The sequence below is a fragment of the Lytechinus pictus genome, chromosome 6 (assembly GCF_037042905.1).
Source record: "Lytechinus pictus isolate F3 Inbred chromosome 6, Lp3.0, whole genome shotgun sequence".
Lineage (NCBI taxonomy): Eukaryota > Metazoa > Echinodermata > Echinoidea > Temnopleuroida > Toxopneustidae > Lytechinus > Lytechinus pictus.
This window is the reverse complement of record NC_087250.1, coordinates 21,483,159-21,555,247: the sequence shown is the minus strand read 5'-3', so window position 1 is coordinate 21,555,247 and position 72,089 is coordinate 21,483,159. Positions and strand designations below refer to the sequence as shown.

At 35.3% G+C, this 72,089-nt stretch overlaps 1 protein-coding gene and 1 long non-coding RNA gene across 2 annotated transcripts in view; both read left to right on the top strand.

The window, feature by feature from the left end:
• LOC129262833 (uncharacterized) overlaps positions 1–3,440 on the top strand; it is a 4,131-nt gene extending 691 nt beyond the window's left edge. Inside the window, exons 2-4 of the long non-coding RNA XR_008584696.2 lie at positions 1,097–1,263; positions 2,032–2,144; positions 3,105–3,440. This is a non-coding gene — a long non-coding RNA (uncharacterized LOC129262833). The remainder of the gene's footprint in view (positions 1–1,096; positions 1,264–2,031; positions 2,145–3,104) is intronic.
• A 19,013-nt stretch (positions 3,441–22,453) lies between these two features.
• Positions 22,454–48,758, top strand: LOC129263146 (uncharacterized). Its single transcript, XM_064101183.1, has 7 exons — positions 22,454–22,757; positions 26,702–28,272; positions 29,712–30,229; positions 30,981–31,029; positions 38,761–39,263; positions 40,521–40,620; positions 45,711–48,758. Exons 1-7 carry the CDS (start codon positions 22,454–22,456, stop codon positions 45,756–45,758), a joined length of 3,093 nt encoding a protein of 1,030 aa, XP_063957253.1. The 3' UTR covers positions 45,759–48,758.
• The last annotated feature ends 23,331 nt before the right edge of the window (positions 48,759–72,089 follow it).

The following is a 72,089-nucleotide window of genomic DNA, read 5'->3' as shown; positions in this document are numbered from 1 at the left end:
ATGAAGTGAAGGCTCTCGACAGCTGGCGAGGATTCGGGGGGGGGGGTGATGCGATTGTGGCAGAGGTGCGTTCACACCCAATAAAAATTAAAATCTAGATATAAACAAATTATTAGATCTAACTCTAAGTTTTAAATAGTGCACCCGGCCCGTGGCCGTACTGGTATAGCTTATAGGCCTAGATCTATCTTAAATTATCTTTGACTTTGCGCACCCAAGTGAAATGAGCCATTGCATAGCTCCCTTTTTAAAAAAAGATTGATCGTCCAATTTGGGGGAGACGAAATAATGCTCTTCATTTGTGTGCGATTATAAAGTTTGTTTTGCTTTTATTTTTCTAAGTCAATTTTTTAGACAAATTACTATTTAGCATGAATCTGCAATAGCATCGGTGTTATTGGGGTAAATAAATTAAATTATTGTTGATAATGTCTCTTAATCTATTTTTTGAAAAATACTGTCGTACCACATAAAGTTAGAGTCTAGTCATACCTAACCTTAAATAGCATGTAAAGGTTAAAGGTCTCTTCATTAGAAAAAAATATAGGAGAATATGGAATGGATCTCATCAATCCCAAGTATTTTTCTGCCTTGAATCTCATATTAAAGTTCCATTGAACAAAGGTCACAGTCCAGAAATAGTTGACAGTTTGATGGGGATGCAATTTGCTGCAGTTATGAATTAGGAGCCTATTCATATTTTTTATTAATTTGATCGTGGCTTTTAACCGGCAAGGTATCCAAGCGCTAATGAGTTAGAAAAAAAACTTTTCTTTTTATTTTTTAATTTAAAAAAAAATTATTGAAAAAGCTGTTTTACTATTTTGTATGGTTAATGTGTTAATTACCGTCTTGTTTATAATCAAGTGAAAATTATATGAATTAACAAGGATAAATTGTTGACCGATTGTTGGTAAATTCTATAAATTTCAGGATAATAAAAGAAGAAAAATGATTGGTATAATCGATCATTCCCCTTTATGAAATATCAACAATATTCATTGAAAGTGCAGTATTTTTCAATGATCACTGTAAATCTACATATTTTCTTTGCAACATGTATAACAATGTGATATTATTAATATTTTAATTTCAGACTATGGACATTTGAACAGTATGCAGAAGAAGACGGATCTGGAACTAGAAAGCAAGGCTCTGACTGGTCTACTACAGCAAGGAATGTGCCAGCGGCCAATCTGATGAACATGTGACAGAAGATTTGGCAATGGGTGAAGAAATACTGAGATTGAAATGCAACCACAGGTAACATGTAGACTAGTAAAATGCGATAATGATTAAAAAATAATGAAGGATATTGTTTTGGTTGCAGAATGTAAAATCATAAAAACCCACATCAATGACAATGAAATCGGACTGTGACCAGATTTTCTATTTAAAGTCAGTTTGAAATGCAAACATTACATAAGCATGAAAGACATAATAGATTCAATATATTTTGCATGTTAGCTGCAGGGTCAGCAGAACGGTTTTGAAAGTGAGGGGGCTGAGCCGAAAGTGGGGGGGGGGGGGGCTGACCAATGCAAAAAATCATAAGCAGATGGTCAATTTTACATTTTTGTACATGGTTTTGGAAAACAGTGCGGGGGCTGAAAAATATGAAATGACCATCTGGTTACGATTTTTTGCATGGTCAGCCCGCTCACTGTAAAAACCGTTCCGATGACCCTGCAGCTAACATGCACCCCCCCCCCCCGGTTTCCGGAGCCCCTGCTCTCACCCCTCAATCCATTTAGCACTACTTGCTCATGTGTATGTACATACAAGCTACATTGTGAGGAATAATTTCACTTTTTAAGTTTCTCAGCCAGAGCATATGTCATTTACTATTGTTTGTATTTTTTGTTAACATAATAAAAACTTGAACCCTTTATTTACCCCCTTCTATATGAAACCTGGTAATCAAAAGATGTTTTATTTCCTGTTTTTAGACATGTACATATACATGTGAGAAGAAATACCAGATTATGGCAAATAGTTTAATTAGTTATTTCAATACTATTTTTCCTTCAGGTGGAGGCTTCAACCAAACTTTTCAGACAGACATGAGATACAAAGTTACACAAGTATAAATGGTTGAAGGTTTAGGAGAGCCAGACAAGAAGGCAGGAAATGTGATGTCACTTGTAAGTTAAAACACACTTAATTATGACTGCCTCACTTTGGCGAAGAAAGTAAAGTCACATTAAAAAAAATATTGAATTACTGGTACTGCTCTCTTCTTTATTTGGTCTACTCAAATATTTGAAAACAATGACATCTATAAGTGCTTAGATGCTTAATTGATTAATGGTGATATTTATTGGACAGTTGTAAAACAACCAATATCAATAAATGCTAGATGGTGTGACTTGCTTTCTATTGCCAAAGTAGTAAATTAATGTTCCATTGTTCTGCATTCCTATTAGACCCCCCCCCCCCCGCCCCATCACCATCTGCTTTGTATGGGAGTAACACTGGAAGATTACCCCCCCCCCCCCCCAAAAAAAAAAAAAAAAAAAAAAAAAAAAAAAAAATTATATCTCTTGTAGGCCTGTATAAATGTAATGCCTACAAAAGCAGTCATGAAACCTCATTAATTCAAATGATCTTGGTAGGGGGGGGGGTGCCTCAGGATCTTGCCTGTTGATTGTGCACTCGCTTCAGAAATCATGCTGCTGTTCCTGATGTTTTTTTTTTTATTTATTTCATATGATAACATGACTCTTGCATGAAATCAGCATTTGGCTCAAGAAATAAAGACCAAATGTGATAATTTTGGATTTTGACTCCCTTTCTTTGGTAAACCAATGAGAAAAACCCAAGTCATTAAAATCAATTGTGTATAAAAAAAGATGAAATGTTAATCATTTTCTTATGCATTTCTTTGTTATTAACTTTTTTGTTTTCATTGTTTAATAAGGCTTTGGTGACAATATTTTAACCATTTAGAACTTAAAGTTCTTATTTCAAACATTAGAAATAAAAAAATGTAAGTTTTAACAATGATAATTAAATTAAGAATAAATGACTGATATCAATAATGATGGAAATTGATATCTTTATTAATAAAATATCACATGCTCTATAAATTAAATCCATTTTAGTTACTTCAATGAACATGGACAGCAGCAGGAGCAACAACAGCATCAGCAGCTGAAACTACAACTGCAGTAAGAGATGCAACAACCACACCGACAACATCAACAGCAGCAGGAGCTCCAACAACCATGCAGGGAACATCGGGCGCAACATAAATAACTTCATTAAGAGATGCAACAACCACAGTGGTAAACATCAACAGCAGTAGCAACAACGACAGTAGAAACAAAGCCAACAGCAAGGATTCTAACAAGCAATCATACAAGCAACAACACAAGCGACAACATCAATAGATGCATCAGGAGATGCAACAGCCACACTCGTAAACAGCAGCAGTAGCAGCGATGACAACAGCAACCACACAGGCAACACCTTGAGCAACATCAGTAGCAAAAATAACTAATTGCACCAGGAGATGCAACAACCACACCCACAACACCAAGAGCAGCAAAAACAAACAACAATTCCAGCAATCATGATGACAACAGCAGCAGCAACACCAACAACACTAATGAACATTGAAAAAACTTGTACAAAAGTCAATGAGGTCGCATTTTTCAGACATTATCAGACATTATTGATTAAAAAATGCACAATGATTTATTGGGGTTAAAGAAAATTATGTTTGAAAAAATGTGTACATTTGAAGATGTTTCCTATGTATTGATTGATATAATATAGTTTTAAAGATGAAAATATTATTCTTGAAATGTCTACTTTTTATTTGTCATTGACTAAAAATAAATACATTTTCTTTGAATTTTCTCAATGAAATGAAAAATAAGCAATTTATTAAAATGTTATATTCAAAATCAACTGAAATTGATCGATTTTAGCTGCAAAGGCCCTCAAAAGGCTGATTAGTCGGTGAAAATTGGATTAGTCGGTGAAAATAAGTTTTGTCGGTAGGTGAAGGCCACCGACAAAATTAGTCGGTGGTTTCCAATAATTTGTCGGAGAAAATCACCGACAAATTTTCATGAAATGGAATTTAGTCGGTGATGGCAAAATTGTCGGTGAAAATGAAATTAGTCGGTGAAAATCACATTTAGTCGGAGAAAACCACCGACTAATTGTTTGATGAAACGCCCCCCGGGTCACATGAGAGGGCACTATACGAGAATGCCGTATAGCTGCGTATAGTATAGTATAGTGTAGTGGGAATGGTACTTGTTCGATTTTCGTGCAGCGTATACAGACGTGGCAGGTGGTGTTCTGAATTTTCCTATAATATTTACTGTGTGCGTTGGTTAAATGAGGTAAGTTCAAATGAAATGATTTCTTGGTACTCATTTTATTGGAATTTATTAGCACATGCCGTCATATTATATTTAAGTTATCCAGCACTATGTAACTTGTTTATGATACAATTATAACAGTCTATTTAGAGGTCGATTTTTTTAGGTAACTTATTAAGTTAATTATCAAACGCACGATAGCTCTAGATATAATAACTTATAAAATAACTTATCATGAACTAACTTTTATGGTCTCCATTTCGTTTGGTAGATGTCAGGAATAATACACAAAACAACACCCCCACCCCAAAAAACACGGAATAGATGATAATAATAATAAAAATAAAGGAAATTGGCTCACCGCTTCGCGTGTCACGGTCCTTCTTTTCAACCCCCTGTTACACCCACAAATGTAATAATCGCCCACAAATGTAATAACGCCCACAAATGTAATAACACTTTACCCACAAATGTAATAACGCCCACAAATGTAATAACACTTTACCCACAAATGTAATAATTTCACCCACAAATGTAATAATGCACTTTACCCACAAATGTAATAATTTTTGATCGCCCACAAATGTAATAATGACTTTACCCACAAATGTAATAAATTTGAAGGGATTTTTGGCGAATCCGTTCTAAACTAAAATCCTATAGTAATGCGTTCATATAGCACAAAAGTGCAAAGTCTTTTTTCCAGACCCAGTTAATAAAACATTATAGTACAAGTCCAAGGTCTTTTTCCAGACCCGGTTGTTTCAAAATTATAATATACGTCCAAAGTCTTTTTTCCAGACCCGGTTGTTTCAAAAATTGTAATATAAGTCCAAAGTCTTTTTTCCAGACCCGGTTGTTTCAAAAATTATAATGCAAGTCCAAAGTCTTTTTTCCAGACCCGGTTATTTCAAAAGTTATAATATACGTCCAAAGTCTTTTTTCCAGACCCGGTTAATTAAAAAATTATGATGTAAGTCCAAAGTCTTTTTTCCAGACCCGGTTGTTTAAAAAATGATAATATACGTCCAAAGTCTTTTTTCCAGACCCGGTTAATTAAAAAATTATAATGTAAGTCCAAAGTCTTTTTTCCAGACCCGGTTGTTTCAAAAATTATAATATACGTCCAAAGTCTTCATTCCTGACCCGGTTAATCAAAAAATTATAATGCAAGTCCAAAGTCTTTTTTTCCGGACCCCGTTGCTTAAAAAATTATAATGCAAGTCCAAAGTCTTTTTCCCAGACCCGGTTAATTAAAAAATTCAAGTCTTTTTTCCAGACCCGGTTAATTCAAAAATTATAATAGAAGTCCAAAGTCTTTTTTCCAGACCCGGTTGTTTCAAGAATTATAATATACATCCAAAGTCTTTTTTCCAGACCCGTTTAAATTCAAAAATTATAATATACATCCAAAGTCTTTATTCCAGACCCGGTTAATAAAAAAATTATAACGCAAGTCCAACGTCTTTTTTTCAGACCCGGTTGTTTCAAAAATTATAATATAAGTCCAAAGTCTTTCTTCCAGACCCGGTTTAAAAAAAAATATAATATAAGTCCAAAGTCTTTCTTCCAGACCCGGTTTAAAAAAAATTTATAATATACGTCCAAAGACTTTTTTCCAGACCCGGTTGTTTGAAAAATTATTATATAAGTCCAAACTAAGATACGATAATGATATTCGAGTGGAATAAAATGAGAATCAAGCTTAGTCTTTTCTCCAGACCCAGTTAATTAAAACTGGTGGAAAAGTAACAAAGACCCCAACTCTCTTATTAATGTTAAATAACATAGAAATATAGTGTAGTCTTTCATCCAGACCCAGATCTTTCAGATAACAAATGAATAATAATAATAATAAATTAGTAATAATAAAAAAGCAAACACAGACCCACGATCCTATTTATGTTGAATAACATGGAAGTATAGCGCAGTCTTTCCTCAAGACCCAGATCTTTCAAATAACAAATGAATAATAATAATAATAATGAATTAGTAATAAAAAAAAGCCAAAAAAGACCCACGATCCTATTTATGTTGAATAACATGGAAATATAGCGTAGTCTTTCCTCCAAACCCAGATCTTTCAAATAAGAAATGATGAATAATAATAATAAATTAGTAATAATAAAAAAGCAAACAAAGACCCACGATCCTCCTTATGTTGAAAAACATGGAAATATAGCGTAGTCTTTCCTCCAGACCCAATTATTTCAAAATAACCAAAATCATTAAAACAGAATAACAGAATCTATGGACCAACTATCCTTCAAACTAAGAACCTTCAATAAATAAAAGTTTAGAGAGTTTTCTTTATTCAAGACCTTGTCATTTTCAAAAAATAAGATAAATGAAATCCTCATAACTAAGACACAATCATATTCTTGTGCCTGTTCAACATGAATTAGATGATTGGGGGAGTATTTCATCAACATTTATGTCCGACAAGTTGTCAGATCTGACAACTGTCCTTGATGTTGATTGGCTAAGAAGCAGTGCTACCATGGTAAGTGTCGGATACAACGTCAGACAACTCCTTTCATGAAATGCTCCCCGGGCTCTAAGTTTTTATGTTGTTTTTTTATTATAAATTTCTTTGCCTGGAAAAAAAAGTGAATGTTTAATTAGATCATTTAATACAGGATGTGAGGCTGGAAGAGGGATAATTTTTTTTGGTTCTTTTTTTAATAAACTGGTCTGGTCAAATTAAGTATGCGTTATCACAAGGGTTTTATAGTTTGGAAGATGCTGGGGTCTAAGTTTTAAGATTAATGTTTCGCTTAATTTGTATTTTTAAGAGAACTGCGTGATGGTTTAAGACAACATTCTAAGTCCAAGCATTTTAAGTGGGTTTAATTTTGAAGATTGGTCTTAGCTGCGATTTTTTTTCAATATTTGCTTATCTTTTAAATAACCGAGACTAGACGAAAGACTAAGCATAATACTCGTGTTATTCCACAAGAATAAGAATATGACAAAGTCTTCTGTTTTTAAGATTGTTAAAATCAATTTTAAATTACTGGGTCTGGAATAAAGACAACGCTCTAAACATGTGCTTTTCTACATGCATGGTCTTAATTTTGGAGGATTGTTGGTTCTCAGATTCGTTGTTGGGGGTTGGGTTTTATTGATTTTTTATTCTTGAAATAATTGTGTCTGGAGGAAAGTCGATCTTCGACAGTCGGCCTTCATGTTATTCCACAGTAATTTTATTATTGGGTATTCGTTTTAGAATATTTGTAAAAACTATTTTATTTTTTTTAAATAATAACCAAGTCTGGAGAAAGGATGTTTGCTTAACACATGCATTATTACAATGTTTTGTAGGGGTCATAGTCATGGGCGGAAATCCCAGGGGGACGTGTCCCCCCTACTCAAAATAGTAGGGGGACACACTATCAAATGTTCCCCCTACTATTTCTGGTCTTCTATGATGGTAAGAAATTCATCATTCAAAATCGAAATAAAACATGTATTTTAGGACGAGATGACCTTACTTTCGGGTGATAACCCTTTTTTTTTTTTTGCTTGTCAAATTTTCCAGACCCTTGTCCCCCTACCTTTTGGGAGAAATTTTCGGCCCTGGTCGTAGTATTATTAAAAAAAAAATGGGTGTGGGGTAAAGACATATTTTTTTACTGGGTGAAACTTTGGAAAATTGGTCTTAGATTTGAAGTTTTTTAATTCATTTTTTGAATAGCCGGGTCTGGAGGAAAGAGTACGCTTGATTCTCAATTTACCCTAAGCGCATATATTCACAATATACGCCGAATAAGTTAAAACAACAACAAAGACATTAATTCCACTAGTTTTAATTAACTGGGTCTGGAGAAAAGACTAAGCTCGATTCTCATTTTTTATTCCACTGGAATATCATTATCGTATCTTAGTATGGACTTATATTAAAATTTTTGAAATAAACAGGTCTGGAAAAAGACTTTGGACTTATATTAACATTTTTTAAACAACCGGGTCTGGAAAAAAGACTTTGGACTTGTATTGTAATTGTTTAATTATCCAGTTCTGGAAAAAAGACTGCACTTTTGTGCTATATGAACGCAGTGCTATAGGGTTTAGTTTTAATTTTAAGTAACCGGGTCTGGAGAAAAGACTATGCTTGATTCTCAATTTTACTCTTAGCGCATATATTCACAATATATGCCATATAAGTTGAAAGAACAACAAAGACATTAATTCCACCAGTTTTAATTAACTGGGTCTGGATAAAAGACTAAGCTCGATTCTCATTTTTTTTCCCACTGGAATATCATTATTGTATCTTAGTTTCGACTTATATTAAGATTTTTTAAACAACCAGGTCTGAAAAAAAGACTTTGGACTTATATTATAATTTTTGAAACAACCAGGTCTGAAAAAAAGACTTTGGACTTATATTATAATTTTTGAAACAACCGGGTCTGGAAAAAAGACTTTGGACTTATATTATTATTTTTGAAACAACCGGGTCTGGAAAAAAAGACTTTGGACATATATTATAATTTTTTAAACAACCGGGTCTGGAAAAAGACTTTGGACTTATATTATTATTTTTGAAACAACCGGGTCTGGAAAAAGACTTGGACTTATATTATAATTTTTTAAACAACCGGGTCTGGAAAAAAGACTTTGGACTTGTATTGTAATTGTTTAATTATCCAGGTCTGGAAAAAAGACTGCACTTTTGTGCTATATAAACGCAATGCTATAGGGTTTAGTTTTAATTTTAAGTAACTGGGTCTGGAGAAAAGACTATGCTTGATTCTCAATTTACTCTTAGCGCATATATTCACAATATATGCCATATAAGTTGAAAGAACAACAAAGACATTAATTCCACCAGTTTTAATTAACTAGGTCTGGAGAAAAGACTAAACTCGATTCTCATTTTTTTCCCCACTGGAATATCATTATTGTATCTTAGTTTGGACTTATATTAAGATTTTTGAAACAACCAGGTCTGAAAAAAAGACTTTGGACTTATATTATAATTTTGGAAACAACCGGGTCTGGAAAAAAGACTTTGGACTTATATTATTATTTTTGAAACAACCGGGTCTGGAAAAAAAGACTTTGGACATATATTATAATTTTTGAAACAACCGGGTCTGGAAAAAGACTTTGGACTTATATTATTATTTTTGAAACAACCGGGTCTGGAAAAAAAGACTGTGGACATATATTATAATTTTTGAAACAACCGGGTCTGGAAAAAGACTTTGGACTTATAATACTTTATTAAACAACCGGGTCTGAAAAAAAGACTTTGGACTTATATTATTATTTTTGAAACAACCGGGTCTGGAAAAAAAGACTTTGGACATATATTATAATTTTTTTAACAACCGGTTCTGAAAAAACACTTTGGACTTATATTTTAATTATTGAAACAACCGGGTCTGAAAAAAAGACTTTGGACTTATATTGTAATTTTTGTAACAAGTGGGTCTGGAAGAAAGACTTTGCACATTTGTGCTTTATGAAGGCATTACTATAAGATTTTAGTTTAGAACGGATTCGCCAAAAATCCCTTCAAATTTATTACATACATTTGTGGGTAAAGTCATTATTACATTTGTGGGCGATCAAAAATTATTACATTTGTGGGTAAAGTGCATTATTACATTTGTGGGTGAAATTATTACATTTGTGGGTAAAGTGTTATTACATTTGTGGGCGTTATTACATTTGTGGGTAAAGTGTTATTACATTTGTGGGCGTTATTACATTTGTGGGTGCAACACCCCCCCCCCCCCCCCTGGAAACTTATGTATCTGCCCTTGTTGAATTATACACTTAGATCAACAAGTATTTGTTGCAATGTTACCACTTATTTCTGTGGGGAAGAGGGCTAAAGCCCCTTACCTACCCCCTCCCAGGTTTCATGCCCGAGATTCGTTTCTGATTATTGGATGAACTGTCCGACCTTTATCATCCAAAAATCAATGGTGTTGTTCAAGGGTTTTTTGTATTAAGTACAAAAATGTATTGACAACTTCAATTCATATACAAAATAAAATACATTACAACAACAAATAAAAGTTTTATGTCCTTACAAATTGATAAATACCTTGACAACTCATAAATTTAACAGCATTTTTTTATTTAAGTGTTACAATAAAACACAATGTCAGACATCTTCAAATAAATTATAAATAACATTGATGATTATAATATACATTAAGAATAAACTTCTACAATAAATTCAAGATATTGAATATTTCCAGTGTCAAATATCAACATAAAAAGGAGATTTTCCAAATACACAAAAATAAATTATTAATTTAACCAAAACGAATTGAAGCCATCAGCATATAAAAAAATATATCGCTTCGGCCTCTTCACTCAGATAAATTCATTCTCAACAACAAACTCAGCCCTGGACTCTACCCCCTCCCTGACCCTCCCTAAAACACCCCATCCCCTATCCAATGAAGAACTGGCTCTGGGTTCTAATTAATGGTCTAATGTTAAAATTTCCCATTTAGAGAAATGGATTGTAAGAGTCCCCCTTTTTGTTGCTAAATTCTTTTCTTCTCTTTGATCCCCTTAATACTATTTTTTATTTCATTCAATGAATTTTCTTTTAATTCTCGGTTCTTGTAAATAAGATATGTAACTAAAATAAAAAAAAATATAATTAATTTATATTTACCTTTTACTTCTCTCCTGTTTCCCGAAAAGAATTTCCTGTCAACTAAATTTATCTATTTAAAAATGTAGACTTCTTTCACACAGATCCCAAAGTGATTTTAAAAATTTACATGTATAAAATAAATGTTCATACGTTTCTTCTTCCTTTTCACAAAATGAGCATAAAATTGTCGAAACAAGGCCAAAAACTGAAAAGGTGGTGGTTAGTGTATATAATACTATGCAAGAGTTTATACTGAAACTCCCTTAATCGACTATTCAGTGTGCAATATCTTAGTCTTAAAAATATATTTCTATTTCCTTATTGGTATGATCATTATTCGTTCTAATTCTGTCAAAATTAGAAGGTTTAATTTCATTTGTATTCAACAGCTGTTCGTATATGTCTTTTGATTTTTAAAAAACATTAAATTTGTTGTTTTCTTACCCAAATTGAAATCAACTCCAGAGTTATGCTTTGCATTTATTTCGATATTGTTCTTCCAACTATAAACGGGTAAACAGGCAGAAATATGCTTGATTTTTTCAACATCATTTGCATCCAAATTCAAATTAAGAAAATGCCTATCATATTTTAGTTTACCATTATTATCCAAAATATGATGCAATTTATAAACCTCTTTATCATATAGAATCTGATCAAATATACAACTCCCTTTATATCGAATAAGCTTATTATTAAAAGTCACAACTTTCCCAAACTCTGTACTTCTAATATGTCTTATACTTACCCACTCTTCTTATAAGTCCATGTAAAATTTGGAAGCTGTTACTTTCAATAAACCTGGTAGATAGTCACATGAAAATATCAAATCTCCACCCAAATGTTTAGTGGCAAAATTAGGGTACTGTTTCCATTTCATATCTTCATCTTTATTTATAAGTTGTTTAATCCACATTATTCGCATTGCCTTTACCTGCACAGGGAAGTTTAACATCTTTAACCCCCTTGCTTAAAGTCTAAAATCATTGTATTCCTATTAATTTAAGGGTCTCACATTCGATCGATAGTTTGCGCATATAATACTTTTATGATTTATAAAACGAATGCCATAAACAAATTTAAGGGCGTAGATGCGATAAGTTACATTCAAGATTAACCAGGGATACATATTATTATTTATTTCTATTCATCATGTTTATTACCGCTTATTTTTGTTATCTATTTGTTTCCTGCATGCATCACATTTTCCCCAGTATAGTTAGAGAGAAATATATGTATAGATAAAGAAAATACGCCCCCCCCCCACCTTTCACGATTGTGGGTTGAAACGGACACACAGTAATGTTTGATCCCGCCTTTGCATGTATATCCCAAATTGTCGATCGTAAAACATTTGAGGTGTGAATATTCATTAGTGATTAAAAGACTCAGGGAAATAAAAGATTTATAATCAATTTTTTCTTTTGATGTTTTTTTTTTGGCAGGAAATAGTAGACGGGGATGTGCATCCAACTAAAAAAGATGCCTAATTTTTATTTTCTGTTTGATAAAAAGAAAATTATATTTCTCCCTGAAAAAAGGGTTATAGCCCGAATTCACAAAGGTCGACTAAATTTATACCGGGGTTAAATTTAGTCGGGGGTTAACTAATACCGGGGTATAAAGTTAGTCCACCGCGCTATTCACAAACGGTGGACTAACTAATCCATGGACTAACTTTAGCACCCGGGGCTAAATTTAACCCACGGCTGAGTTATACCCCGGTGCTAACTTTAGTCCATGGATTAAATCATGAACTGAAGCTAGCATACTATTATAACACTGCACTGAGCATGCTCAGTGTAATATAGCAGTACTGAGCATGCTCAGTGCCGTATTTGAGAGTTTAGTCTGCTAGGGCCATATGAAACGTCGCCATTGCATCACATGAGTTAGGAAGCAGAACTCAACCCCAAAATCATGTATCAGCAGCATGCACTTGAATTTCTTAGCAATGAGGTAATGATAACAAACATTGTCATTACTTATTTAATATTGGCCAACTTAGGTTCGGACTAGCGCTGCCTGCGTGCGAGCTAGCTCGACTGCGCCTGCAGCATCGTACCGTATCGAGAAGTTCAAACTCAACACAATGTACGGTACCGTCCCGTACGGTAGGTGTACTGCAACGTGAAGAAGTTTTAACCCTTTTTTAGACAGCTGCAGCAGCCGGCTGTTTCGAGGGGGTTTTACACATTTTTTTCAATTTCTTATTTCTCAATTGGTGAGTGGAGGCAACAGAGTCCAGCGGAACAATGACAGAGACCAATTTTTTTTTTTATAGTTTTTTCGCCTTTTTGGTCTAAATCTAATGTATGAAGTCCAGATCGATCGCCATCGTAACATAGTAACAGTGCAGTTAGACGTGGATCTAAGTTAGGCCTAATAGCGTGTCGTAACTGCGTTTAAATTTAGGCCTGAGGAAGTTAGATCTACGGAAAAATAAATCTAAACTAACGTTACACGCCAATTACATCTAGATCAAGTGCACATTTGTTTGAATTAAATCATAACCAATCTGATACTGTTGTATAATCCTACCTTATCGAAGTCCGGTGGAACTTTGCCCGGAGCTAGCTTTGATAGAAAATTCAAAATGGAATTGAATCTTTGTTTGGGTTTTGTCCCGGGTTAAGGTTTTGTACGTTAATTGGTAAATGGTGGGGCCAGCGTCGCGTGGGGCCAAGCGACATGACCTTTGATCTGATCTCGCGTCCACAAGCGTGCCTCTTTTCCTTTCCCATTGGAAGTAATATTTTCAATTCATTTATTTATTCTTGTCCTTTTATATGGTGTATCTCGATAAATTGATTTTAAAAAAGAAAAAAAAATAAGCGAGCAATTTTTTTTTTAATTGACATGAAAAATCCAAGTTTGTGTTAGATTTTCACATAATATAAAAAAAATAGTATATTTCACCCTCATTTATTTTTCTTGGTCTTGAATTTATTATTATTTCGGGGGGGGGGGGGCTACTCTGTACGTCAGTTCTTCAAACATCTCTAAAAGGAGCTGAGATACTCATTGGTAGCTCCTCCACACTAACTGGTCACTCTTGCAATCGCATTATTCCCAACCTTAACCTATACTCCAGTTTGCTTTGGAGGGGGGGGGGGGGGGTCAAGCTATTCACCATGCTTGCAGTATTTTTTTCTTTAAAGGAAGCACAATTTCCTTATCAGAAAAAATGAAGACTTATCAACCCTGGATAAGTGTAAAGGGTATTCCACCCAATCATAATAATATATTTGAAATTGGGGAAATATCAGTGGCGTACGTATTAAGCCCAAAATTTTGAGGGGGCTAAATATATGGCGTATCGGGTAAAATAAAAAATTGCGAGCAAGGAAAAATATCAAAAATTTTAGTATCAAATATCAAATTTTGTGATAGATTTGACATAATATTAAAAAAAAATGTGTTCACCTTTCTTTTTTTTCCTTGGTTATAATTTTTTTTTTTTTTTTTTTTTGGGGGGGGACTTTTTTCCATGGTCAGTGGTCCATGGTCCCCCCTCTATACTTTCAAACTGAACGGACTAAATTTCCTAAAATAAAATAACTTTTAAACAAAGATTTATAATAATAATAATAATCCGGTTTTTTATATAGCGCTTTATACATCGGAACGACGTGTCTAAGTGCTTTACAGATATATTATTACCCCGGTCATCGGATTCAATCAGTCATTCCCGCACACAATGTGTGCTATAATGTGTGCTATTTATGCTATAACACCACTGGCCATTCTCTCATTGACACATGTAGCTACCTTTACTCCTTTCATTTCTCATTTGCTTCCATCACATGTACATTATTGTGCATCTTAACGTGCCAAATACTTTTCTCTCAATTAAATTCTATCATAATAATTTTGCATTATACCCTACAACAAGTTTCTTGAAGTATATCCTCCTGCACAAGCAAGCAATCACTTGACTTTATTCATAAACAACCTTAACCAACATACCATTACCACCACCCCTGCCTTACACATAACCTTCATCTCTCCTTAGCACAATTTTTATCTGAAAGTAAATAAAATAAGTCTTTCTTATATAAATTTATTTTTTGCCTCCTGCAAGAACGATGAACCATGCAGCATATGGACAGAATTGATAAAAGAATTTCATTTTTGTTTTCTCCTGACACAATTACTTGAAAACGATATAAAAGGACAAGTCCACCCCCACAAAGTTGATTTGAATAAAAAGAGAAAAACCCAACAAGCGTAACACTGAAAATTTCATCAAAATCTGATGTAAAGATATTAAATTATGACATTTTTAAAGTTTTGCTTGACCACACACTTATATGTACATCCCAGTCGGCATGCAAACTATTTCTTTTTAATCTACTAGATGAAATATTCAAATTTTCTCTTCATTGTCAAGTGAAACCAAGATTAGTCCCCCCCCCCCCCCCCCCCGAACATGTGGGATTTGCATTATTTTAATACTATAATTTTGGTTTAATCAAGTTGGCCCTCAATGTCAAATTTGTAAAAAATGAAATGTTGTACAATTCAAGCAACAAAAACAAAAGAAATAGTGAAGGACGTCATTGACTGTCTCATTTGCATGTCACTGATCTGTGCATATAACTGTGTTGTGAAAAATAAGCCAAATCTAAAAATGTCATAACGTTCCTATTTTACAACCGATTTGGATGAAATTTTCAGCATTATGCTCGGTTGATTTTCTTCTATTAATTCAAATCGATTTTTTTCTGGGGAGGACTTGACCTTTAAAATCAAAACTTATATGTACATGTGTAGTAGACAGAGCAGTTTATTTAGTGCATTACTTTTTAAGGTAGATTGATATTCTTTACATAATGATACGAAGATTGAATAGGCTGTTTACGTTTTCTTAACAATGCATCAGAAACTCTGAATAAAAATAGATAAACAATGGATTAAAAAAAGTTTAATGAATATTTTAAACTCAACAGCTAAAGCATGAATATCACAAGTAATTTGTCAAATATATTTCTTAAAGAAATTAAAGGATGATTCTATAAAATAGTAATATCAAACAAATGATAATAGCTTGCAATGTATTTATAGTGCTTACTACAGAAATGTATCTTAGGGCCTATGAAAATAGGTGGAAAAAGGATATTCAGCAAAAATTACATTTTATAATTTAAATTTGATAAATTAAGAAGCTGCATATGCTAAGAAAAATGACTGTTTAATTAACAAAGAGGTTTTAAAATTGAAATCATGAGGCTTCAAACATTGATTGTTGATTAAAACAAACTTGGTATAAAATCGACTTGAATCATAAGAAAGACCAAGTCCATCTCATGCCAAACTTAATTAAGCAAAAAAATGTTGCTTATACCTCTCGTGTCCCTGCTTATACATGTACATTAGCCCATCATGTGTGTCATTTATATCCTGGAATTCACGTCCCAAACCTTTTGTCAAACAAGAAAAATGTTGTGACTTTGGGTTTTAAAAAGCAAGATGGTCATTTGATCAATAATGATAAATCGGAATGCATGAATACATCCTATCAACCAAGCTACCATATTTTTATCACAATTCACTTTCATGCACAGATAATCCAATGGAATGCTTAATACCCGTAGCACACCGTCCTTTTCTATTGACAACAGAATGCAGGCAGGAATTCATCAAAGAGGGGAGCAACGAATACCTGCAATAAGGATCAAAACAAAATGAATATTAGAAAATGTTATCTTCGGTATTCTTTCTGGAAATATATCTTCATTGATCAAGCAATTAATACCTCCTTTACCTGAATAAGCAAAATGCATTTTTTCTCTTTTTAATTTCTCCTGCAATAGGAAAGTTAGCAGATTATCTATATTTTTGTTCTTCAGTGAAATCTTTAAAATTGTCTTATTTCACATATTAAGAGTTTAAAATTACAAAAAAATTTGACCAACAACAAGATTGAAACTTGATAAAAGACAGTAAAATACATGTAGTAGGGGCCAATATATTTTGTCTTCATTATCACATACCTCTAGTAGGTGTTGAATACAGAGAATATCACATTGAAAACTGATTGAGTATACCAACCTATACATTTACAGAAGACCTGTTCTTCCTGCTAAGTACAGGGCTTGTTCCCCATCAGGACTCCTGATGTAGACATGGCCCGGATTGGCCCCAATCGATAGCACCTATGCCTCTTGGAAACCTGTAGCAATCATCAAATTGTCGATGGGTGGTTTGAATTTCTTGTCATTGGAAACTTCATTAACTATTACTCCTTGCTATTGCCTCAGAAAAATCTTTGATGATTCTGCACACGGATGACTGATATAGTTGCTTCGTCTGCTTGCATCTTCTAAAAGGTACCTTTAGTTATCGAATGATAAGTGATGTTATGTAATTGGTTTATTGATATGAAAGCCAATTGATACTTTACCATTTACGTTTGCAAACATTATGCTTCTGTTATGACCTGATGTTTATGATGCACTGGAACTGCTTAAAGAGATTTTTCTTAGATTCATTAAAAAAAACTCTACTGCAATAACTATCCATGCAAAATGGAGAATATCTCTGTAGCTGAAATGACATACCAATATTTCTTTTTGGGTGGTTATAAATCATCCTTCATGATAATTTCCCACTTGAATATGACATATTTGTATTAAAAAATGTTGCTACATTGTAAAAAATGAGAGAAAAATAAAATCCCCACCTATTTCCAACCCAAAGGGTTACATGTTTCATTCCGAAAAAAAACCTTTCTGTGAAATACCCCCAACACTCCCCCTCCCATGTAAGGGGTTACTAGTTCTCCTGGCTGAAAGCAGAAACAAAAATCATACAATTTGGATGATTAATAATGAATATTAGGTTTTGCATTAATTATTTCTGTAAAACATGTACATGTTATCATGAATATGGAAGAAGTAGCCTGATGATGTCACATCCACACATTTTCCACACATGAATGTATAAGGGTTCCATGATATTTGCTCTGGCGACAATTAAAATGGAAAATCTGCATGCTAAGCAAAACATAAAACTTAATTTTCATGACTAGATACTTCCAATCCTTGATCCTTACATTATTCTGAACTCGCAATAACTATCTTAAATATATAATCAGCAGTCAACCCAATTTTTACATTCCTGGAGGAAAAAAATTAATGATTATAATTTCAGATCACTAGAGAACGAGTGGGGATATGAATATTGCATATGAGATACACAGAACTGTTTCCCCCAAGTAATGTAAAACTTTAAAACTGAATCAATTCATAATTCTCCATCCAATATTGATGGTTTTTGCTAGTCGAATTGTTCTTTATCAAAATCTCATTATTTTTGGCCTGGAGAATCACTTTCATAGAACATAATTTGACCCCCCCCCCCAATTACCTTCTGCTTTATAGTTCGCACATGAAAACTCACCAATGGCATAAAAACAAAGTCCTGTCAAAACCTGTAACATGACAGGCAATGTGTGGTCCTCTCTGTTGGTACCCCACTCTGAGAGGTTCATCCTCGTAGTATTCAAATGGATTCTTCCTGTCTCTTAATCCATGCTGTGGTCTTTCTATGTGTTGCTGAATCTGCATGGAAGTTGAAAGATTGTGTTGAAGAGTCACCATGAACAGGCAATTTACTCTTTGAATTTCATTTAATTCAAAAGTGTTTAAAATGAGAAACAGAATGTGAAAGATTATACAGAAATCCTTAAAAAAACATCGGATGAAAATTATAATTGACATTAGTAGCTTTTTTATTTACCTACTTGTAAAAGTGAAGAAAAAAACCCTGCCAATTGTTGCTGATCATCATCATTGATAAAACCATGCACGTCTTAGAGATGCTTCTATGAAAACTGATTAAGTGAATCACTTTCAATTGGCTTTAATAATGAAGGCAAGGCACTAATTGTATTGAACTTTGTTTACACAAATAGAGGTTATTGCTTGCGAGTGACTTTCGAATAACATATTTTCATGAATCTTCATCAAAGTCTCATTAAACCTTTTTTTTTACTCCCCCCCCCCCCCGGCATTCATCAGACTGACAATGTTTTCTTTTTCTCTTTTAAATAAATATTCAACAAAATGTCAGGATTAATTGGAGATCAACAAGCCTTAAAAAAAAAGCTAGTGACCAGTAGACAAATCTATAACACACAAGCAAGGTCCCCCCTCTTCTTTTTTGTCAATTACTATGACAAGAATGAAAAAGTAACATACATGTCACATGATACATTTACAATTACATGATGAATTCAAATCCCGGAAATAATATTTTATTCAAAGAGGCCATTTTAATGACATTTAATTTTTTTTTTAAATATGAATTGATAAGGCATACCTTGGTATAAAATCGACTTGAATCATAAGAAAGACCAAGTCCATCTCATGCCAAACTTAATTAAGCAAAAAAATGTTGCTTATACCTCTCGTGTCCCTGCTTATACATTAGCCCATCATGTGTGTCATTTATATCCTGGAATTCACGTCCCAAACCTTTTGTCAAACAAGAAAAATGTTGTGACTTTGGGTTTTAAAAAGCAAGATGGTCATTTGATCAATAATGATAAATCGGAATGCATGAATACATCCTATCAACCAAGCTACCATATTTTTATCACAAGTGTCCACTTTCATGCACAGATAATCCAATGGAATGCTTAATACCCGTAGCACACCGTCCTTTTCTATTGACAACAGAATGCATGCAGGCAGATGTCTTAGAGATGCTTCTATGAAAACTGATTAAGTGAATCACTTTCAATTGGCTTTAATAATGAAGGCAAGGCACTAATTTTATTGAACTTTGTTTACACAAATAGAGGTTATTGCTTGCGAGTGACTTTCGAATAACATATTTTCATGAATATTCATCAAAGTCTCATTAAACCTTTTTTTTTACTCCCCCCCCCCCCCGGCATTCATCAGACTGACAATGTTTTCTTTCTCTCTTTTAAATAAATATTCAACAAAATGTCAGGATTAATTGGAGATCAACAAGCCTTTAAAAAAAAGCTAGTGACCAGTAGACAAATATATATGTTAATAACACACAAGCAAGGTCCCCCCTCTTCTTTTTTGTCAATTACTATGACAAGAATGAAAAAGTAACATACATGTCACATGGTACATTTACAATTACATGATGAATTGAAATCCCGGAAATAATATTTTATTCAAAGAGGCCATTTTAATTACATTTAATTTTTTTTTTTAATATGAATTGATAAGGCATACCTCACTCTCTTGCAAGACGGCACAGCAGTTCAAAATTGTGAGCCATGTTTGCCTTGTCTTGATTGATCACAATCTGCCGAGTATGTATGGTCTGTTGCTGATATGGAAGAAAAAAAAATTATGAAAAAAATATTTATTCATCAATCATACTGCAATGTCAAAGTATATTAAAAAAATAATAAAGCAGCTACAAATGTAGATTGATAAAATCCGCTGTTTCAGATGAGTCTTGTAACATTTTCTGATTTTTTTTGTGGGAGGGGATGCTGCGGAGCCACATGAAGTCTCAGGGGAGCATATCCCTGACAGAAATAAACCTATTTATCGGTCTACTACAAATGTAGAGGACTAAAGATCAATGCACTTGTCTGTGGTCTCATGTGAATTTAACATTGGAAGGACACCTTGTGAAAAAAAAAATACTTGAAACAAAGAGGGTGGGGTAGAGAAAATAACCCCCAAAAGAGAGAATTTGCAAAGTTAGACCTCAGTTAGATTTACTCAAATTATTAATTAGGCCTAAGATTTCCATTATTTTTTAATGTTTTGACGACACCGTAAATCTATAAGTGATCGCAAATGCGATGCCGAAGGTCAGTAAAACTTAGTTTTAGTAAAAGTAAAATCAGCTCATTTATAGCTGTTGGAGTAAACAGCGGTGAGTGGAACCCAATCTTTTTTTTTTTTTTTTTTTCCAAAAATAATTTAATCAGGGCTTAGCCTTAGTCTTAGAGGTGACCCTTATTTTATTATAATATTTTTTTTTTACTCCAACGATGTTGTAGGACTAACTCTAACATGGCTACCAGGTAAGCTTCATAGCTTGACCATCTATCCAAGCCAAGGCAAAGCCAGCCCAGAGTAAAATGTCTATAGTATACCGGCTCTGTATTTGTAACGTTAGTGTTTAAAAAAAAATTATTTGTAAATAAAATTGTATTGCTGCTATCCTGCCAGGAGTCCTGGCCTTGCCTTGGCCTTGCTTTAGACAAAATTAGATGCACAGTAGATTGTGTTGGCAGAGCCAGGAGGAGTGGCAGGGGTATCGTAGACAACAAAAATTTCATGAAAATCACACGAAATCGAGAATCACTCAAAATCACTGCCTGGCATAACTAGTATCGGTCTTTCAATCACGCCTACCTTGCCTGTGTAGTGTACGCTAATTGCGTCTCGCACTGCACTGCACTGCTCATAGATATGAACGCACACAAAAGTACATGGCTGGGACTGAGCACCTTAGAGACGCGACGATAACAATGATTCAGATACCATTTCAAGTTTTCGAGTATACTTTTTGGAAAGTTAAAGCTATCAATAATATTTACTGATGGAACTGAAGGCTCCGTCATGATTTAAGCTCCAAAAAATTATGTGATTTACTTACAATCTCGGTTGAAGTCGTGAAATTTTAAGCTTTACTTTAGATAAGCCGATCACACCAAATCTCGTCTCCGTCCAAAAAACTTTTTTCTTACGGCAAACTTTTCCGCAATCGCAACGCTGCTCTCTGATTGGTTAAAACGGTGGACTAACTTTAATCCACCGATTTAGTCCACCCCAAAAAGCTGACTAAATCGTGACGTCAAATGACGCGTTTTATACCCCGGTATAACTTTAGTCCACCTTTGTGAATCGCAAAAGTTAGCCCCTAGGTGCTAACTTTAGTCCATGGATTAAAATGACGTCAAATTACGCGTTTTATACCCCGGGTATAACTTTAGTCGACCTTTGTGAATTCGGGCCATTAATACCGTGTTTACACTTAATCGGCATTTGAATCGGCTCGCGGTTCTGAACCGCGAGCCGATTCAGCATCGGCTTTTTCATAGCGTGTAAACGCGAGCAACTTGAATCGGCTCGCGGTTCAGAACCGGCAATTTGCACCAGTAAAGTAGTAGGTTCTGAACCGCGAGCCGATGCAGAATCGGCTTTTTTACTACGTGTAAACTGAAAGCCGATTCTGCACCGGCAATTTGTGCGCATTTCAATTACTTTACCATTGTGACGTAATTGCAAGCGCACTGATCCAGCGTTGTCTTTATTATGACGTATATTGTTGGTATGCGTATCATATCAGGTTTTTGCATCGGCTCGCGGTTCTGAACCGCGAGCTGTAACAACGTGTAAACGCAATCCAAATGCCGATTCTGCATCGGCATTTTGTTCAGAACCAAATGCCGATTAAGTGTAAACACGGTATTAGTCTAGAAATGTATTTTTAAAAGATCAAATCATCTAATTTCATTTATCGCACGATAGGTATGGAGAGTCTAGGGGGTATTACCGATGATCTTCTCTGTAAACTTGCTGAAAACATCGAGACAGATGAACAAATGGCGGCATTGGCACGAACACTCGGATTCGAACAAGCAGCCATAAATAGATACACAGCTACTAACAACAAGGGATACCGAGTCACGTTCAATGGAACACGTGACATGCTGTTTGACTGGAGACAGGCCGTGGAGCCATCCAATCAGCATCCTAGGCTGAAACAAGCTCTCATTGATGCCAAGCTTGTCATGCTTGCTGAAACTTATTTCAAAGAGACATTGAATACTCCAGGTTGGTTTTATCCAGACCTTCTAAATCTTTTACATTGAAATGAGAATATTGCATCAATATGTATCATGAACTTCCGACCCGGCTCCCCCATTAAAAACAGATTTTTCGTTTGCTATATTCAAGGGAATCATGTTGAATATATATATTTGTTCAATTTTATGATTTGAAAATTAATGTCATAAACCGATTTAGGTGTGTGAACCTGATTAGCATTATACAAATAATGAACAAACAGGGGCGTAGATCAATATTCATTGTCATTTATTACCCCTTATAATTCTCCCCCTTTTTTTGTGGGGGGGGGGGGGGCTTCATGTTTAAAATGCACGCTCTTCAGCGCATCCCCAAAACAATGTCCCTATGATATTCGGCTTAATTAGTTAAGAAATACAATTATTCTCAATGAAATGTACAGAACTAGAAAGCTCATATCATGTTTTAACTTCTATGAAAAATAATTGGTCTCTCTTCACTGGTTTTGAATACACAGTCTACATGGTCTATTGCGTAACAGTGTTTTCAGCCCATTCCAAGTTTGCATGCATGCAGCACTGCTGTGTGTTCTTTACTTTCTAGCATATCAACCCCCTTTGAACATCTCCATGATCTAACCAGGCTCATCAAATCATCACCTTGAGCATGTTCAGAAGGGCAAAAACAATATCTGACAGTTCATTTCATGTTTGATAAAAGGAGATGCACAATGATTAAGACAGCGGATTATGTCTGTTTCATGCTTTATTCATGCCTAATACAGCATTTTCGTTTTTATTTTTTTTAGATGATAAGCTGCAGTGGTCAAGTTAATTCAATATAAGTATTTAAAATAAAAAAGTCATTTTTTATAAAGTTTCCTTTAGCATAGGGTGATTAACTTGTGGATTGCCCTTTATTTTTCAGCTTATTTTACTAATCCATCATTCACATTTTTGTCTCGCCTGCATAGCAGAGTGATACTATAGGCGCCGCTTTTCCGACGGCGGCGGCGCACAGTGGGCCAGAATGAGTTGAAAGTGCGCCAAAATTATATTCCGTGTTGTATTTTTATTTTAACGTGTTGATTAAGGGTAATTTTGGGCGTAGAATCGACTGAACATAATTTAAAGCCGATATGACGTCACTTTGATACCAAATTTTGATTGGCTACTTAAAACCTATCTGTGAAAAGACAAATGACGCTAAACAATGTGTAGTGTATATATATATAAACTTTGTGTTATGTGTTACTTTAAGATTGACCAGAGTGAATGTTGGTTTATCCTTCTCACATGCCTAACAAGTGTGTATGAGATCCTGAAAATAATTAATGGCATCAAAGTGATCATTAGATTAAAAAAATACTTAACCGTGCTTTATCAAGCGGTGTAGACTTGGGTAAAACGCAGAGTATATAGGACCACGAATGTTTTACTGTGAGGAGGGCTTTTGGCTGAAATCATTCTACAAGTAAATCTTATCTCTGGAAGAGGGGCGGGTAGCCCTTATTTGCGTTATCAACCTTTATTTTGTTTGCATTATGCCCGGAATTCATGTCTTTTTCATGGAATGGAAGGGGGAATCGTCCTCGCCGTGCAAAAATGAACGGCAATGTACACCCCACACGGTGCGCTGCGATGACTGCGCGGTATAAAAATGACCGTTTTTGAACAGGTTTGAGGGTGTTGTGCCAAGTAAAATCGGCTCTAACATGAAAACGGGCAAAAACGGGCAGCTAAATTTGGTATCGACTTAAAGCTTAGACATCTGGCAAAATGATGATGATAGAATTTAAACGGAAATCCACGGAAATATAAGCGTTTCTAATGTAAATGCTAAAAACATGGATTATCAGCCTATTTCGAGGAATAATTGTTCTATAAACCTCCTGAAATGTGTCTTTTATCTAATTTGAACCATTTCACACGAAAAAAAGAATATATCAGGATCATGTGGGTGCCATTTCAGATTCCTACATGAAAAACCTCCCGTGAAATTGCTTGTTTTTCAAGTAAGTTGTCATACACGCAGCATTTCGCAAAATGTCACATTTTACGATTTGAGGTAGGAAATTAACAACCTTTATGCAAATTCCCGAATTAAATATTTTGCTGAAGTATTCTCCAAAGTGTTGTCTTTCAGCTGGGCATGACAAAAATTAAAAATCTGAAATTGCCCAAAATGACTTTTGGCGCACTTTTGTTTCGCCCCAGCCCACTGTGCGGCGGCGTCAACATCAAATCTTAACCGAAGGTTAAGTTTTTGAAATGACAGCATAACGTAGAAAGTATATGAACCTAGTTCATGAAACTTGGCCATAATGTTAATCAAGTATGTCTAAACATCTTGCCTGAGTTTTAGGTCACATGACTAAGGTCAAAGGTCATTTAGGGTCAATGAACCAAGACCATGTTGGGGAAATCAACAGCAAAATCTTAACGTAAGGTTAAGTTTTTGAAATGTCATCATAACTTGGAAAATATATATACCTAGTTCATGAAACTTGGACAAAAGGTTAATCAAGTATTACTGATTATCCTGCCCGAGTTTCACATCACAAAACCAAGATCAAATGTCATTTACATGTAGGGTAAATGAACTTTGGCCAAATTGGGGGCATCTGTTGAATTACCAACAAAACTTTAAGAGTTTAGAGATCTGATTCATGAAACTTGGACATAAAAATAATCAAGTATCACTGAACATCCTGTGGAAGTTTCAGGTCACCTGATTAAGGTCAAAGGTCACTTAGGGTCAATGAACTTTGGCAAAATTAGGGGCATTTGTTGAATTAACATCATAACTGAAAGTTTATTGGTATAGTTCATAAAACTTGGACATAAGAGTAATCAAGTATCACTGAACATCCTGTGCGAATTTCACGTCACATGACCAACGTCGAAGGTCAATGAACTTCGGCCATTTGGGGGAATCTGTTGAATTACCATCATAACTTTGAAAGTTAATCGATGTGATTCATGAAACTTGGACATAAGAATAACAAAATTATCACTGAATAATTATTTTATAGTAGTTTTCAAAGTCAGCACTGCTGCTTTATTGAATCGCGTGATGCAGGTGAGACCGCCGGATGCATTCCACTTGTTCTTTCCAAGTTGGTGCATCGATTCCCATTATCTTTCGTCAAACAAACTTAATTTGTTATGTTTCTTGTCCTTGGGAACATACCCAAGTTTGTGATTCGATGATCCTGGATATGATTAGGGAAATGTTCCTATTTAGATCCTGGATGTAAAAAGAGGAGTTAATATGCCATAGACAATGAAGAAATGTATCAATGCTGCAAACTTGGAATGGACTAAAATGCATCACTTTTACGTAAAAGAGTGTGTTTACAAAACTTCTGAAGCGCGACTAATAAAATATCCATAGAAGTCAGATCATGTGCTTTCTACTCATGAACATTTATTTGAGAATGCTACCACATTGTAGAATAAACTTAGCCCTATGTCAGAGGGACATTTTAGGGGGACACGCTGTATCTATTAATAATTACGTCAGTATATGAAAAGAGCATGTAATTATCAAATATTATATTCTAATTGACGCAAATTTAACTTATTTGGTGTCATCTGATAGCGGAGACCGCAGAACATATAATTATCTATATGAACCGATAATATCCTTAAAATTTATTATGATTAAGGCATATTTTATAAAGCTGTAATGGCCTTATCATGTGTATTTTTAATACTCATTGTATGGTGAGACTTAAAAAAATCAAGTAGTGTAAACATGGTAAATATATCTGCAACAAGTTTCGATGCTTCTTTTTGTACACATTCTACCGATTTGTATTTTTCACATTCGACATGTTTACTATTGTATTAAATGACTTCATATTTTAACTACCTATATCAATCATGTTCATGTATTTACTTTGTTTGCAAGGGCAGATATTACGTAGTTTAACTCACTTTGCTCAATGTTTTTGTTACATCTTCCAGATATATACAGTGAGAAAATTTCGGATTCTCTGACTGTTGGAAAATGTCGCACAATCTTAGAGGACAAATATTCCAACCAGCTATGTAAAATTCAAATGAAACCTTGGGATAAAGATGATTATGCAGAGTTTGAAGATATGCACACCGTTGTTACCATGGTAAAGAAGGACGATCGTGGGAGAGATATTAAGGAAAAGGAAATACTACAAGGCTCTGCAGGAAAAATATTTTCAGCCAAAGTAAACGGAAAATTTCCATCTCGAATCCTTATTTCGGCTCCCGCTGGACGAGGAAAGACGACAGCTGTTGCTAAGATGGCGCACGATTGGGTTCACAGAGAAGATGGCTCAGGATTAGAGGACTTGCCACTGCTGTTTGTTGTCAAGTTTCGAAACACAAGCCATAGTACATCGATCGGAGAAGCCATCATATCACAACTCCTGAGTGATGTTGACGATCTGACGCCAGAGGGGCTAGAAAGTTTCATCAGGCAGCATCAGGGAATCTGTCATATTGTACTAGATGGGCTCGATGAGTATGCTGGTATCTCTTCTTCGAGTAATATCATGAACATTCTCCGATGGGAAATGTTTCAACAATGTCGAGTTCTTGTAACATCACGACCTCACTTAGAAAACATTTTCAGTCAAGGGGATCTACCAAGGGTATACACGAAGATGGCGATCGACGGATTCTCCAAAGAGAGCTCATGTGATTACATTGACAGGTTCTTTTCTTCCCGGATTCAGCAACCAATGATAGCAGATGGTCTGAAGTTTTACCTCGAGACAAATCCACTGATAGAGGAACTAGTAAAAACACCACTATTCTGCCTCATGGTATGTCACTTATGGTCTGTAGGTCGTCTTGACAGTGAGACTTCGACTCAAACAGCATTACTCGACAAAGTAAACGTGTTTTTAAGCCACCACGCAAATGAACGGACCGATGGGTTATTCACACCTGAAACCCTGGACGAAATAATCCACAAACTGGGTAAAGTTGCTCTCACTGGTCTACTTGCTGATTCTAAGAAGTTGGTATTTACCCCTCGTGATTTTCAGAAGATTCCATCTGTCCTCGATAAGGCATGTCAGTTAGGGATAGTATCCAAGACAACTGTATCAAGCGAACACTTTCCTCAAACTAACGAAACCTATTCTACTACTATAGAATTTTATCACAAACTTGCCCAAGAACATGCAGCCGGGAAGTTCCTAGCTCATAAAACAAGTAGTTTCAAGCTGAATTTGAAGATTTCTAAGTTAGACCAAGTGTTGCGAAAGATTAAAAGAAATGTTGGCGATTATGAAAATCTCATTCGTTTTGCTGCTGGCACAAAGAACAGACTCTGTATTCGAATAATGGAGACGCTTCTGACAACTAGTTATTTATCCGAGAGTGAGCGTTATCGTATTCTCTTAGACTGTTCATCAGAGTCTGGGGTTAGCGATGGGAATGTGTCATCCTTGGTTCGAAGGTGTGTGACGTCACAAAATATGCTTTTGCAATCGCCAACAGTGTATACTGTAGTTGGGATGCGAAATCTTCCAAGAGAACTGAAACAAAAGGTATTTTAATGCTAGATAATTGCTAGAGAAATAAATTCATATAATCCATCATGTTTTATTTCATAAATATTTGCTTACTTTTGTTATACCAAATCACATTATATTAATCGATAATCATTTAAGATAACAGCAGTAGAATATAATCCATTGATGAATAAGTACCGGCCGCGCAGAGACGTTGTTAACACTAACAGAGCACTAATCGCTAATAGCACTATTAGTGAGGTATTGCCCGCACAGGACTGCAGGAGCATGATGTTAGCCCAATCACTAGCTAGCGCTGTTAAACTAATATTACAAGATCGCACAGAAGCTGGCATTAGCGCTAATGATTGAACTATCCACTAACAGTGCCAAGGGCACCGATAGTGATAATGTTAAAGGGATGTTCCGGGCTGCAAATAATTATATCTAACAAAAAATAGAGTAAAATTCACTAAACAAAATGCTGAAAATTTTATCAGAATCGGATAACAAGTGACGAAGTTATTGAATTTTTAAGTTTATCAATATTTTGTGAAAACAGTTATATGCGCATCGTCATGAATATTCATTAGTTGGGGTGATGATGTGACATCCCAACTTTCAATTTTTTATGTTATTACATGAAATAATAAATATTTCATTATTTCATACCTGTGTAAATGATGTGTCTCCATTATGATGAAATAAGTTGCAGCAATAAATAACTAATGCATTTAATCAGTTGTCAATCCAGTTGTTTTAGCTCTTGGTAGAAAATGTTTGAATTAACCTTATTTCATATAATGAAATATATACAACAGAAAAAGTGGGGATATGACATCATCAGCCCACCTAATGAATATTCATAAAGACATGCCTAGAATTGTTTCACCAGATAATGAAAATCTTTAAAATTCAATAACTTCGTTATTTGTTATCCGATTTTGATCAAATTTTCGATATAAATATCTCCAGCCTGGACTATCCCTTTAATGAATATATTTTGCCTTTCTTGCGTAAAACTTGTCTCCTTTTTTATATCAAGTGCTTAAGAATAGACCTAGATAAAATTAAAAGGACAATCAAGCCCAGGGGCGGATTTAGTTTCTTCCAAGAGGGGGCACATTTTCCTGAGAAAAAGTTTGGCAAGCCATAAAGAAGGGTGTATTATTGTCCCCAAAAAAAATGGCTAGCAAAAAAAAGGTCCTTAATCGCTTCGAAGGGGGGAGGAGCACGCTTTGGTAAAAATGGCTGGCATGTTTACACTAAAAAATTTGATCATTACTTTGGATCCGCCAGTGCTCCAGCCCCCAGTGAAAATGAGGAAAAAAATGAAATTAGATGAGAAGACAGTAATTTCAATCATGCAATATCATAATTCTTCAATGGAAAGCAATGAAGATGAACTGAATGAAGTGAACACTGTACAGCATTTTTTTTTTGTTAATTTGTTTTCCTTAATATTTCCTCAATAGGTTGTGAGTGTACAATTCGAGCAGTCTATCATGGCAAGCGCTGTGACAGATGGACTATGGGCCTGTCTTAAATCATTCCCGATGCTAAATTCTCTCACCATCTCAGACTCATCTGTCGATTTCCCTCCATCTCCTGCTGAGCTACCATCCATCAGAAGTCTATTAGTTGAGAAAGTGGCGTTACAATGCTATAACAGTCTGATCTCATCGCTCCCTGGTTTGACAGACATAGTATATATCGATGATGCAGACTGGGACATAGCCCAGATCACATCTGCTCTTCGTCGGACAGGGGCAAAGAAGCTCAAACGAATGATTATTCGCGACACTCCATCATCATTCCCGCCACGGAAGAATCCTTTCCGGAGTGAGACAGAGGGAGGACCGAGGCTGCTATTCGACAAATCTGACACGAACATGCTTATATTGCACAGCGCTAGACATTCGGAAAACAAAGGTCCTGTTGAAGTCCTCGAGTCGTTTGCAATTTTGGCATCATTGGCTCAACTGAAACTAGAGTGAGTTGTTATTTTTATGCAATTAAACATATTGTACATGGGTGCGTTCTAAGGTAAACGTGGTATTTGATTAAAACTGAATCAGCTACAAAGATTAGGCAAATTAAAATCCACCACAATTCTATCAATACAACACGTACGCTTTATTGAAAGTTTTGTGGCCTTCTAAAAAGGGCTTTTCCCCTATTCCTATTCTACATCAATAATCATTTCCATTTCAATTTGCATCTGTGTCCACAATTTCCTAATGAACAATTGTCTTAAGGAGTGAAGAAAAAAAGAAAAGCAATGAAAATAATATTGATCATTTTCACTACGCCTACTAAATTAATGCAATCACATACTTTTTAAAAATATCTTATTACACATTGATCAAGTTTCGAAAATCGTAATTTTCTATAGTACTAGCGTACATAATGTATGGCCAAAAAAAAACGTGGACCTTACAAGGTAAAACTAATTCTGTATTGTACTGCATTATCATGACATTTGAATCATTTGACCACAAGGTTTTATTATTTTACCGAACTCTATGAATTGGAGGCACCACTGGCAATTCCCCCCTCGATAGTATACATGTTATGGGTCTATTAAAAAGGTAATCCATCGACAAGGGATATTTGTATTAGACATTTTTCGTTACTAAAAATAAACAGATTTAGAGATCATAAGGCTATCGATCTGTTTCCGACAACACGTTTTTTTCCATCAAAATGATTGTCATAAATTGGCATTTTCCTATATTATGTAGATTCCTTGATGGTTGTTCTTTCAACTTCGAAAGGACGTTTGGGCTTGAGGTGAGCATTGATTGTTTCGAAGTTTATTGATATGTTTAACGAGCTTCGTCCTACCATTAAACGCTCATTAAATTCAATCTAATGTATGATCCCATCATTAGGAAAAGTGTTTAAAACGCAATTATTAGCCCCCTGTTCACATGCAGGTTCTTATTCTAAGTACTATATTTCTAAATGCGATAACTAATCAGCTAAAAGGGAAGTTTACCCTGAAGAAGAAAAATGCTATGAAAATAGCAAAAAAATAAATGAAAAATATTGGTGAAGGTTGAGCGAATTCCATAAAGGATAAAGAAATGAATTAAGCTTTATAATTTCGCAAACATGAGGTCATAAACGAGCGGGTGCCACATTTTTTTTACGGGTGCGAAATGATTTGTCTATTGATATAACGAAGGTGCAATAAAACCCATTTCAAATTTTCAGAGAAAATGGAATTTGCTTGGTTTTTGAAGATACGATATGCAGGAGAGTTGTTGGATATGACGTCACACAGGCGCGGATCCAAGATTTCGTGGGGAGGGGAGCCCAAGTTTGACCTGATTTTTGCCGCCCATGTGTACTTTTCGAAAAATGGCGCCCCCTCCCTCCCGGCCAGGCTAACTTAAATGTAACTTAAATGCCTTAAATGTATTTTGAATTATCTTATTACATAATCACATTTAAAAAAAAGGCAATTAAAGACCACTTTTTTAATGTGTTCTTGAAAAAAAATCAATGAATGTATAATGTAATATCAATGGGAGCGCGAAGCGTGAGCGATTTTTTTTGGGGGGGGTCTGAATTTGGTTTAACTTCTCACCAGAGTAGGCCCTAGCTACTAGAATATTGTGTGAACGGGAGCTGTAGTTTCCTTCCTAGTTGTTTAGAATAGCCTTCAATGATATCAATGATAACCTCCTGGGAATAACGCAATCTCGAAGCAATCGACTCAATCTCCTTATCAGTCGCCAAACTGTGATTTATTCAGCAGGGTTGCACGGGGCGGGGGGCTTGTTGAACTTTTGTAGAGGGCGCCAAGATAAAAAAATAAAAATAAAATGGGGGGGGGTAGAAGTTAAAGAAATTCCGAAATTTATTCTTAAAAACACATTGAGGTATCTCACAAGGCCTAAATAAATAATAACGCGAAGCGCGATATATTTGACATAATATTTGGAAAATAATATTATATTTCACCATAATCCCTTTCTTTTTTTCTCTTTTTTTTCTTGTTCGTGATTTTTTTTTTCAGGCGGGGGCAAAACGCCCATGTCCTAACAGTCATTTTACTTTATAAACAACATTAATGTGCAATAATCTCACAAGCCCTATGCGAGATAAAAAAATAATTAGATTTCATGTATTTTGACCTGAAAATTGAACATTCTGGGCAATGTTTGTGAACCTGAACAAGATGCGTATGTAACTAAATAGTTACTACGAGCGCGAAGCGCGAGCAGAAATTTTTAATGTGCGTTCTGGCCTGGTCGAAAAGGGACCTGTTAATGAAGTTTTGCAGTTAGCCATTAAGACGATACATATTTCAACGATTAAATAATGCGAGCGCGAAGCGCGAGCTGAACATTTTTTATATTCCAACCTAAAAAATTAGATTTAAAACCCCCAACGGGACACTCGATTCATGTTTTGTCACTCATGAAAAATGATGGGTAGTTTTTTATATCTTCCTACATTAATAATGCGAGCGCAAAGCGCGAGCAGAAAATTTTTGATATTCTGATCTGAAACTGGATAATTTTAGCACGTTTTTAATAAGATCAAGATGCGTATCACAATAAACATGCGTGCACGTGTTTTAGAGTTAGACAGATTCTGGGTATTCTGAATACATTTCATTTTTCATCATGAAAATCAATAATGCGAGCGCGGATCGCGAGGAGCTGATATTTTATTATTATTTTAAACCAGGATCGAGACATTTTAGGCCTAAGGACATTTTGTCATTAAATAAAAATGATGCCTATCTTCTATTCCTCTTCCTAAAACTTGTCGATATTTTTTTTCTGAAAAAGGGACAATTTAGTTATGAATTCATAAAAAAATTATTTCATATTTATTAATCTAATAAACCTAATGAGTGCGTGAAATCTGTTGACAGTGCATGAGGCCTGAAAAACTGGATATTTTATATTTTTTTGTAATCATGAACAGCATTCATGGGTTGATACATTTATAGCAAATAATGCGAGCGCAAATCGCGATCCGAAATTTTTAAATGGGGGGAATTCAAATAGTTTGTTATAAAATATATAGGTACAGTGGCGTACCGTGGGTCACGGCATTGGGGGGAGGGGCAACACCACACTTAGGGAGTGCGCTTAGTTGCCAGGTATGCTGACCTAATAGAGAAATTTTAAGGACATGCAAAACGGATAAGTATCTCACTGATTAAATAATGCGAGCGCGAAGCGCGAGCTGAAAATTTTTGATATTCAGACCTAAAAGGGACATTATAAGCAAATTTTTTGTAATCATGATACGTACACAACAATGCGAGCGCGAAGCGCGAGCTGAAATTTTTGTATATATTGACGCCAAACAGGGACATTTTAAGGACTATATTTTAGGTATCCATTAAGAGTATAAATATCTCAGCATAGTCATCTAATGATAGTGGCGTCCTTTGTAGTCTTTTTGTAGCACTTTTTGTAGTCATTGTTATCATGGTTATTATACGCATCTCACTAATCAAATACTGCGAGCGCGAAGCGCGAGCTGAAAATTTATGAAATTCAGACCTGAAGAGGGGCATTCTAAGGCTTGTTTGTAGGAATCCACTAAGTCCTTACGTATTTCACTTACCAAATGACGCGAGCGCGAAGCGCGAGCTAAAAAATTTTGATATTCAGATCGGAAAAATTGACATTTTAAGGACTGATTATAGGAATTCGTGAAGAGCAAACACCTCACCAATCAACTAATGCGAACGTTAGCACGGACAGGAAATGTTTTATATTAATTGGGCAATCACTTTAAGTAGTCATGAAAAAGAAGCAAATGTCACTACATATAACAATAACTCGAATTGCGAGGAAATATATTTGGTGTATATTGATTTGAAAACGGGAGGTTTTAGTACAACAGGATTAGACATCTCGTTAAACAGTCTATGCGAGCACCAGGAACAATGAAGACATAGGCCCTGAGCTAACTGTTTCATAAAGTCATGAAAAAAATGCTTCTTATGTAACATAATTATGATATAATATAACATTATAATAAACAATAATTTCTGCTTTCCACAATACGTTTCTCTTCCTTTCTCCCTCTTTTTCTCCTTTTTCCCGCTTTTATTTATTTATTTATTTTTTTTTTTTTTGGGGGGGGGCAGCCGATTGGGGGGGGGGGGGGCACGTGCCCCCATTCCCCCTGGTAGTTACGCCACTGTATATGTATACAGAACTCACCAATCAAAATGCGAGCGCACAGCGCTAGCTCATAGGCCTTCATATTTGACAATCGAGACACCTGAAAAGGAATATTTTGAGAATCTTATATGAAATACACAAAAATAATAGGTAGGCCTACAACATTTTAAAGTTTCGCTTAATTTCACAAACCAATTATATTCACATCCTTGACGGTATGCAAATGAGGAGACTGATGACATCACTCACTCACTAGTTCTTTTTGTATTTTAGTATATGAAATATGAAATATTCTATTTTCTCCGTTGTCGTGTGAAACAACGATTAATTCCTCCCTGAACATGAGCAATTAGCATTCTTTAATATTAAATGGTTCAATCAAGTTGGTCCATATTGTAAAATCTGTAAAAAATGAAATATTGTATAATTCTAACAATAAAAAACAAAGGAATCAGTGAGTGAGGGACATCATCGACTGTCTCATTTGCATGTCACTGAGTTGTGCATATCACTGTTTTGTGAAAAATAAGCAAAATTTTAAAATGTCATAATTTTCTTATCTTACATCCAATTTTGATGAAATTTTCAGCATAATGCTTGTTTGATTTTTTTCAATTTATTCAAATCAACATTTTTTGGGGGGTGGACTTGTCCTTTAAGAAATAAATGCGAGCGCGAAGCGCTAGCCGAAAACTTTTTTAATGATGAAATGAAAAGGACATTTTCAGTTGTTAGATTAGAATATAAAATATTTTCAGCTTGTGCTTCTCGTTCGCATAAAAAAAACTGTGAGGTCGGGATGCGTACATAATTAAACAGTGATGCGAGCGCGAAGCGCGAGCTCATTTTTTTTTTGTATACTGACTTAAGAAGGACTCTTTTAAGGTATAATTCCTATTCTAAAAGTTTTTCCTTTTTCTCTTCGTCTTTTTTTTTATCTTTTTCTTTCCTTTTTTTTGCCACCATGGGGGGGGGGGGGGGGGGGCAAAAACTATGCCCCCTGGATCGGCCTATGTATATTTGACTTGAAAAACACTAACATTTTAAGGACTTATGTACGTGTGATCGATGGAGAGGATACACACCTCACTAATCAAATATTGCGAGCGCGTAGCGCCAGCTGAATTTGATATTAACCCCTTTTCTGACCCTGAACATGATACCTATCTCGCCAAACAAACTTCAAACTCGAGCACATTGATTTTTGTCTATTATCGTAAAAACGGGATATTTTAAATCAGCCGCATTAATTTGACTTTTTTAGGCAAGAAATAGATTTCACTATAAACAGGCAATACGAGCAATGTTGCGCCCCCGGTCGAACATGAATTTGCATGGAGCCCCCTTAGTTCAAGGTCAATTTGGCGCCCTCGGTTGAACATGAATTTGGCGTCATGTGAAATATCACTTTGCCCTCCCCCTTCTAAAAAATGTATTTGTCGCCTTATGGTCAAACATCAAATTAGCGCTCCCCTAGTTCGAATATCAATTTGGCGCCCCGCTAGTTTGGACATCAATTCGGCGCTCCCCTAGTTCGAACATCAATTTGGCGCCCCTCCCAGTTCAAACATCAATTTGGCGCCCCCATCTAGTTCGAAAATTAATTCGCCCCCTCCCCCTTGTTCAAACATCAATTCGGCGCCCCATAGTTCGAACGTCATTTTGGCGCCGCCTAGTTCTAACATCAATTTGGCGCCCCCCTCGTTCGAACATCAATTTGGCGCCCCAAGTTCGAATAGCAATTCGGCGCCCCCTAGTTCGAACATCAATTTGGCGCCCCTAGTTCGAACATTCAATCGGCGCCCCCCCGATGTCGAACATAAATTTTGCGCCCCTACGTCAAACATCAATTCCGCGCAACCCCCCCCCCCCCTACGTCGAACATCATTTTGGCATCCCTTCGAACTCAATCAGGCTTCCCTAGTTCGAATATCATTTCGCCCCCCTAGCTCGAGTATCAATTTGGCGCCCCCCTAGTTTCAGTATCAGTTTGGCGCCCCCCTAGCTCGAACATCGATTCGCCCCCCCCCCCCCCCCCTAGTTCGAGTATCAATTTGGCGCCCCCGGTTCGAACATCATTTTAACATCCCTTCGAACATCATTTTGGCGCCCTCCTAGATCGAATATCAATTCGGCGCCCCTACATGTAGGTCCAACATCAATTTGGCGCCCCATACTTCGAGTATCAATTTGGCGCCCCCTACTTTCAACATCAATTCTGAGCCCCCCTAGTTCGAGTATCAATTTGGCGCCCCCAGTTCGAACATCATTTTAACATCCCTTCGAACATCATTTCGGCGCCCTCCTAGTTCGAATATCAATTCGGCGCCCCCACATGTAGGTCCAACATCAATTTGGCGCCCCTAGTTCGAATATCATTTCGGCACCCCCCCCCCCCTAGCTCGAGTATCAATTTGGCGTCCCCTAGTTCCAACATCAATTTGGCGCCCCCTAGTTTGAACATCAATTTGGCCCCCAGTTCGAACATCATTTTGACATTCATTCGAACATCATTTCGGCGCCATTTAGGTTCGAACATCATTTTCTTTCCTCCTCTTTCTCTTTTTTTCTTCTCGTCCTTCCCCCTTTCTCTCTCTCTTTTCTTCTCTTCTTTCTTCCCTCTTCCTCTTTCTCCTTTTTTCTCCTTTTTCCCTCTTCCTCTCTCTTTCCCCCCTCTTCTCTCCCCTCTTTCTCTTTTTTCTCCCCCCTCCCCCTCCCTTTTCTTCTCTTCCTTCCCCCTCTTCCTCTTTTTTTCTCTTGCTTTTCCCTCTTCTTCTCCTTTTTTTCTTCTTTTCTTTCCCCTCTTCTTTTTTCTTCTTTTCTTTCCCTTCTCTTTTTTTCTCTTCTTTCCTCTCTCTCCCTTTTCTCCTTTTCTTTCCCCTCTTCCTCTTTTTTCTTCCCCCTCTCCCTCCCCCTCCCTTTTCTTCTCTCCCTCTTTTTTCTCCTTTTCTTTCCTCTTTTTCCTCTCTCTCTTTTTCTTCTCTTCCTTTCCCCTCTCTCTCTTTTTTTCTCTTTTTCCTTTCCCTCTCCTTTTCCTTCTCTTTCTTTCCCCTTTTCCTTCCCTTTCTTCCCCCCTCTTCCCTTTTTCTTCTTTTCTTTCCCCCTTTCCTCTCTCTTTTTTCTCCTCTTCTTCCTTCCCCCTCTTCCTCTCTCTTTTCCCCTCTTCTTTTCCCCTTTCTCTCTCTTCTCTTCTTTCCTCCTTCTTCCTCTCTCTTTTTTTTTCTCCTTTTCCTTTCCCCCTCTCCCTCTCTCCTTTCCTCTTTTCTTTCCCCCCTTTTCCTCTCTCTTTTTTTTTTCCCTTTCTCCCCCTCTTCCTTTTTTTTTCTTTTCTTTCCCCTCTTTTTTCTCTGTCTTTCCCTCTCTTCTTTTTTTTTAGCCAAAGGGGGGGGGGGGGGGCAAGGCCCCCTCGGCCCCCCCCCTTTGGATCCGCGCCTGACGTCACAAATCAAATAATTAAAATTCTAATAATTTTTTTACTCTTTCATGGATTTTTCAACAACAAAAAATCTGCCAATACTTTTCTTTAATCTTTTTGGCTATTTTTGCAATAAACTTTTGTCAAGGTCAACTTCCCTTTTAAAACTGTTAATACAGTTTGACTACCACAGGAATATACAGGATCAATCAGTGTAATATGTTCTATTTTCCCCGTTCGAGATATGTGCCAGGGAATCAACATATACCTTTTACGATATTTCCTTTTTTCATGCATTCTATTTATCTATTTATTTATCGTTTTACTTATTCTTTTTTTTTTTTTTTGGGGGGGGGGGAGATTCACCAAATTATTCTCGTAACTGAAGGGGCTTCCCTCGTAAAATGAAACTGAAAAAAATTTGCAATAGTTCAAAATCATTTCGTCATGCTGGTTTAAACTAGGGCTCAGTACCAAACGTTAAGTAGCTGCTAAAATAACATAACAAACATCGACCATCTGTTAACAAATTACCAATCACACAAAAGAGACTTAAAAAATCGTGTTGTGTGTTTTTTTTCCTGGAAGTTAAAGCAAGAGTTATATGAAGAGATTAGTGCAATGTTTTATGAAATTTCAAATGCAAAAAATGTAAACTCAATAAAGTAATCTTTATTGTGTGAGTGAACGGGCAGAACATATCTCGAAATAAGGACATTACATTTTTCTCGCCGAAATAAAACGTTTCGAGATATCTAAAGATTAAATCTATAAAGCCATCATTCTCTTTTACTAACTAGCGATATATACTACTCAATTTGTTAATACCTGCAACATTTATCCACCCTTTAAATAATGAATGATAATTACACTTGAAAAACATTTTATAATTCATTTTACATTATTTTCAATATATACACACATTTATTTTCATTTTTTCTTCAGATGACCAAATGTCAATTGTCTCCTGAGATGACTACGAGAGTGTGGTCCTGTCTGAGATCCTTCACCTCACTGAACCATCTCACCATCTCAGACTCATCTATCAATTTCCCTCCATCTCCTCCTGAGCTACCATCCATCACAGAGCTATCAACTAAGAGAGTGACGTCACAATGCTATGAAGGTCTGATCTCATCACTCCCTGCTTTGGTATATATTATTATCACTATCGATGATGCAGAGGGAGACATAGCCTTTATCATGGCTGGTCTTCGTCGGACTGGAGGACAAAATCTCAAACACATTATCCTTCGCACTCTGTACTCACTTCCATTAGAGAAGAGTCATGTATCAAGCAAGACAATGAGAGGACTGGGTCTGCTCATCAAGGAACATACCAAGAACCTGAAGTATCTCACTCTGTACAGGGTGAAGTGTACAGACGAGGGTGACTTGGTTTATCTCATTGAATGCTGCAGACATGTGAAAACGATGAAGGGCGTAGGGTAGGTTCTTGCTTTAAACAGTATTTGTTATCATTAAGGTACATCAATCAAAAGCGTTAACATTACAAGAAATCCCCCTGTAACTAATTTGAACCAGGGCTAACATTTCAGCTTCTTAAACTATTAAACCAATTACAGAATTTGTGTAAACATTAAATACCACAATTGAAAAAACAGATTAATACTATTTGTTATTTCCAAATTCAAAATATTGAATACTCGATACGTTGGTGTATTTCCCCCAATTTCTCTCAATATTGTATTTGCATCATTTTCATAAAATATTAATGTGTACTTGTGTTAATCAAAATGATTCAAACTTATTAAGCTTAAATTGAAAACTCTTCTAAAACAATATCAAACACGTGACAATTATAGTATTTCGAAAAAGGTCGGATTTTTCCTTTAAGATTTACTTAAAAGAGTTGGACGAAGAGGGATTAATATGTTTGTCTTATCACAACATTGAAATGTACATCTCAGAACAAATAGTTCCATTTTGGTAAAGTTATTATATTGAATATGGACTGTTATTATTATATCATTAATTTATTAATCTTATGAAAGTGATCTGACAATCAGAATGTCACCTTCGGGGATATCGAGCTCCCTCTCTCGGTAATTCTGTTTTAACTTCTTTGAAAATGGCCCTAAGTGCCACCCCCATCATTTAGCAAATTAAACGACAAAGCCATAATTTATCAGCACATCATGCTTTAAAATGGCATTTTGTTAAACAGATGAAGAGTATTGCATTTTTATTTATTATATTTGTCACCAAGTCGACCAATACAATTCTCAAAATGTATTCATTTAAACTCGTTTGAGTAAATTCACTTCGTCACAATCATCTCACGTTAACTGCAGGCCAAACAATTACATTTGTTAGGGTGAGGTGGTCGCCGAAACGCATGTTCAACATACATGACACTTGCACACAAATCGCGTTTCAATTTGAAATGATATTTGGAGAACCATGATCTTGATATCCGTTATTGCAAACTCTCATGGAATCTTGCAATGCGCTAACTCCAAAGGGAATAATGTTTCAAACACTTTTGCATTATAAAGTATTAATGTTGATTTCCGAAGGGAAGAGTAAACAAAAATTATTCAATCCAAACGACACATTCCAGTATTACAAGCATATCCACCTCAAAAATAAAATATATTTACAAGACACGCAAATACTTTTTGATAAGCATTCCCCATATTATTGTGATTTCTTGCACCCATGACTTTCTTTCATGAATATAGCCTCAGGTACTGTGGGACGATGTCGAATGGTAGGGTGGATTCTCACCTCCAGCGCCTTCACACTAAATCACCCAACGATCTCCGCGTGTATGTTTCCCATGTAAGTCACTGCTCTGCTTCTACACATTTCAATACCACATAATTGACACACTAGTATCATTATTGGTGGTAAATTATGTACGTGTCAGGATAAATCGAAAGATAATCCAACAGTGAAATATTAAATTAATGCAATTTGAAATCTAATGTGTAGTAGTAGCTCATCTCTGATTCATAATTCACTCAACTCTTTTCAACGAAAATATATAGAATTTCTGATAAATTCGTGAATTGTTTCTCAAAAATTCACGAATTTATGATAATTTTTTTTTTTTTTTTTTTTTTGTGTGTTAGTCTTTGCCTAGGTTGGTTCTGTTTTAAACACGTTTTTTCTGTTTGCAACCGTTAGGGATTTGCCTTCGATATGCCGTTGGCCTTTGTTAGTTTCCACACATTTGTATTCTCGGTATTTTGTTTGATCTTATGTATTATATGCCTTTTATCACTGTAGTTGTATGTATTGCCGTCTTACGCAAATGTGATATAAATTAAATTGAAAGCAGTCAAAACGCGTTATTTAATTTTACCCTTAATTCTTAGCATACTCCAATGACAATGAAGAAGTGAACCATGTTTTTTTATTTTATTAAATAAGACAACAAAAAGCACCCAGTAAATGCCGGGAATGTGGAAGAAACATGTGATCACGATTTAACATATACTTTGCTGTATATTTCATGTAAGAAAAGGTCAAACGGGGAAAATGAGATGAAGGAAGGGAAAGGGGGAAAAGTCAGAATACGTAAATTTGGCTATTTCTTATCGTAGTCGGTCCAATGCACCATATATAATTATTCCCTTTATGCGAGTTAACCTTTAACCGATCCTATACCATTAAAACGTCGTAGGTACCAAGCGCTATATAATAAGCCAGTTCACGGTTAGCTCATGATCAACTTTTCTCAAATGACCTTTGTGATTTTTCATTAGGATAAGCACTATCATTTTGAAATGTAGATGTTGCGTAAGCTTTACCGGTAGAGTATTCAAATTTTAAGAACAAAAGGCATTGTATAGACCAGGTGACTAGAATAGTAGGCCTACATCAGGGATAAAGTTTGGAAATCTGTTTTATTGTCTGCCTTTGGCACATTTGACTATTGTTTAGGCTACTGTCAAATATCAGTGATTATGAAGGCTCTATTTATTACTCTTCAGCTTGGATGTGATAAATATTTTGAAAGGAATACATGAATAATCATCAAATCACAAATGCCTATGTCAGTGAATTTGAAAGCCGCCTTCATGGTTGTCTCCAATGACCTTTTTCTGCTCGTGCGCAGTTTACAACCGTGAACAGGCTTATTAACATGAGGGAGGAAAATGGAAGTCATAACTCGATCACAATCATGACTTGCAAATTGCATAATTATGTTGTAACGAACAGCGAACTTAAGGATGCTTGATTGGTGATGCTTACTTTGTTATAACGATCGTTGTCTCACGGTGGCTTTTATTTCGCCATCTACGATGTCAAGCATGTAAATTCATATGATGACTTTAAACAATATAAACGCACACACACACACACAAATTATAGCGTGTGGCGGCCTACGATGCCCCATAAAAAAACGTAAATTGATACATTGTGTGATGATCGTAGAAAATCTACATTATAGGCAATAACTACAACAGGCCATCGGTAAATAAACATTCGATTAAATATAACCATGTAAATACAATATTATATGAAACAAATAGAATATTACCACTCGTTATCCTTTTTTCAATCGATTGTCATTTCCAGTGAGAAACAACAACTATGGTATCTTCAGGACATGTGATGTTGTTTTCGTCTTAAAATTCAGACACTGTCAGCCAAAATACTTTTTAAAATCCTTTCTTTCTCTTTTTCACTCCTGTGTAAATTACTCAGAAAATTACATACCCCCGATGAATGAGATAATTATCAAAAGATTTTAATCATTACAAGGATTACGCCATTTATTTTGTTATATTATATAAGACATTGATAATTCCTTACTCGTATTTTTTTTTCGGGCATGGAGTGCACGATTTCCTACCTGTCTTATTTTTATTAGCTTACCAATTACCAAAACTAATCACCACAGAAAAGAATGCAGTCCAAACTTTTTTGTTTACATTTTAAATGCGAAAAAATGAGCAACATTGCAAAACGAAAGACATTCTTTTACCTCTTTGGGAAGAAAATAGGAAAAGAAAGCAGAGTTGAAATAATACACAACAAAAAGTGAGTCCCTCCTTAGACAAACATCAATAATTTTCGAACCACTGAGAGAGGTCGATATATTTTTACATGAGCGTGTAGGTAATTTTATAAGCTACCCTCAGAGTGAATGTTACGTACGTACTTTATGCCATGCTTTAGTGAGCACCGTCAGGAGGCAAAATTGTCACTTTTTAAAAGTCGTGAGCCAAATATCATGACTGATTCCATTTTATTGGAACGAATTCTACATTCTCATCACGAAAAATCGTCAGATGGCTTGAAAAATATACTTTCTAAAAGACCGTATAACTTTTTTTTGGCTAAATTTCACGGTTGAATAAATACAAGTCAAAATTTCCTATAATTGGATTTTTTACACATTTCTATCGATAAAAAAGTTCAAATATGATGACAAGATGACAATTATTTTTGGAAGAGTATCTTTAACAAATTACATAGGCAAGAACATTTTATTTTGGGAAATGAAATTATCGTATCAACTTCTTTTTGTTACGTTCATGACAAATTAAATGTTTCAATGATTCAACATGTTCAAAGGCTAATTAAACATTACCGCTTGAATGAACATGTGGAATGTGAATAGCTCTTTATTTTTACTTTATTGGGAAAAATGCAATTGCTTACTATGGATATCTGTCACAAACCTTCTTGCATAGTTCTTTGATATGATTTTTTTTATGAAATCCCAGTGCCTTATGCTTCAGTGAGGACACTATATTCGAAAATTATGCAAAGGAGAAAAAAGTTCAAGGCCTTGTTCCCACTCTGTGAGGTATCAAATGATTATTTTAGTGTGCGCACTTTTTGGATAGTGTCAGTCTGAAGCAATGGGCGAAGTTTCGTGAAAAAACTATTGGCAAAAGTAACAAAAACCGTCCATGAAACAAACCCTCATTTCACTTTTATTAAAATGTTGGTTTCCTCTGTCATAGACATTTTGTACACTATGGGTGAAAATGTTTAAGAATGAGTAACCCCTAATTTAATATGGTGGAACTTTCTTTCAAAGCTGTCTTTATCAATGTCATTTGACAGAAATGTTTATCAACCTGTGGGCGGAATTCTGTGCAAAAATGAAATCCATTTGTTTATTTATGGATGATGAGCACGAATCAAAGAGGAAAATATTGCATTTTCAATGTCGCAGTTATTTTAGGGGATATAAAAAGACAAAGGGGCAAATTCCGTTACATATGTGAATTATTTGCTGTTGGTTTTATCTTCCATCATTTGTATCACCACACGGTTTCTGAAGTTTTTACACTTGAAAACTTAGGAATGAATACTCTTTATGTAGCATAAATGCATCCCTTTCCTAACAATTTATCAGGATCAGTTAAATTTAAGGACAAATCAGTGGTGGATTCAGAATTTGAAAATGGGGAGGGGCCGAGAATTTGGGGAAGGGGAGCCACTAACGCTTTTCAATTTTAACATGTATTTTTTAAGTTATGTAGGATACTACTTTAAAACCCTATAATGATCCGTCACAAAAAAATGTGCTCAACAATGAACAGACGCTATCAAAATTTTGTGTGGAGTGGCTAAATGATGGATAGCGAAACATCATTAGCACCGTAAAACTCACCACAACAGAAAAGCATTCGCCCGACTTTGCATTTACATAATCTGATAAACTACTCTTGTGACTGTAAAAAAATGTAAATTTTAATTCAATCTTTGATTACCCATGCATGCATGACTCAACCGATCAATTTCATTTTCCCCAAGAGTTGCTTTATGACTCTAGAAAACCACCTACGAAATATTATAGGCCTATCTCAAAATTATTCCATTCAAAATTACAGCATTTTGATTTAGGAGGGACTAAGTTTCCAATTTCTAGAAACAAGATCAAAGTAAGGATAACCCCAGAAATGACCATTAAGATATTAGTCTGCAAGCACTGACCCCAATCTTGCGTGAAATGAGAGTAGAGTCGGTCACAGAACTTATTGATTTTAGCCTAACTGCTTCAGACCCTGCACTATGCAAACAAGAACAAGTGTCTGTGCCTTTAGACCAGTTAAGTTTCATTTCACCAAAATAAAGTAAGAATTGAAGAATCAATAGCTAAAACCAAAACAAAAGTTTCGTTTTGTTTATATTTTTTCCCGTTATCGTTCCGTGAAAATAAAAATTGAAAATCGAAACGAAATTAACAAAAGGAAGCAAACATCTAACCTATTTTCCCAATATTCTTTATTTCGCTTTTCCATTTTATCAAAAGAAAATTATTTATCTGATCGTATAATCATATTGTAGATTAAAATGATACTATATAAATAGAATTGTAAGCGCAATAACCGGCAGACGAATAAAAAGATATAGACGAAATGAAGATATATTAAACAAATTAGCGAGATAGGGGACGGTAGGAAAATTTGATAAAAAGGGGAATGGACAGGGTCATGGGAACTATTTTTTAGATGAAATAAGTATTTTACAAGAAGTTAATTCTACATTTATTTGCACACCAAGTGGTTTTCAGGGGGAATTGCCTATGGTGTATAACATACACAGCACCCCCCCCCCCCAGAAAAGTAATAATAATGATAATAAATAAATTAGTATTTAAATCAATAAATAAATTAAATAAATAAATAAATAAATAAAATAGATATTGGGGCGCTTCAGCACCCAGCACCTGCGCTTCCCTGGGCTATGGGCGTGGGCTCCGAATTGGACGAGGGTTATAACCAAATGAATTAGGCAACAAAAACAAGGGGTGTATAATTATCAAAACCAATGTATATCAACCCAAAAAATAGTCTCCGTTCCCGTTACGTTAAAAATTATATACAAATTGAAAAATGTGTCATCACTAATAAATGTTGTTTATCTCGGTGGCATTTATATTGTTTTGTGTTTCGTTTTAGGATGACTCTATTGATTACGAAACCTACATCATTCCCTACATCGATTGAGCGATGAGCATAATGAGAGTGAAGCTGAATCCTAAATGCGCCATCATATCCTAATGCAAGCAGGTTCATAGTACCACGCCATGGAATGGATTTAGACGCTGAAAACACAAGAACTCGTCAAGTCAACTGCTATGTTCCATGCCTTTATGGTTTTTTTGCACAATCTTGTAGAGAAAGCTACTATAATATTCATTAATATTATTTCTGAAAGCAGCTTATTATAATATAATAAGTAATATGACTAGTTTAGACCCCATTTGCTCCTACCGAATATCTTTTATCTTCTTACACTTATTTGTTAGTAGCCTTAAAATGAACTGTTTGTTTATTATACATGCATTTTCGTTGATCTTAATTTAACCAAAGATGAAAATGTATTGTATTCATCAATAACTATTATGTTGTAAATATTTGTTTTCTATTATTACTCGTTGACAAGTAGCATCAAATAAAATGTTGTACTGATCTTTCATATCACCATTGGATGGTTTTTTCATGTATATTTATGTATTGTATATGTGTTTTATGTTATGCAGGGCCTCCTAGTATAACAGCCTTGTCACTACTAATGGGGCTACCCTGTTAAATAAAAAAAAGTAAATATCGGCATACGATATGCTTGTAACATGGATTATACATTTTATGTATAATTATGAAATTAGTATAAATATAAATGTTCTCATTTTCAAACTTCAGTGGAGTTCATAATACAAATTGAACCGATTACGTAACAGTTTAACCGACAGTCTGATAATTGCAGAAAAGCGGATATGATTAATATTTTCAATTCAAATAAACATTCATTTTTCAATTTTCATAAAATATAATTTTCAATATGAATTATACAAAATTATTCGTCATAAAAGCAGAGAATTACATTTTATAACATATCTGAAGAAAAAAAAAATTCTGGAAAATGCATACTTCTTGTCAAATGTTTGAAGTTATAATGGTTTTGAACTACAGGACATGGTGTATTTTTTATAGCGATGTAATCATAGCAATTAACACGTTACCAGTAGTTCATGAGTCGTGAAAATATTTGTGGTGGTGTAAGTTGAAATTTTCAGTGTCGGGGTTGGAATTATGCTTGCTTGTACGTACAGACCTACATTTTTGTTACTGCTTTATAAGACTGCAGTGCACTTTAAACCGGATCGTTAATTATTAGATTCGAAGGATAGCTACAGAGATTCGAAGGATAGCTACAGGGGTATGCAAAACAACGATAATACGGTGCAGAGATTTGTTTGTATTAACTTAGGGCCTTTCACACGTGAATCTTGAATCATCATTATAATGATGATTGCTATTGTAATCGTGACTGTGATAATCGTTCGTGATTCTAATCATGTTCTAGGTTGGTTTCACACCTGCTAAATATTCGTCATTAGCCCTATTTTTCAATGGAATCATTTACATTCAAGATTTTGATTTTTTGACCGTGTGAAAGGGCGATTAATGTTTCTCTGAACGGCATACATTTTTAGAGCAGGTGCAAGTATTCAACATGTAGATCGGCATGCACTTGGGCAGCCAAGTATGTGAGACGTTTCACTCAGTAATCTTTTTTACTCAACCCACCCTTTCACACGGCAAAAAATCGTAATTTGAATGATGATCCCATTGAAAACTATGGCTAATGGCGAATTTTTAGCATATGTGAAACCAAACTAGAATCACAAACGCTAATCACAATCACGAATTCAAATTCTACTCCGGATGCGAATTCCAGTTAAGTTTCACTAAAATGACGGTACGAATTTTAGGTGTAAAAGGCTTGTCTGACCTCCAAAACATCTTTCGGGGGCGGAGCTTACGTGTCCTTTCAAGCACTTCCGTAGATAATACAATTGTCATGCACTCATCGAATCGATGCAGTGCTTTGATTGACAAGTCACCAAGGACATACGTATACCGCATTCGTTTGGCCGGAATAGACCGGTTTACTAATGTCAAATTTATGGATGTATCTTCCCTCGGGGCCTAGTAACGATATATTCCATTAACCTGTACCTAATAATGGTATTTCAATAAATGGAATTCACTTTGCATACATTAGTTTTCGCTATTTCGGGCAAACTTCGGGCAAGCTTTCCGGTTGTTAGGGGCAACCTTCGTTAAACTGGTATGCATAAAGTTTTAATATGTTATTAAACCGGTCTAAAGTATTGGAATTCAAATTACAGTTTTCGATTGACGTGTGAAAGGTCGTATGATTCTAAAGACGAATTTCAATCATGAATGCAATAATGATTCAAGATTCACGTGTGAAAGGTCCCTATGTAAAAAGTGCTTTTGTAGTTTGGAAATTCTCAGCGGTCTAAAACAATTCGGTTTTAGAACATGTTTCATTACGATCAAATTCAATAGAGGATTTGATTGAACACTTTCGAGTATGTATATATATATATATATATATATATATATATATACATATATATATATATACACGTGTAGGCCTAACTCCAGAATGCATTTCATTTAACTTTATTTTTAGGAGATATTTCAGGTTTAAAGAGTTAAGAGTAAGGGTTGCAAGTTAGATTTTATTTCCAAATTTATTTTGCTCTTGCCTTGTAAGATGACGAGTGTTATCAGAGGATAACAAGGAAGTAACGATTGAGAAACAAGTCAGAGGATTTTCATGTCACATTCGGGGTGACGATGTTCTCGAGATATACAGTCTATTCATTATCAGATTTGATGATACAGATGAGGGTGGTAATGAATAACTTGTATTGCTATAGCTGAATATTTCAATATCATTTACAAATTGAATTTAGAGAAATTATAAATTTCATATTTGTTGAAACACTTAAGCTTACTACAAAACATATATATATTATTATCGATGCAATACTAAGATCTATATTACAGAATATGACTGCCTTGTGGCACTATGTATTTATCATGTCTTTGCAGGGTTTTTGTTCGTTTTGGTTTCGTTTTCATGACGTTTTGATCTGGCTGTAAAATAAAAGATCGACTACAACTCAATCTTTTGGCGTTTTGACTGCTCTTTCCTGTCCTACCCACGACATATGGAAAATGTACAAACATTAATAATGAGTTTAGCTCTTTTAATATAACAGTACTATTCGCGCGCATAAATCTTTAAATCGCAATATGACACAATGTGACAATGTCAAACAACTAATATAAACCATTCCGTACGTATGACGGCCATTTCATACAATTTTAATAATCAGTGTTGTGATGTTTGAAACAAGTTAGAGCCTTCACAAGCAATTTCACAAAATTGTATCAAAGAGTTTTTCATTCAGGTATTCATGGTTGAAGTAGGATGTACCACATTCATAATCTTATTCGTGTATTGCTATTGTGTAAAAATTACTGAACGCATTAGTAATTAATCTTGAGCGCGAGAGGGCGTGTTGTAATGATCAATAACAGGACTAAAAGTGGAGGTGCCGTGGCCGAGTGGTCTAAGGCGCCTGGCTATACATGGAAAGTCCGTGGTTCAATCCCCGGCCGCGGCACCTATGCCCGTGAGCAAGGCATTTAATCTAAAATGCTATTTTATCATGCTTTCAAATAAATGGAAATGCTATATGCATTATTGGTAACTAGGTGTGGACTTGTTTTTAAAAAAATATATATATTTATCAAAAAAAAAAAAAAAAAAAAAAATCATCCCGAAGTAAAATTATTGCATCGTGTTGGATTTTGTGCGTGGATGTATGTTGAGAAAAGGGGGGAAAGAGGGAGATAGAGGAAGTGAATAATTTGCTAATAATAATAATAATAAACAGTTCTTGTATAGCGCACATCACAATTATGAATGTCTCTATGCGCTTCCAAAGGACTTGGATATTACCCCAGCTGTAGCTTGGCAGCCGTAATTACTAAGATTACAGCGCACACGCATTTCAAGGAATAAATTCATACCAAGTACCCTTCACCTCACTTGGGTTGAGTGCAGCACAATGCTAAATCAACTTCAGTTTGTCTAATTTAACAAAATATGCATTTTGAGACCAGCCATTCATGTATGGTATTGGATTTTGTGTTTTTTGGTGTTTGTGGGGAAAACCTTTTGTAAACTAGCCATTCTTAAAACATGAACAGAGTCAGTGTTGGTCGCTACCCATTTAAATCACAAGAATGAAAGAACAAATCTAAATGGCTGATAGTCAAATCTTAGGAACAGATTGAGCGTTTGACGACGATCTTGATTGGTTATCGGCATGTTTCGATTGAAAGCAAACCATGGTATCGATCATGGGGGTCTGGATCGAAACAGATTTCTTAATGCATTCGACTGTTCGAAGTAACAATTTCGACAGTGAAACAAATTTGAGCTTTTATATTTTTTTAGCAAGTGCACACCTAGTTACCAAAATGCGTATACCATTCTCATTTATTTGAATGCATGATAAAAGACCATTATCGAAGATCGAACCCCGGACTTTCCATGTATTGTCAAGCCCTTTAGACCGCTCGGTTATGACTCATTTTATTTTTGTATTATTAAAGTTACTTGTTTTATTTGTTATTTTAATTTTATCAATTAATTTTTTTACAAGTGCACACCTAGTTACCAAGAGTGTGTTTAGCATGTTCATTTATTTGAATGCAGGATAAAAGACCATTATCGATTAAAAACAGGCATTGGTACCGCCGCCGAGGATCGAACCCCGGACTTTCCATGTATTGCCAGGCGCCTTAAAACTATGACAATAAAATTGTTTTATTTTATTTTTGTATAAAGTAATTATAATTTTTTATCAATGTTGAAATCAATTTAAAAAAATTTCAAACCAACAATAAATAAATAATATGACAGAAATCTGCTAATATAACAAAGTACTTTTGCTTCAACCATTACCTTTCTTATGAAAGCTGCATTTTAAAGAATCACCCCAGATTAAATAGTCTAAAAAGACTGAAAAGCCTTTAAACATAATAAAAAAAAATAAAAAAAAGATGAATGACTTTATAATCATTGACAGTGCATTTAAAAGTGATGTTAGGCGCCTTAGTCCACTCGGCCACGGCTCCGTTTATTTTTGTATAAATAAATTATATTATTTTTTTTAATTATATAATATCAATATTGTAATCGATTAAAACCGTTTTTACCATTAATTCGTTTGTGTGTGTGTGTATTTGAGTTTTGTCAGACGTGTATCAATCAGATATGTTTATTTACGTCTGGGACCGACCTTTTACGTCACCATCCGAAAGACGTGACCAGGGCTCGTACCTCGAACCTCTGCATCAATTTGTAACTTCCCCACATAGCTTGGATTACAGGCGCACGCCACAACGCCCAGTTGTGAAAACTGCATTTTTAAGAATCGGCCAAGATAGCTTATTAATGAGTGATTAATAACTTCATAGGACACATTCACATTATAAATAAACAAGTTCCATTTTCGCTTTTTTTCTTTTACTTTATAAGTTATAATCGATTGTAAGTCTAATTTTGTTGAGGCACTGAAGCGTTTGGTTAACGTGTCTGAGAATGAATATCACTCTGTTTTGGTCATAATTATTTGAAATGGGCAAGACCAGATCAAATTCACCCCCTCTTCCGATCTCGACTATTGGGGCCTGTAACACACAGGTTATCAACTAATCGCTAATATGAAAGAACAATTCTGATTGGTTCCTCGATAGCCTACTGAATAAAATACGAATGCAACGATGATCTTGATAGGCCATTTCAATCGGCAATTAATCTTAACCTTCGTGTTCCAGTCGCAAAAATTCGCACAAAATGCCTAGGGCCGGCTGTAAACTACAAGGCTGAAGAGTAGTTTTGAATAAATTTGAAGTAATTAATTATGCAAATGACTGTGAAATTCAGGAGAACACTACAAAACCATTTCTATTCTACTGAATAAAATTCATTGATGTTTTTAAACAAGTGCACACATAAATATATAAATAATGCTCTATCATTGTCATGTGTTTGAATGAAGAATAAAATTGTTGATTAAATTCCTTGCTCACGGACACAAGTGCCGTGACCAAGGACACAACACATGACTTTTGTGATCAAGCGCCTTTAATAGACTACCCGGCCAAAGAATTACAAGCCATTTATTAAAATTTGGTTCACCCTGAAAAAGCGTTCATTGTAAAAGTAGCAGTTTGACTTGTGACGTAATGCGAGCAGTTTATCCTCATATCGTATGGTAAAATAATCGGCGAAAGGCCACTTTCTCAGAAAATTTAAATGTAGGTTTTACTGTATCACGAGTACATCAATAGTCCGATTATTTCACATCCGCTCCTAAAGAGAATACAAAAATAAGTCATCTCAAACAAAGTAAAACATTTTAATTTAGGCATTTTATATTAATCAAAATATGAAACAACTGCTCGGTTATGAAATCACATATCCAAAACTTGAAATTATATTCACTTTCTTAATCTTTAATTGATTTTTCGGCAAACCTACAATTTGTGTATTATCATTTCTGTCAAAGCGACCTTATATTGTCAAATCATGGGGAAATTGAATCAATACGAAATTTGCAAAAGGCCAATTGACTTGCATAATATATTCCGTCCGTCATGAGAGCCCGTCGGACTAATGCGATAAAAGTTCGGACAACACGAATTCGACCGAACTCGTGATCGTTATTTAATTCGGGCTATCGCAGTTCTAGTTTCCAACAATCCCAATTCCTAGACTCTTAGCAGGTCTCTTGATTGCTAAACCAAAATAAATAACCTTTGTGAAGTTACATGTTTAAAAGCGAAAACACATTTTTCTTCTGCTTGGTTAGTCTAACTATTGCTCTCCTGTATTAGACCTCCCAGGCATGCCGGCGTCTATTACATAACACCCCTAGGCATATACACCCGAGTGAAAGACTTTAAACCCTTCTCCGTTCTGAGATTGGTCTTGATTTCCCCATGATTTGTCAATGAAAGGTCGCTTTAAGGGTGAATTCCCTCTTTAATAAACAATTTTTGTTTTATAAACGATTTTTTTTAAGGATGTTTTATTGTATTCTCTCAAATCAAAATAAACATTCACATTCCATAAGCAAGTTGTACAAACTATTTGAAACATGATTATAAATTATACAATAAATCCATAACAAATATAATTATACAAACTATACATCAAACTTCAAAGATACTAGAAATTAATACTAATGCGTTTCAGCAATTACAAAATGAAATATTAACAAGATGTATGAATGATAAGAGAGAAAAAAAAAGATAAAAAGTGTTGTTCTACCTCCCAACCCCCCCCCCCGGTCCCTAGGTTAGGAGCACCCTCCCCTTTTTATGCCTATACTCTACATGGAAGGGACTACAATTCTCCGTATTTATTTATTTTTGTATTTTTTGTGTGGTTTTGTCTCTCGTTGTATATATACCTTTGCCTCACTCTCCCTATATATTCTTTTAATTCAGATTTTCCCATTTCCTTAAATGTAGAGACATCTTACCTCTACCTAGCGCCAGCCTTCTTTCTTCCCATTCTTCTTCTTTAAATTTCCTTTTAATTTCATCCATGGTTATAAGTGCACCCTTTTCCTTCCCTTTGAAGATTAAAAATTTAACAAAGATTAGAAAATGATTGACTAAACGTTCCTTTCCTTCGTCATTTAATTCTACACCTACAAGAATTTCCTCCCAGCTTAAATTGCCCGTCGAAATAAAACCAAACATCTTCTTACAATTATCCCAAACCAAACAAGCATATTCACATTCCAAAAATAGATGGCGATATGTTTCTTCCTCTAATCAATATTGTAATCGATTAAAAAAGATTTCAAACTAATGAAAAATAAAACGACTGAAATCTGCAAAAATACAAAACTTCTTTTCGATTTTTTAAAATATTTTTTAAGGATGTTTTATTGAATTCTCTCAAATCAAAATACACATTCACATTCCATAAGCAAGTTGTACATATTATTTGAAACATGATTATAAATTATACAATAAAACCATAACAAGTATAATCATACAAATTATACCTGTACATCAAACTTCAAAGATACTTGAAATTAATACTAATGCGTTTCAGCAATTACAAAATGAAATATTAACAAGATGTATGAAATGATAAGAGAGAAAAAAAAGATAACAAGTGGAATGCCTCTGGCCGTCTCACCTGCATCACGCGATTCAATATAGCAGCAGTGCTGATTTTGAAAACTACTATAACTCGCACAAGATGTTCAGTGATACTTGGTTACTCTTATTTCCACGTTTTATGAACTAGACCAATACACTCATAGAGATATGATGGCAATTCAACAAATACCCCCAACGTGGCCAAAGTTCTTTGACCTTACATGACCTTTGACCTTGATCATGTGACCTGAAACTCGCACAGGATGTTCAGTGATACTTGATTACTATTATGTCCAAGTTTTATGAACTAGACCAACACACTTTCAAATTTATGGCTGTAATTCAACAAATACCCCAATTTGGCCAAAGTTCATTGACCCTAAATGACCTTTGACCTTGATCATGTGACCTGAAACTTGCACAGGATGTTCAGTAATACTTGATTACTATTATGTCCAAGTTTCATGAATCAGATCCATAAACTTTCAAAGTTATGATGGTAATTCAACAGATACCCCCAATTCGGCCAAAGTTCATTGACCCTAAATGACCTTTGACCTTGGTCATGTGACGTGAAACTCATGCAGGATGTTCAGTGATACTTGATTAACCTTATGTATAAGTTTCATGAACTAGGTCCATATATTTTCTAAGTTATGATGACATTTCAAAAACTTAACCTTAGGTTAAGATTTTGATGTTGATTCCCCCAACATGGTCTAAGTTCATTGACCCTAAATGACCTTTGACCTTGGTCATGTGATATGAAACTCAGGCAGGATGTTCAGTAATACTTGATTAACCTTATGGCCAAGTTTCATGAACTAGGTCCATATACTTTCTAAGTTATGCTGTCATTTCAAAAACTTAACCTAAGGTTAAGATTTGGTGTTGACGCCGCCGCCGCCGCCGTCGGAAAAGCGGCGCCTATAGTCTCACTCTGCTATGCAGGTGAGACAAAAAGTGATGTTCTACCTCCCAACCCCCCCCCCCCCCCCTTTTGGATACTAACTCCTCTAGATCTATTGACAAATTCTTTTTCAGATATAAATGATATTCCTTCCCTAAGAGAAGCCTCTTTGCTATCTATTTTCATATTTCGTTTCCAGCTGACTGGAATAGTTTTATAAATTGACTCTATCAAATGAAAATCATTTATGTTTAAACCCTGTCTTTGGAAGTACGAAAATGACCTTAAGTTTCTATCATAATCCATAATTTTTTTCACTCTGTAAATATTATTTTCACATACCTTTTGGTTAAATATGCATTTCCCTTGAATTCGTACAAATTTATTGTTAAAAACATTTCCTTTAAATGTATCAGATTTAAATCGAAAATCCTTCGTCTCTATCATGTCTATCCATACTTCTAACAAATATATAATACTAGAGACAGGAGAGACGGCTCATTTTAATTTTAATTTATGAAACACCGAAAACTTCGCGCTTCGCAAGGGAGGGGGAAACTCCCCCTCCCTGCACCCATCTCCTAGGGAGCGCGCTTCGCGCGCTCTTTAATTGTTGGCATGCTTCGCGTGCATTTACCGCCCCCTCCTAAATGAAATCCTGGCTACGTGGTTGAGTACTGCTCCTGTTGATTTTGTTCAAATGTCAGTTTTTGTTAATCTTCTCAATTGAAGACTCAATAACCGTAGTAAGAGGGTTATGTCAAGGCTAAGCTATGTTTTTACCAAGATTTTCCAGGAGCACAAAAGCACAGGTCACTCATTATGATGGTGATACTTCGCAAACTTAAGTGTCTCCTTTTGTGTCCCGATAATCATAATAATCATGATAATCAAAGAAATATTTATGTGATTTTAACTTTAACTTTTCTCTATTTATGCTGACATGAATGTCTTTAACAATGTATATTAACGGAGTTTGGAGAAATTAATCTGTTCGGTGATTTTTTGTTGTTGTTTTGTCTGAATGTGCCGAACCCCCTAATACAACCGCATGTCCCGACGATATCATCAAAATTGAATCATAATTTCATAAATTCCGAATGGATGAATATTATATTAGGCTCTGTGCCTGAGAAATACCGATGATAGTTCTTTTCTTGAATGAATATATGTAAATATGAGTACATGTTGAAAATTTTGCAAGAAAACAACAATTTTGTCGGATATTTTATGTCCCGTAATTCTGTGTTATCTCCGTCACAAAACCTAAGGGCGCCATCTACGACATGAAATATGGTATAGATACATTTCGATGACAGTGCTATGATGTTGCAGGCTAAAGATGAAGAAATAACCAGGTGTTCTCCCTGATTCATCTACACAATCTCTCAAAGTTCGTGTTTTTTTAACAGATCCAGGTCGTACCTTTAATCAGCGTCAACTCCGAAGGTGCCGAAATAAATATTCGATAGCAGTTATTTCTAATTTTGATGGCATAGTTAGAGAGATATATGGATATATGTTAACACACATAGGCCTTATGCAATTGTATCCCCAAACAGTTATATCCCTAATGAATGACCATGCAGAAAGGGTAGTTCGTGTATTTTAAAAGATTTAGTACAAGTTTATTGCAATTCCGCTTCCCCTGATAATAGCAAATGACCAACAAATGCAAAGATATACAAAACGAAGTAAGGTATTTCATAATAAGGTATTAATACCTCAAGTAGTTAAACTATTACAACCGCAGAAAACCATTAGCGTATTACTGTAATGTACATAAGTCTTGTCGCAGGTACTGCTGATGAAGTAATCACTTTCTAACTTTACCAAAAATCATCTGATCTGTGATATCTTTCAGATTAATTCTAATGTTTAAAAATATTATTTGGCAGCAGAGAAATTAAATTTAATCTACGCTAATGAGAACAGTGACATAAATTGAAATTCCGGATTACATAAAAAAATCTCTATCGACAACCAGCTTTAAGTATAAAATGAAAAAAATTGCTTCTGTCGTTTTATATATAAATATTTCTCATCTTACGTTTCCTTTTGACTTTAAACATGATAAGATGAACCATGGACAATTGTGGTTGCGGCATTTATATTTTGCCCCCCCCCCCCCCCACTGATATTTTGTTGAGGATTCTATTTTCATGCCCGCCTCCCCGCTCACGTCTCCCTCTCTTGTTCCCTTTCCTTTTCTTCTTTTCTCTGCCCTTTCCTTTGTATTGTTGATTGTATTGTATTTATGTCTATAGGCGTATCCCGCCACAAGCCTCAGCTTTTAGGGTATACGCCTTCTTCCTTAAACCCAACATGTATATATTTATATTTTTCATAACAAATTGATTTATGTATTTATGTATGTATGTTACAAGAAAACTATGTGATGAAATAGAAGAAAATAAATGTTTTATTTGAATTGAATTGAATAATGTCAAGTAGGCCTTTTTTTTCAGCTGGACAAAAGTCATGTCGCAATTTACAAATCATTCAGACTGAATCAACAAACATTGCTTCTGACATCACATCAACATCATACTAACTGCAACACCGGGAATTAACACTTTAGTATCTGCTGTGCCTTATTTTGGCCTTGGTCTTGGGAGGGGGTCGTACCAGTTTGTTGATGTAGGCATCAGAATGGCATAAAAGATGGCCTCACGAGTGTTCCACAACTCCCCCCACATTATTTGGCTTCGTTTCCATGTGCTCTCATTCATTCTGCTTCATACATGCTCAATAAAAGTCATGTCTGGAGACTGTGCTGTCCTATTCTCAAGACATTTGATCTTCTTGTGCTGAATAAATTTCTTGGTGGAAGCTGACGTGTGACAAAGAGCTCCATCCTGCTGGAAAATCTGCCCTTGTAGGTAGGTAAGAATGTAGCTGGAGGTCAGAATCTGTTAAAAACCTAATGCTGTAAATGGTCCCATCTTCTCTGCAGATCTTGGGGCTACATCAGATCTGGTGGTGCAACAAAGATCTGCAGAGTACGTGGACAGCATTCAGTATCAAGAGATTCTGACCTCCAGCTACATTCCCTCTTTCAAGGACAGATTTTCCTGCAGGACAGAGCTTCACCTCACCATTCAGCTTCCACCAAGAAATTTTGAATTTCAATGAACAGGCTTTCGATATTTTCAATAAATGTGACCAAGTCTGGGCGTTTTATATATTTTATATAATCATTTATATACATGCCTACGCCTCCTCCTCTTTTGTTATGTCTGTGTTTGCCTACAAATGTATAACCTGGAATCATACATTCATGTTCTTCCTCATTATTGAGCCATGTTTCACAAGTACCAATAAATGACAATTTCTGACCAATTTCATCAAGACAATTAGTGAATGTCTCAAAATTACACTTTAAACTACGGCAATTGAAATTTGCCAAAATCAGATTTTTCTCACCATGTAATTTCAATGCATTTCCAAATTCCGTAGGGGTATAATATTATTTATCAAATTTTCAAAGTACCCATAATTTTCATCAAAACTAGTTTCAGATTCTTGTTCATTTCTTAAAGGCCTACATAAGAAACAATCATTACAAGTTAAGTTACATTGCCTGCTACATAATACACAGCTACAGTTAGAAGACATTTGGCATTACTGAAGGAAAAATATACAAAAACAAGTGGAACGCCTTTGGCAGTCTCGCCTGCATTACGCAATTTAATATAGCAGCAGTGCTAACTTTGAAAACTACTATAAACTACTATATAAATAATCATTCACAAAAACATCATTCATATAATGACATAATACCACGTTCATTGACCATAAATGACATTTGAACGGAGACTTAAGACTGTCAACTACACCAATGTCCACATTTCATTCACTCTATCCATAAACTTTCAAAGTTATGATGGCACTTCAACAATTACCCCAACATGGCCTAAGTTTATTGACCTTAACTGACCTTTGACTTGGTTTTGTGACCTGAAACTCACAGGGGATGTTCAGTGATGCTTGATTACTCTTATATCCCAAGTTTTATGAAATAGATCCATAAACTTTCACAGTTAGGATGGTAATTCAACAAATACCCCCAACACGGCCAAAGTTCATTGACCTTTAATGACCTTTGACCATGGTCATGTGACCTGAAACTCGTACAGGATGTTCAGTGATACTTGATTACTCTTATGTCCAAGTTTTATGAACTAGATCCATAAACTTTCAGAGCTAGGATGGTAATTTAACATATACCCCCAACACGGCCAAAGTTCATTGACCTTAAATGACCATTGACCATGGTCATGTGACCTGAAACTCGCACAGGATATTCAGTGGTACTTGATCAACCTAATGTCCAAGTTTCATGAACTAAATCCATAAATTTTCAAAGTTATGATAGTAATTCAACAAATACCCCCAACTTGACCAAAGTTCATTGACCCTAAATGACATTTGACCTTGATCACGTGACCTGAAACTCAACCAGGATGTTTACTAATACTTGATTAACCTTATGTCTAAGTTTCATGAACTAGGTCTATATACTTTCTAAGTTATGATGTCATTTCAAAAACTTAACCTTCGGTTAAGATTTTGAAAATAATTTTCCCAACATGGTCTAAGTTCATTGACCCTAAATGACCTTTGACCTTGGTCATGTGACCTGAAACTCAAGCAGGATGTTCAGTAGTACTTGATCAACCTTATGTCAAAGTTTCATGAACTAGGTCCATTTACTTTTTAAGTTATGATGTCATTTCAAAAACTTAACCTTAGGTTAAGATTTGATGTTGACGCCGCCGCCGTCGGAAAAGCGGCGCCTATAGTCTCGCTCTGCTATGCAGGCTAGACAAAAAAAAAAATATATATATAACAAATAAAAAAATCAAAGTATACGGAATATTCTGTTCAATTCAACAACTTCCAGAGTTAATTGCATTTCATCTGTCATATCAAATCTCTATTTTGATCTAGTAGATGATGAGAGTTGCTTCGCTTCCTCTAGTGATCTAGCGAGTTTCTTGACAGTTTTGCCATTTGAAGCCGGTAACGCCACAAAGATTCGACCATCACTCGACCATGAAGCTGTGACCTTTGTCGACTGTCGTGCTGTTTTGAGTATCCCATAATTTTCAGCCGTTAGATCTTCTGAGATGGAAACTCCAGTACCTTTCAGCTTCCGTCGAGAAAGGAGAATGGTTTGGCGAGCACGATACGAGGTGAGCTTGACTATTCTTGCTCTATGATGAAGACGATCCCTGTTCGAGGTAGATGGTGACGGTGTTAACTTGCTGGCATATGACGTCGAAGAAGAAGCTGAAGAACTCAAAGATGAGGTGTCAGTAACAGCACTAGCAGCAGACGACGAACCCTGGACACTCTCATTACTACGTTGGATGTTACGGATAGGCCCAACTCTGTGACTTCGGTCGATGTCGCCGATACCGATATTGACTCCCAACTTCTCCTTCACGACATTTAGTACAATATTATCAGTATTTTCACGTGAAGATTCTTTGCCCTTATAGACAGGTTCTTGTATAGACATACCGACGAAAAAATGCCTGGTTTTTATAGTGGCCACTGTAGGAAGGTTTTAAGTATAGACAGGTGGCCCCAGACACAGGTGTTACGTGATTTCTTGCCTTGAAAATCGTTGAGCTCATTTGTATTTACTAAGAACAAATTTCCTATTTTAAAATATCACAAGAATAAAAAATCGATAGAGATGAGATTGACCGGATCAATCACTATTGTTTGTACAAGTCCCTTGTCCACACGGTTTGTGCCATCACAACAGATTATCGCTTTGGGTCGGGCAGTCGCAAATACCCAAATGCGTTTAAGCAAAAAGCATCCTAAATTCACGAAATTTAAGGGGTCCATTTTACCCGAGAGTTCGAAAACTTTGTTATAATTTTCACTAAACATTGGGTTAAATGGACCCTACCTTTTATGGATCTAGGATGCCCTTTTCTACCATATGGGTTGTCTCATCTTGTCGCTTGATAGCGATAACTTGGTCCGATTATATTTCATTGTTATAACCTTTTTTACAACGGGTTTATTTTCTAATTATTATGTTAGAAAATACCCACTCAATCTAATAGATACAATAATAGACGAAGTGTATTGTAGACCAAACTAGACCGATTTCATATCCTATCAAATGAGTTTAGAATATATTATAATACGCTTTCTGACATGTAGACCAACTTCCTGCATGCCAAAAAATAGAACATTATGAATGATAAAAACAAAAACATCAATCCAAATATATTATAATTCATCACTATCATCTATCGACATGTCTGATTTTTCTCTCAAAGTTAAAAAACTCTCTTTTTGGGTCGCAATTCTATTTAAAACTATTAACAATTCTCTTTGTGATTTCGATCCAAATAAAATAATATACCACAAAAGACATATCATTAAGATTTTGACCAAATATATTTGGCGAAAGAAAAACAAAAGCAATAATAAACATGAAGAGATAAGTTTGAAATTACAGAGTATCATCATGTTTTAAATAGAAGAAAAATTCAAGCAAAAATCTGGCGGTATGAAACTTAGCAAATACGTCGCAATCTTACTATTTTCGTTTCATTTTGGTGCCTTAAGTCTGTGTGTATATATTACTTGCTAAGGAGTGTTTGTTTCACTTTGAAAATGTATTGGAGTATTGTATTTGTTTTATGACATTTTATGACATGTTTTATGACATATTGTGTTACTGCATACATATACCCTACGGATTTTCAATAAAGGAACCCAGACTTGTGGAAGGTTATTAAGAAAAATTATTGTAAACAGTTTGAGATTGCCTTTATTGTACCTTACTATGACTTTTTATACGCTCCTTGAAATCCAATGCAAATTTAATGTTAAACAGAGAGTATATAACACTAACGACTGGCCCATTATAATTTTACACCGGGACAATCTGGAGGATGTTTATTTTTCGTTTTCAATGTTTTATTCAACTTTTGGTTACAATAGACTTTCAAGAATGAAATTATTGATCACAATTTTAAAAGAATTGGCCCAGATTATATCGATTATATGTATCCGATCAAAAAGAAATTGCCAAAATTGACAACTTTATTCTTGTTTTAAATCTATTAGAATTTGGTTGGTATAGACCGCTTTTATTTATCGGACAAATATTTACCAATTTTTTTTTTTTACTTCGACCAATCTTTTTTATGAGTGGAAGGAAACATTTCATAGGGTACTGTAAGAAAAAAAAATAATAGATATATGATAGTTTTTATTTTTAAGATATGGGGAAGGACACCCCGTGATCCCAGGAGACTTTAAAAAATATCATGGATAATAAGTTAATTTGAAACAAAAAGGTTGATAAAGCTGGCTATGCTTTAAGCTTTGTCTTCCTATCAATTTATACACACCTTTGAGATACTTTCGGAGGGAGTATTACTGCCTTTTATTCCTTTTTTTCAATCTTTCATGAGTAACTAAATTATTGTGGCTGTCTATACAGATACGAGCAAATCAAAGGAATTATTGTAGTTATAATTCTTAACTATTTACCTTCCCCGAAATTAGTGGTTGCATGCATGCCGGCAAATGCCGTGGAAAAATAAAGATATATATAATAAATGAGCACAGCATCAAATTTATCGAGGGTCGTTCCTTTTCTTTGCATTATTTTGTATTGAATGATCATTCATGCGTACGGCTGAGCAAATCGTTCCTGGATCGAATAGCCGCTTGGTCTACCAGCTAAATGTAATTGTTCTCTTTTGTAATATTTCAATCATATTTCAATCATATTTCAATAACTGAATGATTGATCACACTGCCCTGGGAAAGGTTTAGAAATAAGGGGTGCTGGTTTGTTAAAAAGACCAAGAAAAAGGGTTTCACTTCAAATGACCATGATGCCAGGGGATTTTGTTCAGAAGAAAAAAGATGACAAGAAAAAAGAAAGATTTATTCCAACACAGAACTAAATTTAGTCTTTAAAAATTACAACAATAATAATAATTACATAAACATTTTTCTGTCCAAAAATGAAGAAGATTTGTGTCAAATCTGTACATTTAACATACCAACCTAATTTCCAGGGGTTCTGCTTATGGTGTACAAAATATCCAACATCAATCCCGCTTCCCAGGCTATGATCATCCAGGTGTTTATATTTAATACCATATTGGATGCAGCAGTAAAGTTCCAGGGTCTCTACTTTTATAGAATCCGAACCAGACCCTCGGTTGAACCCAAATAGGTTTACCAGGCAAAAACACGATTTTATTGACTTCCATAAGCTACAAAGTTACTGCCGAACCTGGGAATGCATGCTTACATGGGTGTCGATCACGGGGGGGATGGGGGGGATATATCCCCCCCAATATTTCAAGTGGGGGGGATGGCCTGTATTATCATCCCCCCCAATAATTTAGGGTAGAAAATTTATAATAATGATGATGAAAAAATGAAAAGTTTGATCATGATGATTATAGTGATGATTATAGTATGCCATCAATCAGTTTTTTTCCCTCGCAATTTGTGTATATTGTTATTAAATAAAAACATTCTTTCCAGGACTTTTGAACAGATGGGTGGAGGTTCAAAATGAAAAAGAATGAAATGTTTATGTATATGATATTTTTTAACACATGACATAAAAGGACCCCGACGAAAAACAACTTTTGTTGATAGGGTGTTCCATCCCACCAGTGGTAATATGATCATATTTTTAAAATGTTTTAATAAGTGAAATCAATTTATGGTTTCAGAAAGAATAATCATTCATTCCTCTCTAAAGCGTATCTTCGGATATGAACATCGGATGTTTTTTTTTTCATGTTATTGTTGTTATTGTTATGGACTTGAATAACTAAACTTGATTTATTTTTTCTCATTTTGGCAAAAAGAAATCTCTTTTGAGTTTGGAAAGGGATGACAGTTTTGCATTCTATATGAGCACACTCATGCGGTACGTAAATTTCATTTTAACACATATATTAGCTGATATTACACACTGATGGTTCAAGAAAATGTTGGAGAAACATCATAACATGACAGTTGAGTTTTGATTGTTTTTATGTTTGTTTTTGTTTCATGCACTTATAAAGCATTTAAAACATGTTAAAATCCAGGGTTAAAATCGTCTAAGGAATGACGGTAAGCCCGATGGCGCACGAGAAGCCACACAGTTTGTAATTTGTGCTGGTCTTAATTTGTCCGAATCTGCATTTTATCATCATGCATTAAGAAGAAAAAAAGATATTGCCAGTCGGGTTAGATTTAAGAGAGAAGTTGTATACATCATGTTCAATAAACAGATCACTTTGTACATGGTCCAGACAATTTTTGTCATTTTTTCTTTCGTATGAGTTTAGAATAGGCTTACTTGAAACACAAATTGAATTTTCAAAAAAATTATATAAGTACCGTACACTGCAACAATGAAAAAATTTCCAAGAACACAGTGGCGTAACTACGGGGGGCATGGGGGCACGTGCCCCCCCCCCCAATCGGCTGGCAAAAAAAAAAACGGGGAAGAGGAGAAAGGAAGAGAAACGTAGTGGAAATGAAGAAATTATTGTTCATTATAATGTTATATTATAATAATATTATGTTATAATACATAAGAAACATTTTTTCATAACTTTATTTTGCTCAGGCCTAGATGTCTTCATTGTCCCCGGTACTCGCATTGTCTGTTTAACGTTTTTAAGTCAATATACACCAAATATATTTCCTCGCACTTCGACTTATTGTTTTATGTAGTGACATATGGTTCTTTTTTATGACTACTTAAAGTGATTGCCCCATTTTAAGATGTTAGTATAAAACATTTCCTGTCCATGCTTACGTTCGCACTAGTAGATTGGTGAGATATGTCTGCTCTTCATGAATTCCTAAAAATCAGTCCTTAAAATGTCCCTTTTTCTGATCTGAATATCAAAAATTTTCAGCTCGCGCTTCGCACTCGCATCATTTGTTTAGTGAAATACGTATCGTATGGTCTTAGTGAATTCTTACAAACAGGCCTTAGAATGTCTCTCTTCAGGTCTGAATATCCTAAATTTTCAGCTCGCGCTTCGCGCTCGCAATATTTGATGAGTGAGATGCGTATTATCATGATTACAATGACTACAAAAAGTGCTTCATGTGTTTAGATGTAGCAAAATCAGCAAGCGCTTTGCACTCGCATTAGATGACTATGGTGAGATATGTATAGTCTTAATGGATTCCTAAAATATAGTCCTTAACATGTCCTTGTTTGGGGTCAATATTTGCAAAAATTTCAGCTTGCGCTTCGCGCTCGCATTGTTTGTTTAGCGAGACAGGTATGTATCATGATTACAAAAATTTGCTTATAATGTCCTTTTTTTTGTCTGCATATAAAAAATGTTCAGCTCGCGCTTCGCGCTCGCATTATTTGAGCAGTGAGATACATATCCGTTTAATGGCACTGTCCTTAAAATGTCCCTATTAGGTCAGTATACCTGGCAACTGAGCGCGCTTCGCGCGCTCACTAAGTGACTCAAACATTTTGCTGGTGCCCCCCCAATGCCGTGACTCACAGTACACCACTGCAAAAACACCATGCATATCAACCACTCCCAAATGTCCTAACTTGTGATTTTAGTGGGGGTAATGTTGAAAGATCCCCATCCACAAAAACATTTGTGTCAATCATCCCCCCCAACCAAGAATACCGATCGACACCCATGCATGCTTATTGTCATTTAAATATTAAAATATAATTATACAGACGCCATACAAATAAGGACAGACATGTAACCCTAATCGTTCGTGCCTAAGCTTTCCCCTCAATATTCCATGTGTTTTCCCCACCCCCAAATCTGTATCTGTCTCTCCACTTCTCTCATCTTACTCTTTCTCCTTTTCATCGGTAAACCTGGTAAAGCTTTGGATCAAAAGAACCAGCCAGATAGAAAGGAATGTTATTAAACAAGTGGAATGCCTCTGGCGGTCTCACCTGCATCACACGATTCAATATAGCAGCAGTGCTGACTTTGAAAACTACTATAACTTGCACAAGATGTTCAGTGATACTTGGTTACTCTTATGTACACGTTTTATGAACGAGACCAATACACTTACAGAGATATGATGGTAATTCAACAAATACCCCCAACATGGCCAAAGTTCATTGACCTTACATGACCTTTGAACTTGAACATGTGACCTAAAACTCGCACGGGATGTTCAGTGATTCTTGATTACTCTTATGTCCAAGTTTTATGAACTAGACCAATATACTTTCAAAGTTATGATGGTAATTCAACAGATATCCCCAATTCGGCCAAAGTTCATTGACCCTAAATGACCTTTGACCTTAGTCATATGATGTGTAACTCGTGCAGGATGTTCAGTGATACTTGATTAACCTTATGTCTAAGTATCATGAACTAGGTGTATATATTTCCCAAGTTATGATGACATTTACAAAACTTAACCTTAGGTTAAGATTTTGATGTTGATTCCCCCAACATGGTCTAAGATCATTGACCCTTAATGACCTCTGACCTTGGTCATGTGACATGAAACTCAGGCAGGATGTTCAGTAATATTTGATCAACCCTATGGCCAAGTTTCATGAACTAGGTCCATATGCTTTCTAAGTTATGTTGTCATTTCAAAAACTTAACCTTCGGTTAAGATTTGGTGTTGACGCCGCCGCCGTCGGAAAAGCGGCGCCTATAGTCTCACTCTGCTATGCAGGCGAGACAAAAACGAGAAGTAAGAAGGGTGCAGTTTCATTTTGCTTCTGATAAATTGAAGGAAAAATAGCTTTCCTTTGATTTCATTCAAAAAGCCCTCACGCTACAACGCAACTAAATTCGTAAAAAAACATTGTTAGGCCAATAACGAAATTACGATATGATGAAACGCCGAACCGTGACAACATGCATTGAAGGCAAAAGAAAGAAAAAAAAAATTACGATACATTGGGTCAGATGCATAAAAAGTAGCAATTGCTTTTTCTAGGCTTTTGCCTTGCTTTTGATTTGTTTCGTATGCATAAACATGAGCGAGCATATGCTTTTGCCAGTAAGTTCAAGAAATCGCTGACTGCTAGCATCTCCTTGACGATTAATCTATTGCTAAAATCAAACATCTCGCTTGCGTGTTTAAGCACTTGCTTGGGTTTTTTTCAAGCACGGTCAGGATAGCTTCAGCTTTTGCTTGATCAGGGCGTTCACGTTTTTTAATCATGTTTAAGAGAGAACATCAAGATATACCGTAGCCTACATGTACATGTTTAATAAGTATAAGTATTTATTTATTGTCCATAATTGGAAATTCTTCTTGTTTACATGCCGTGAAAAATGATATACAACACATTGTAAAAATTTAACATGAACAATGCAGTCTACATTTGGAACATGACAATAAACATAATAAATCATACATAATAATTCATAACATTTAAATAATAAGTGCAAATTAAATGTTAAATATATAGAATTATCAAAAAGAAACAAGGTAGTTTGACACCAAGCGGTAATTTGCTGAAACATGATCGTTTACTTGCGCTTGAAGCAATTGCTTGCCAGCAATTGCTACTTTTATGCATCTGCCAATTATCACAGCCTCGTATCGTGCATGTTTGTTCCCCCTTTAATGATTACGAGGCCGAAACGATGTGTAAAACATCTAGGCCTACTCTGCGCAATAAATATATATATATATATTGTAAATAAATGAATGAAGAGAACAATGGTAGGCGTAGCTTAAATCAACCCTTTGGAAAAATTGGTGATGCCGAAAAAATGTCTCTGCCGGGAATCGAACCCGGGACCCCAGCTTTGAACGCCGGTGCCTTAGCCACTAGACCACAGAGACGGGTTAGTGGCTAGGGCGACCCCGATCCGATTGACCGTCAGATAGACAGATTTTCGACACTCTACCAATTATAATTTCCTTTGTCGGGTGAAGGTGGGTTTTGAACAATGACAAGCCGCCATGCCTCAGCTGGATCAAAGCTATTGCTTTGATACAGTACACGTATACCGTACATCATACCTAGTCTGCTGGGCAAACCCTTCGCTCGAGTTAAGGGTCTGAATGTGGAGCCTACTCATGCCTTGTGTACTGAAGGCTCTCTCGCGAATTGCTGTATTGGAACAGCAAGTTTTGTATGTGCTAGTCTTTGCGTGGAGGCACACTTGTTGATCAAAGTTCCAATGAGGGTCTGTGCCTGCAGACTACATCATACCTCTGTGGTCTAGTGGTTTCGGCATCACCAATTTTTCCAAAGGGTAGATAGCTCTGGGGAACCTTGATTTAAGCTACGCCAACCATTGTTCTCTTCATTCATTTCTTTACAATATTTAAAATAAAAAGAGTTGCCAAAGCTGTTGTACATGTATAACTTCACACACACACACACACACACACACACACACACACATATATATATATATATATATATATATATATATATACATATATATATATATATAAACATATATATATAGGCCTATATATATATATATATATATATATATATATATATATATGTATATATTTGTGTGTGTGTATATATATACATACACACACCCTCACACACACAAATATATATATATACAGCGCGTCCCAAAAAAAAATGTCCCTGTGACATAGGACTGAATTAATTCTAAAATGTGGTAGTATTCTCAAATAAATGTTCATGAGTAGAAAGCTTATGTCATGATCTAACTTCTATGAAAATTTCATTGGTCTCGCTTCAGCGGTTTTTAATACACACTCTGTTACGTAACAGTGGTGCATTTTAGCCCATTCCAAGTTTGCAGCATTGATGCATATCTGCATTGTCTATGGCATGTTAACCCCCATTTTTACATCCAGGATCTGAGCAGGGACATTTCCCTAATCATATCCAGGCTCATCAAATTATAAACTTGGGCATGTTCAGAAGGGCAAGAAATATAAAAAAAATAAAGTTTTTTGATGATTGATAAGGGGAAACAGTGCACCAACTTGAAAGAAAATGTGAATGATGGATGAGTAAAATAAGCTCAAAAATAAAGGGGAATCCGCAAGTTAAACACCCTTTGCGAAAAAGGAACTTTACCAGAGAAAAAATTGACTTTTTTTCTTTTTAAAGTTACATGTACATTGAATTAACTTGACCACAGTAGCTTATTAACTAAAAAAACCCAATAAAAACAAAAAAAAATGCAGTATTAGGCATGAATTAGGCATGAAACAAACATGACCCGTTGTCTTAATCATTGTGCATCTCCCATTTTCAAACATGAAATGAGCTGTCAAATATTGTTTTTGCCCTTCTAAACATGCTCAAAGTTGTGATTTGATGAGCCTGGTTAGATTATGGAGATTTCCCTGGTCAGATAAGGGAATTCCTTGGTCAGAATGGTCAAAGGGGGTTGATATGCTAGAAAGTGCAGAACATACAGTAGTGCTGCATGCATGCAAACTTGGAATGGGCTGAAAAGCACCACTTTTACATAATAGACTGTGTATTCAAAACCACTGATCTGAGACCAATGAAATTTTTATAGAAGTTAGAACATGAGATGAGCTTCCTAGTTAACCACATTTCATGGAGAATAATTTTTATTTTTTGAAGTAATTTAGCCCCATATAACAGGGACATTTTTTTTGGGACGCGCTGTATATATAGCTATGGAATAATAACTACTCTAATTCTTAATTGAGTGGTATGTTGTGAATCGTGTTGCTTATAATCTAAATAAGATAATAGAATAATAACAATTCATCCGCAATCCACAGGAGTCAAAAGAAACCCTAGTGCGCTACAGGTGAATGAAACCATTAGACTGTTAGAGCATGTTAGCTCTTTAAAAAAAGGAGGAAAAAAAGTTTTAGTACGCTTGACAATTAATGAAAAGGTTATGCACACTTGAATATCGAGATCACTAATTATGATTGTACATCGTCTGAGTAGGGAGTTTTCGCCACCACGACGGGAACGTTAGACGTGCACTTCGTGTGCAAAATTGTAGTTGCTACTATGGTAAGAGCGATGTGACTCGTGCTTAACGACCGGTTTGACAACTTCAGACTTAATAAACGCTGGTCTGAGTGGACTTTATTGGAAAAAATCTACCAATTAACCGCGTACGGCGATGCCGTCAGCAATCATAAAACTTATACCCCCTTTATGTTTAAATATACTATAATAATTATGACTTTAATCAATTTTATTAGAATATTCAGACTTTCGTCAAGATGGATTGTAAAGAAAGTGCAAAGATAATCAAATATCGAAATATTATTTACTTAACTGTCTCATTTGGTTTTCATATAAGTATTAGTCGATTTGACAGTCCCATAGGCTCAATACACCAACCTAGAAATGTTCTTTCCGATGAAGATTTTTTCTTGAAACGTGTTCCTATGGGGTCCTAGACCAAATTCAGCTTGGTTGCCCAAAGTTGCCGTTTGGACAATTTTGCTAATTTGCATAAATCCAAAACGGCCGCCAGATGCCATCTTAAAGACTTAATTTTTGAACCACTTGCCCCCAAATGATGAGTAAAGACTCCTTTTAGAGTTTTAGGGGGATGTAGAATCGATTTCTTTTATAATGTTTGCAATATAAGGTCATCTTCAGGTCAAATCCAAGATGGCCGCCAGATGCCATCTTGAAAAATTGACTTTTGATCTCTTAGCCCCAGAATGACGAGTAATACCTCTGTTTAGGGGTTTTGGGGTGTGTAGAATCTCTTTCCGCTATCTATTTTGCAATATAATGTCATATTCAGGTCAAATCCAAGATGGCCGCCAGATGACGCCATTTTGAAAAAAAACTTTTGAACCCTTTGTCCAAGAATCATGAATAATACCTCTTTTCGTGAGTTATTTGATATGTTGATTCCATTTCTGGTAATAATTTTGCAATATATATAGGATCATTCTGTTAAAAAAAAGATGGCCGCTAAACGCCATATTAAAAAAAAACTACTTCCCGAGACTATTGAACTTTGAACCTTGAAGATACTCTCCCCAAAAAGTACACGCTGTCTAAAGAGGGTTACTATTATATGTAGGAGCTCATGGAAGGGTATTTCAGTAAGAATGATTCATTTCTTTTAATTTCTCCACTTTTAGTGGTCAAGTCAGGTCTCAGATGGTCAGATGGTTGATATATTTCGGCATTAACCGCTCACCTTAGAATGAAACCATTCAAGGTTTGGGCTATGACCCATTTCGGGAGTTCTCATCATTTTTTTTATGTCCAGCCATATTTTTATATTGAAAGGACTTAAAAGTATTATTTTTTATTAAAAAGTGATAAATCCGTATTTTTCAGAAAATTTGTTAACTTATTACCTTCCTTTATAATAATCATTGGACTTTTCGTCCTGACAAAAGCCTTTGACTTGGTCAGCACGAGTGCACTTTTTAGCCTCCTGTAGAAGATAGGCTCCCCAAGACTGATTCATGGTCACATCATTACATGAGCACAGTTTGCTACAATGCTGGAACATCTGGTAGCTTCCCTCAATTCCTGTGAGCAGTGGCGTGAAGCAATTATGCTGTGCCTGGCTCTGACACTCACTGGGATCTTCTTCTTCATGCTTCCTTAGTATGCATTTTGCGGATGCAGAGAAGGCATCTACATGTATATCTTGATGAAATTTCCAGCATTATGCTAGCTTGAATTTTCCCTATTTATTCAAATCAACATTTTTCTGGGGTGGACTTGACCTTTAACATTGCAAAACAGAAACACATTGAAGGATTGCACAATGAAAATGGACCCTTGCTGAAATTCTTTTTTTTTAAATCATATCCTCATTAAACGACATTTTGACCTTGATCATGTCACCAAAGACTTGTCAGTGACACTTGATTACTCTTATGTCCAAGTTTTGTTAATCAGATCCATACACTTTCAAAGTTATGATGGTGTAAAGCTATTTAAATCATTCCATTTGATTGTTTGATAGTATACATATTTTGAATTGTTTCTTTTTTTGTTAATATAAAAAGACTTCATGATACATGATCCTGCTCAATTCCTGTCGATTACACATTCTTCTGATGGGGAAATTTTTGAACCATTATACACTCATGGCCTTTTTTTTAAATTTGTTTACTTTTCAAATTCACTGTTATATGTTTTGCTTGCTACTTTCTTTATGAATAAAATCATTTAATTTTTTTCTTGTATTTCTTTTTTTAAAACCAAAATGTCATTTTTTTTCCAGACAAGCACCTCCTCTTAATTTTTCCCCCAAATGTATAAAATATAGGATTTATGTAGCGCATGTATTCACATTAACCATGCTAACCTAGTCTATCGATTTCGGTGCTCACACGCTGTAAAAAAATAAAGAGCAAATTTATCACTTCCAGTGTTTTTATAATGG

Coding starts and splice junctions, on each gene's coding strand:
- LOC129263146 (XM_064101183.1), top strand. CDS start 22,454: ATGGAGAGTCTAGGGGGTATTACCGATGATCTTCTCTGTAAACTTGCT. Junction 28,273..29,711: donor CAAGAGAACTGAAACAAAAG/GTATTTTAATGC, acceptor TTTCCTCAATAG/GTTGTGAGTGTACAATTCGA. Junction 39,264..40,520: donor AAAACGATGAAGGGCGTAGG/GTAGGTTCTTGC, acceptor TCATGAATATAG/CCTCAGGTACTGTGGGACGA.